This window comes from Carassius carassius, chromosome 34 (genome assembly GCF_963082965.1).
Source record: "Carassius carassius chromosome 34, fCarCar2.1, whole genome shotgun sequence".
NCBI lineage: Eukaryota > Metazoa > Chordata > Actinopteri > Cypriniformes > Cyprinidae > Carassius > Carassius carassius.
In genome coordinates, this window is record NC_081788.1 from 2,444,508 (window position 1) to 2,516,596 (window position 72,089).

General features: G+C 37.2%; 1 non-coding gene and 2 pseudogenes across 1 annotated transcript; 2 read left to right on the forward strand and 1 right to left on the reverse strand.

Moving 5' to 3' along the window:
• The first annotated feature begins 23,731 nt into the window (after window positions 1–23,731).
• LOC132115550 (5S ribosomal RNA) lies at window positions 23,732–23,850 on the forward strand. Its single transcript, XR_009425523.1, has one exon. It is a non-coding gene; the product is annotated as a 5S ribosomal RNA (ribosomal RNA).
• Window positions 23,851–32,249: 8,399 nt separating this feature from the next.
• Window positions 32,250–32,368, forward strand: LOC132115546 (5S ribosomal RNA; annotated as a pseudogene).
• Window positions 32,369–42,527: 10,159 nt separating this feature from the next.
• On the reverse strand, window positions 42,528–42,646 carry LOC132115545 (5S ribosomal RNA; annotated as a pseudogene).
• Between the last annotated feature and the right edge of the window lie 29,443 nt (window positions 42,647–72,089).

Genomic DNA, 72,089 nt, shown 5'->3' on the forward strand with positions numbered 1-72,089 from the left:
GTCGTTTGAAGGGCTATCTGGCCCTTCCCCTTACCCCTACCCCTCCAACCAAAAGAGAATCGAGACACCCCTACCCCTTCACGTGAACGCGCGAAACGGAGGGGGGAAAGGGGAAGGGCTAAAGGGTAGAATTGGGATCCTAAAAAAACAAAGCCCTTCTCCATCAGTTGCTCGGTTATGCCAGAAGGCCAGCTCTAGGAAGAGTCCTGGTTGTTTCAAACTTTTTTTAATTAAGGGTAACAGAGACTACATGCTTCTATGACCCTTCAATGAAGCAGAATTATTTTTGTTCTGAACTCTTCCCCAGATGTGTGGCTTGACACAAACCTGTTTCTGAGCTCTACAGGCAGATCTTTTGACCTCAGTGCTCGATTTTGGCTCTGATATGCATTATCAGCTGTTAGACCTTTTATTAAGGCATGTGTGCCTTTCCAAATCATGTCCATTCAATTGAATTTGCCACTGGTTTACTTCACTTAACATGTAGTAACAGCTATAAGCAAAATTAATGCTCCTGAGCTTAATTTCAACTCCCAGATAAGAGTATGAGTTCTTGTGCAATGGAATTATTTTATTTATTTTTATTTTTAAGACATTTGCAAAGATGTAAAAAACAACAACAGTTTTTTGCTTCAGCATTATGGTGAATGGCATGCAGACTGATGTGGGGAAAAAGGTTTATTTAAAACAGTTTAACACATGGCAGCAACCTAACAAAACGTGGAAAAAATAAAGGGGTATGAATACTTTCGCAAGGCAATGTATAAGGTTTTTTTCTCTCTCCAATGGTATGGACATGCTGAGGTTCGTATCCCAACAAGAGAACACCTTTGATGTTGTCAAGGTTATTTTATGATGTGATGTGTTTACAAGGAACACGTGATCCAAGTTGACCACAGATCAATATATAATCTTGTGTAAACTTCATATAGCTAAAACTGTAACTTCTACTCATATTTACAAGTATGGTCTAACATTTCCCTACAAAATACTGCTTTGTAATTCATCTTCCTGATTTATCTCAATTCCACAGCACATCCAAAAACTCAGAACAACTTCATGATGTAAGAGAAAATATGGACTCTTTAGATACGGTTGCTCCTTTACGCTTAAGGAAGATTAAGGAAAATAGTCTAACACCGTGGTATAATGAGCACACTCGTACCTTAAAGAGAGCAGCCTGGAAAATGGAGAGCAGCTGGAGGAAAACAAAACTACACTACCCTACAGAAAAGCATTACAAACTGCTAGATCTGATTATTTTCTGTCTCTTTTAAACTAAAAAAAACATAACCCCAGGTATTTATTCAATACAGTGACTAAATCAAGGGCGTAGGAGCCATTATACGTGAGGGGGACACTTCCCCCCCACATTTCAAAATCTAAGTTTTGTCCCCCTCACTATTTCCCAATGTCAGATTTTGTTTTGCATTGCCTGCCTATCTCTGCCGATTTCAGAGTCTCCAAATTAATCCATTCTGAAACTTTTAAATGCATATTTAATTTTTTAAAAACGAAATTATAGGCTTAAGTGCAGGTTCCGAAAGTTGGTAGTTTTGTCGCTATGGTCACACACACACACACACACACACACACGCAACGTTGGCGGTGCGCTCAAAGTCTGTCAGTTGTGCAGTTACCCAAAATCTCCTGAATGAAGTTAAAACCCATCATGTCACTGGATGAAATAAAATCGACTAGCAAAGATACAAGAGGCCGCCTTATAAACGAGTGTGTGGAGGATATTGTCATTTCGCCGTAAGGTTTTGATGGCGTCATTTATTTATAATGAGGGCAACACTCCAGTCCAAAAGGTGGCGCTAATGCACATAAAACGGTTTATTTTATGTATGCTTCGGCAGCCAGTGTTTATTTCTTGTATGTAAATGTAACCAACCGTAACATAGTAGAAAAGAAAAACGTGGACGTAAAAATACTGAAATAAATACTGATCAGTGATAACATATTTTTGGTGGTTTTGTGTGCATTTTGGCGGTTTTTGAACCGTTTTTGGGCTGGAATACATCAGCTGGATCTGCCAAATTTAGACGGTTGATTTTAACGTTACAACTAACGTTAAACAACAATATTATTCACAGACGCACTTTGTATTTGAGGGAGATTGCTGGTTTTCAGTTTGATCATTAGTTTTATTGTATTTTTAAAAACTCTCAAATTTAGCCAACTTAGAAGCAAATGTTTTAATTTTATGTTGTGTAAAACAGGCAAATGATAACTAATTAGCTAATGTGAATTCAATGTGCCATTGATACGTGTCCATAAACTATGTAGAAGTAACATTAGTCAAAATGTTCACACAGAGATGAGTATCCTACAATACTTTAAGAGGAACAGGACATAGGAGAACGAGCTTGTAAGTTGTATGGATAGCTACATACAGTATATTCTAAAATTCACATAGTAAAAGTACTTTAGGTCAGTAAAATTAGGCCAACGGCATGTCATCAGAGTTTGGTACCAGTTCTGTGTCCTCAAACATGTTACTTTCCTAGACAGGAGATGAAGAGACCACAGAACAGGGAGAGTTAGGTCCAAGTGAGAAACAGGTAATGGGAATTTTACAGAATGCTAATTTTTGTAGGATAAAAGAATACATGGGAACTGTGTCCAACTAATTTAACTAGTTGTTGTTATGATTACCGTATTTTCTGGACTATAAGTCGCACTTTTTTTCATAGTTTGGCTGGTCCTGCAACTTATAGTCAGGTGCGACTTATTTATCAAAATTAATTTGACATGAACCAAGAGAAATGAATCAAGTTAAAACATTGCCGTCTACAGCCGCGAGAGGGCGCTCTATGCTGCTCAGTGCTCCTGTATCCTACACTGAAGACATAGACTGCCCTCTCGCGGCTGTAGACGGTAATGTCTTCTCTTGGTTCTAAATAAATGCAACTTATTGTCCAGTGCAACTTATGTTTTTTTCCTTGTCATGACGTATTTTTGGACTGATGCTACTTATATTTAGGTGCGACTTATAGTCCGAAAAATACGAATATATATTTAAATGTAAAAATTGTTTATCGCAGGAGCTTTATAATGAAAAGCTACATAGGGCCCTTTGAAATCCTTTTTTTTTATTCCAATTTTGTCAGATTCTGTGATATTCTACATTTAACAGCTGATTCCATTTTTAATATTTCCACCTTTACTGCATTGCGTTTACTGTAGTGGTCCACAGATATTGGCTTTTTGATGGCCGATGCCGAAATCATAGAGAGCAGGGTGGCTGATGGCTGATATAAAGCCCGTATATATATATATATTTTCATCAATATTTAATAAATTAGAAAACAAATGTTCATTAGAAATGAGCATTTAAGTGCTTTATATATATATATATATATATATATATATATATATATATATATATATATATATATATATATATATATATATACATATATATAAAAATCTGGGGAATTTCCCCCGAACCCCCCCTGGCATATACTGTCCCCCCAACGTTCAAAATCGCTCCTACGCCCCTGGACTAAATTAACAAAAAAATAAAGCATCAACAGGTGTTGACATTTCCCAACAGCACAGCAGTAATGACTTTATGAATTACTTTTCATCCAAGATCTAAACTATTAGAGATAAAATTGTAAACATGCTGCCGTCAGCTACAGTATCGCATCTAGGCCTGTCGCGATAGTCGATAAATCAATTTATCACACAATAAAAAAAAAATGATCTCGATAATTTTTTCGCCTGCGATAATTTATTTTTTAAATGTTTATTTAAATAATGTAACATGTCACGATGTGGGGTTTGTCTGGAGCGCAGCCTGTGGACAGCCCGCGGTAGAAAACACCCTATTCGATGGCACAGACGTCCCGGGAATAAAGAGATAACTTCTCGCTCTGGCCAGCTTTGGGAAGTGCCTTTCATTTGCTTGTTGATGTCTCAAGTGATATTTCATTGTACTTGCACTACTGCTTTATTTTAATACTGCGTAGCATATTTTGCAAGTAACTTCGTTGCCCTTTCTGTCGAAATGGGCCTACTTTTCACTCGCTTCATTTGGCTTGCTCAGCTAAATATGTCTGTAGGCGTGTGGTTGCGTGTGTCAACGCGCCCAGAGAGTTCACACACACACACACATTGTGTGTTTTCTCCTCCTTTCCAAAGCGCTCGGGCAGCTGCGCTCCTGAGGCGTCTGACGTTGCTAAGCATCCATCAGCTGCGATCTCCGTTACAACAAGGACATTTCAGCAATGGATTTCCACCACCGAGAAACCCTTGCTGTAACTCTGCTACAAGATTTATTTACGAAGAAAAGTAAAAAACTCGGCAGTGTTTCACCCCGAAGGAAGCTGATTGAGTCAGTTCTTTTCACATGACGTGGTGCGCTTGCGTCATTCTGAAAAGCTGTTGTTTTTAACTCGGTGCGGTGCGGACGCGCCTGGAAAAACAAGCATGTTGCGAGCGCGTCTCTTACAATATGAGCGCGCATACCGCATTTGAAATAACGAACTTGAGCACAAAAAAAGAGGTGATGTGAACGGCCCCTTCATCGGTCAAAATGTTTACTTTCGGTTAAAGGTTAAACGGTAAATATGAGCATCCCTTACTGGCATATAAACATAATATAATAAATTAACTAATTTTAAGCCACACAAAGTCAACATGTTGGTATTTCTTGCTCTGAGTCTGCCATAAAATAAAATAAAAGTTTATTGATATTTGAAAAGTTGTCCCTGCGTTATTATGCCATTATCATTATATTAGTTGAAACTGGTCTTAGAACGAGAATATTATCGTTTATCGCGATAATTTCTTGGACAATTTATCAAAATTGTCAAAACAATCCACAAGGATTTTGGATATTGCCATCATTGTTCCCCATAACATAGGGTATATCTGAACCACAAACACAGTAAACTGAGTAAACTAAATTTTAATTATGAGCAAAATCGTATTTGTTGTTTTTACTTTTTGTTGTTATGTAAGAAATGTTTTCATTTTAATCTAGCCTGTAGATAGTATTTGTACTGTAAAACAACAAATATACATTTTGCTTAACCACATCAACTCTGGGGACCCACCGGTGGGTCCAATATTGCATATGCCTAATTCTCAAAAAATCAAAATAACAGCTGAAGTGGTTAAACTCAGTCTAATAATTACACTAGGGCTGGTGTTTATCGCGTGTTAACGTACTTTTTATTTTGAAAGTCCGTTGCTCACTGCGTTTCAATACACATAGCTAGACTGTAATAAAACAACGCAATACAACACAAACCATGGGACATAGGAGGGGTGGGATGTTTATCAGTAGGCTACTGGCTGCTTGGGATGAGCTACAGCGCAAAACAGAAAATATCAGGTGCGGACAGAAAAATGGAAAAAGGTACCGAAATCTTAAATGGACATTTTTATTTTAAACCTCTTTCACAGGATGGAGTTGATAGAACTAAAGCTATTTGTAACCACTGCAAAGCTGAATTTTCTTATCATTGGAGTACTTCGAGTCTGAAGTATCACTTAAATGCAATGCACACCGTTGATGCCAGCAAATCACCCACCCAAACAAACAGTGGAGGAAGGCTTCGGCAGACTACATTGGATGCAGCATGTTGTGCACAGATATGTCAATGTCACCTTTATTTATATAGCGCTTTAAACAAAATACATTGCGTCAAAGCAACTGAACAACATTCATTAGGAAAACAGTGTCAATAATGCAAAAATGATAGTTAAAGGCAGTTCATCATTGGATTCAGTTATGTCATCTCTGTTCAGTTAAATAGTGTCTGTGCATTTATTTGCAATCAAGTCAACGATATCGCTGTAGATGAAGTGTCCCCAACTAAGCAAGCCAGAGGCTATACTATGATACTATGACAGAACGCTGGAGACTGTGCGCGTCGCAGGGGACGTGTTCAAAGGGCAGATGTCTCGCAGCAGCGATCATATTTCTTGCACTATCTGTGCTACGTGTGCTGATTTTATTTGAAATGTCCCACTGCTGTGCAACATGAATAAAATGTTCAGCGCACGTTTCAGCAAAATGTCTCTCTTTATCATCTGAAAATGTGAATGACCTTGTGTGTCTTAGCAACTGGCTAGGTGCAAATGAGTAAGTAAATGTAAAGTTGGAAGAATGGATAAATGCAGTTAATTTTGTCAACTCAACCTGCATCACTGAAAGATTTTTTTTTTTTGGACTGAGATTCTCAGTCTCTTAAAGGGGATTGATGTTGTTGCTCGGAAGGGGCAAGTTAAAATGTTATGATCGAGGTTCTGGACATAATATTTTTATTTATTTTATTTTTTTTACAAACTAAACAAAACTTTAATGTTTTATTTAATAAAACATTAATGTTTTAATGTTTTATTTATACGTTAATGTTATATTTAATTTGATTACATTAATGTTTAAGTTAAGATTTACAAGAAATGTTAACTGCTACTAACTTTTAACTGCTGTAAAAAAGCACTTTATTTGTTTAAAGTTTTGACAAACCAAATTTTATTGCACTTTTGTTCATACAGCAGAACTTTGAAAGAATAAAATTACACAATACACTACTTTTGATTTCATTATTGAATTTTGCGCATGCTGCGTTTAATCGTGATTAACCGAAGAAAATCATGCGATTAATCGCGATTAAAATATTTAATCGTTGCCCAGCACTAAATTACACCTAACATTTTAAACATTTTTAATATATTAAACACATTGTGTGTCACTAAAGCAAGGCACACTGTCTATTGTCTAAAATTTTTTTTTTAAATAACCTGACGACCAGCATTGTTTCTTTAGATCATTTATGTACACAAGTGCTTTTTTCACACGAGTAGAAAACTCTTTGGATGTGTTTGACAAATACATCATTTCTACATCTTAAATGCATGACAAAACTACTATTTTCTTATCATTTAACCAGGCCTATAACACCTTGTGTAAATGATCTTTCCTAGAACAGAAAACGTACACTTTGACTATTTGACTATACTCTGAAACACATATGAATGGAACTGCGTGTTGTCATGACTCTCTTTATAATTTATCTACTTTTATTTAAACAACACAGTGCGAAATTACAGTCTTCAACAGCATGGGCCCCTGAAATGTTGTAGTATATCTTTATTGTTTTCACAAAATATCTAAACATTTATCTAGTTTAAAATATTAGTTATTACGTGTTTACAAAGTTGTCATGTCCGACGTTTACATTTTTAAGAACATTTGATATAGTTTATCGTTTTTTACATTTTATAACATATATTTCACAAACCTTGAGTCCTGAAAAACGGGTTTAGCATCAGTCCACATTTCAGCTGTTAGCCAGAAAATGCAAGTGAGCCGAGATTTCATTACTGAGATAATCTACATAATGTGAAACTAGCTCACAGTTACATTACAGTTTTGGGTTCTAGTTTATGTTGAATAGTGTTTGTTACTGTTCCACGTTTAACACTGCATTACTCCATTGTGAAGACATGTACTGTGTAAAATGTTTTTCATTGTAGTAGTTACAGTGTCATTAGTCTTCACACAGTACAATTTTGGAATTTTGGAGGACGAGAAGACTGGGATCACGAAGGGTAAGGACTCCATACAGACAACAGGAAACGACTGGTAAATATAGGGAGGCTAATGACAATTAAGTGAAGGCTCCTGGTGCAATTAGCAGGAGTGCAATTACTGTGATGAAGAGACAAGGCTAATGGGAATTGTAGTGCCTACGGTGAAGTGCCTAAGGGGAAGTGAGCCCACTAGTGGACACCCAGGGAAACAGAGACTAGACAGCGTGACATAACCCCCTCCTCCACGGAGCAGCTGCCAGATGCTCCACCCGAACCCAAGAAGAGACCAGAGACACAAAGATACCAGGAGGGAGGTACGGAGGGCCAGGTAAAATGGGGAAACAGAGACAAGAGAACCAGGTAAAATGGGGAAACAGAGACAAAAAAAGTGCAACACAAAACAAGGAGTCCAGGAGGTAGGTGGACCGGCGGAGGATCAAGGGGAGGGACGGAGGGCCAGGTCCTTAGAGGGAAACAGAAAGAAAGACACAGACAAGAAACCCAGGAGGGAGGTGGACCGGCGGAGGATCAGGGGGAGGGACGGAGGGCCAGGTCCATAGATGGAAGAACAGACAAAAGAACAAAACAACCACAAAAACACAAGTACAGGAGGACATAACGTGACGCCCACCAGGGCGGAGCAGAAAACCACCACATCCGTGTGGTCGAGGCAGCAGCCCCCCAGGGCGGAGCAGAAGACCACCACAACCGTGTGGTCGGGACGGAAACCCCCCAGGGCGGAGCAGAAGACCACCACAACCGTGTGATCGGGACGGAAACCCCCCAGGGCGGAGCAGAAGACCACCACAACCGTGTGGTCGGGACGGAAGCCCCCCAGGGCGGAGCAGAAGACCACCACGTCCGTGTGGTCGAGACCTAAACCCCCCAGGGCGGAGCAGAAGACCACCACATCCGTGCGGCCGAATAAACAGGAGGACACGTCTGGTTGGGCAAGTCTGAAACAGAAAACATGAACAAGTTAAGGGTAGCCTCCGTGGCCACAACAGGAACAGTCAGGAGCTCAGAGAGTTCGAATGAGACGTGACGAGACTCTGGAAGTTCCGCAGAGGCGAGGAGAGACTCTAGTAGTTCATCAGAGACGTGGAGAGGCTCTGATAGTTCAGCAGAGACGTGGGGAGGCTCTGGTAGTCCCTCAGAGACGTGACGAGACTCTGGTAATCCCATGGTGTTTATACTGGATTCCAGAAGATCAATGCTGATTTGACTCTGCTCATGAAGATTATTGGTGACTTGTTTTTGTTCATGAAGATCATTGGTGACTTGCATTTGTTCATGAAGATCATTGGTGACTTGTGTTTGTTCATGAAGATCAATGGTGACTTGTGTTTGTTCATGAAGATCAATGGTGACTTGCCTCTCTTCATGAAGATCACTGGTGACTTGAATTCTCCCATGAAGAACCCCGGTAACTTGACTCTGTCCTTGAAGGTCGACGGTGACTAGCCCTGACTCTGGAGGGTCGACGGTGACTAGCCCGGACTCTGGAGGGTCGACGGTGACTAGCCCTGACTCTGGAAGGTCGACGGTGACTAGCCCTGACTCTGGAGGGTCGACGGTGACTAGCCCTGACTCTGGAGGGTCGACGGTGACTAACACGAGCACCTGACTTGACTCTGGAGGGTCCACGAGCACCTGACTCGACTCTGGAGGATCAACCGGAACCTGACTCGACTCTGGAAGGTCAACGGGTACCTGACTCGACTCTGGAAGGTCAACGGGCACCTGACTCGACTCTGGAAGGTCAACGGGCACCTGACTCGACTCTGGAGGGTCCACGGGAACCTGACTCGACTCTGGAGGGTCAACCGGAACCTGACTCAACTCTGGAGGATCAACGGGAACCTGACTCGACCGGCGGCCATCTTGGGCAGTGGCGTTGGACCGGCAGTCATCTTGGGCAGTGGCGATGAGCTGGCGGCCATCTTGGGCAGTGGCGATGAGCTGGCGGCCATCTTGGGCAGTGGCGTTGGGCCGGCAGCCATCTTGGGCAGTGGCGATGAGATGACGGCCATCTTGGGCAGTAGTGCTTGGCTGGCGGCCATCTTGTGCTGTGGCGCTGGGCTGGCAGCCATCTTGCGTCGTGACGCTGGGCTGGCGGCCATATTGTGCTGTGGCACTGGGCTGGCGGCCATCTTGTGCTGGGGCACTGGGCTGGCGGCCATCTTGCATCGTGGCGCTAGGTTGGTGACCACCTTGTGCTGTGGCGCTGGGCTGGCGGCCATCTTGGGCAGTGGCGCTGGACTGGCGGCCATCCCACCGGAAGAGACAGGAGTGGCTGGGGCATCCCACGGAAGCCGATGCTGTAAATAACACATGAATTCCCAGAACCCATATGTGTCCAGCTGAGCCAGTTCCTCTTGTGGAACCGGGTCATCCAGCCCGCTATTAAAATAGTCATTTAAGGCCGCCTCATTATAACCCATGCCTTCAGCCAGGGACCAGAACACCTGTGCCATGGCCCCCACATCATTACCCTCCTGGCGGAGGAAGGTTAACTTTAAATATTTAGCCCTCCGCTCCACCATACTGGCTGGGGAGGAGACATGAAAGGACATACCGCTGGATCTGTATGGATGGAGTCCTTCTGTGATGATCGCGACCCAAGTAAGACACAGGAGAGGGAGAGATCCAATTACAGGTATGATTTTAATGGGATAATCCAAAACGAAGTCAAACAAGCCAGGGTCAAATCCAGAGAACAATCCAAAATAAAACAAACAGGAAAGGGACAGGAAGGGAACAGGAAGACGAGGAATCTCGGAGGATGAGAAGACTGGGATCACGAAGGGTAAGGACTCCATACAGACAACAGGAAAGGACTGGTAAATATAGGGAGGCTAATGACAATTAAGTGAAGGCACCTGGTGCAATTAGCAGGAGTGCAATTACTGTGATGAAGAGACAAGGCTAATGGGAATTGTAGTGCCTACGGTGAAGTGCCTAAGGGGAAGTGAGCCCACTAGTGGACACCCAGGGAAACAGAGACTAGACAGCGTGACAGCTAGTTACACATTATGCAGATTATCTCAGTAATGAAATCTCGGCTCACTTGCATTTTCTGGCTAACAGCTGAAATGTGGACTGATGCTAACCTTATTTTTCAGGCCTCAAGGTTTGGTGAAATATAAAAATGTAAAAAACAATAAACTATATCAAATGTTCTTAAAAATGCAAAACGTTGGACATGACAACTTTGTACAGTCATGACAGTCATGACAACACGCAGTTCCAGTCGTATGTGTTTCCCGAATCAAACCTTTTGGTCTGATGAATACCTAAAACATCTAAAATTGACTAAAACATGCCCCTTTGAATGAATTCTTTCTACATGTCATCACTGGTTTATTAACAGTGTGATATTTAGAGACACAGACAAAGGAAATAGTTCCTGTGGCATCCTTGACTTTTAATGTCTAACTTTAAGTGCAATAGACGGGTTTGAATTAAGTGTAACAGTCATAACAGAAGATGGTAAGACTCATTTTCAAGTTGAGGTAGTGGCTATTATGTGTCTTTGTGACACAGGTAGACCAGAAAAAGCTCTAAAGTGCGTCACAATCTCAGTGACAATCACACTCGCTTGACAATCATTTAATCATCTTGTACTCTGTTTTGTTCATGTTTTTGCCTGTTTGACCAAACTCTGAGAATAGTCTTTATCTAAAAAACTATGAAAATGATACACAGCTGGTGGGCCAGATCAACATTAAAAGTTTTCACAATAGTTTAGAGGAGAGGATTTCACATTCTGATACATATTTCTGTTGTGCAGACATATTTCCTGTATAAAAGAGTATGTTTATAACCTGTTCAAGGGCGTGTGGTGCAATCTTATGGATCGTAAACGTAATCACATTACAACAAGGTGACATAGTCCCTTGGCAAATCTGGCAAATCTGCCAAAAGTGGACAAAACAGAAAAATCTCAGCACACGGTAGATGCTTATGCTTCTGACTGAAGGGTTGTACACATAGGCCTACTCTTTAATGTCAAGCGAAAATGTTGAAACAAATGAGTACGTCAAATAAAAATGTGCAGGGGTGCGTTCTCCGAAACTACCTTAACGCTACGTCGTTCTTAAGTTGTACCTTAAGAAGTACCTTATCGTTAATACGTGGTTTCCGAAACCTTCTTAGTTAAGTATACCTTCTGTAAGTCATGCGTTCGTAAGGTTGGTCTGGAGCGCTCTTAGCTATACCTTATCGCTGCTTACGGTTCATACCGCTAGTGGCCACCACTACGCAAAAAGATTTTTTACATCGCAGTTTAATTACACATAGAAAATTTTATATGAACTTTTAATATAAAATCTGATTTAGAATTAAAATTACATTTTTACTTTACTTTAAAATTATACACATAAAATACTTAAGTTGTTATAGCCTACACCCAGTGTATGGAAGTGTTTTCATTAATAAAGTTTCCATACACTAATGGTTGTTAGCTTTTTTAATTACTATCCTAAGGCACATCAGCTGGCGAACCATTTGACAGAAAAGGCTTAGGAGTCTATGTAAAGAAAGATGAGTTTACACAAACTTTATAGCTATGGCAGCGAGACAGCGAGTACTTGTTTTAAATCAAAGACGGCGGCGTCCGCGGAGCCAGTTAGTGTATGTCAACTACTTTATAAGAGAACATTTTAGTCCACTGACTACCATGTCAGAAGAGACCATTGTAAAAAAAATTTGCCTGCCACGGGAGCAAATTCTGCAGCTCTTGCATCTTGTTGGCCCAGATTTGTCAAGACAAACTCGACGGAGCTACCCCCTCAGCCCCGAAATTCAGCTGCTGGCGGCTCTTCGTTTTTATGCTGTTGGGAGTTTTCTGGAGGTTGTTGGGGATGGATATGGGCTGAGTAAGACCTCAGTGTGGCTGGGCGATCTCTTTTTGCGGACTTTTTTCCCCGACATAGTGAATGTCGGTATGTCTCTCATGTTTGCGCTTTTATTGAGGAAATCATCCAATTACACAAATGAGCGATTTACGCCAATAATGTGATACGGCTGGTGGATAATCAGCATACGTTGTGGAGAACATTAACACACTTATGGCCGTGAGGGTTTGGGATTGTACACTTGCTAAATTATAAACACATACTCATATTTATTTCTGCATGTACGTATTTCAATAAGCCCCGATAAATGCAGTTTGTACTATTTCTAAAACGCTTCTTTATAAAGAACATTGTTTTCTCAATACTTTACCTATACCGCTGTGAAGGAAAGAGCGCACAATCGATCATCGAGGCGTCGATATCAACCTATTCAGCGCCTCCACCATGGACAGCAACTGCTAAGGTCAAACTTAAGAAGGTTTACCTTAAGCTACATCCTAAGGTATAGTTCGGAGAACACACGTAGCAAAGGTATACCTGTAGTTAAGGTGTACCTTTTGAGTATTCGTAGCGCGCTAAGAGACAACGTTATCGGAGAACGCACCCCAGAAGTGTAGAAACAAAGATGTTTAGCACATACACACATTCTAGACATACACCAGAGATGTTGCTTTATTTGAATTAAAGAAGATGGCGATAGGAACTGATAACATTCTTTAATGTTGTTGTGTTATGTTTTGTCAAAATAATAAAAAAGTTTGGTCAAATGTTTAATATTTTTTCTTAAATGATAAGTGTGTGCTCACCCTGCTCTCTTTCCCATGCAAGGATTAGCATGAACTTACAGGAGTATTAAAACAAAAACGGCCAAACAAACAAAATGTGAATGGTTTCATCTGCTATCTGAACAAGATGACTTAATCTACTTGAGTAATAAAAATATCATTTACAAATCAACATTAAACAAACAAAAAAAAAACCTTAAAACTTAAATGAGTGTGCAGCTTTCAGTGGAACCGTTTGATTTGTTTCGGTTGTAATAGTTTTAAGGGAAAAACAGCTAAACTTCATTTTTGTGTTGATGCTTCATGTGATCACACTTTTTGGACAGACATAAAGTTGCACTAAAAGAAATATCTCAAAGAGAAAAACTGTAACTTAATTTCTTAATTTTCATTTATTCCTATTATGATGACAGCTCACAAAGAGATGTCTTCACCTAAAAACTTACAGTCCAACAAACAAATCGTGAACAGCCATCCAAAATCTTGATATGGGTAAATCTAGTGGTGTAAGAAAAATGTAATTTACAAAACATTGTGATTCTTAGATGTGACACATCCTTGACATAATCTGTTGGCATGCAAAAATAGTCATAAATGTTTTAGCACTGCTATTTACACAAATGGTATGAGAACTGTATATTGTGTCACTTGCATAGAAAATTAACATCAGGGTCAAAAGGAAATGATGATAATACTTGAACCATCCTTAGCTTGTACATTTCTTTCATTTTGAAAATCACAGCTGCTGGTGATTACAGTTTTTTAGTAAACCATTTAACATTACATGATGACTACAAAATAGTCAAATAGTCAAAGTGTATGTTTTCTGTTCTAGGTAAGACCATTTACACAAGGTGTTATAGGCCTGGGTAAATAATTAGAAAATAGTAGTTCTGTCGAATGAGAAAAGTTTAGTCATGCATTTAAGATGTAGAAATGATGTATTTGTCAAACACATCCAAAGAGTTTTCTACTTGTGTGAAAAAAGCACTTGGGTGCATAAATGATCTAAAGAAACAATGCTGGTCATCAGGTTATTTAAAATTTTTTTTAGACAATAGACAGTGCCTTGCTTTAGTGACACACAATGTGTTTAATCTTTTAAACATGTTTAAAATGTTAGGTGTAATTATTTGACTGAGTTTAAGCAAAATGTATATTTGTTGTTTTACAGTACACATACTATCTACAGGCTAGATTAAAATGAAAACATTTCTTACATAACAACAAAAAGTAAAAACAACAAATACGATTTTGCTCATAACTAAAATTTTGTTTACTCAGTTTACTGTGTGTGTGGTTCAGATATACCCTATGTTATGGGGAACAATGATGGCAAAATCCAAAATCCTTGTGGATTGTTTTTGTCCCCGTGAGGAAACAATTTTATAAATCATACAGAATGAAGTGTTTTTGAAAATCTTAAAATGAACGAAATTTTCTGTGAGAGGTAGGTGTAAGATTGGTGTATGGTGATTGAAAATACAGTTTGAACAGTGTGCTTTACAGGTCTGCGGGACACAGGACAGAAAGGCTATCCTACAACTTGTTAATTTGTTCCTACGACTTATTCATTTGTGGCAACTAATTAATTTTAATTTTGTTCCCTAAATAACAAATGATTTAACTGAAATAAGGGAACAAATTAATAAATTGAACGATCTCTGATTAAAAAACAAATCAGATTCCGTGATTAAAAGCGAAAGATAATAAAATAAACCTGCAAAATTAGAGGGTTAGTGTGAAGACCGTGAAGATTTAGGAAAAGAAACAATGCCTAAATGTTACTGAATTTGTGGAAATTCATGACCAACCGGCAAACCAGAACAAAGCCTCATAAATGAAGGCTATAGGCTCGAATGGCATCCAGAGGCATAGTTGCGATCTAACATTTTCCAGTTAACCTATTATTCCTCTAATACACAAAGCTTTTATACTACACTTGTCATAATCAGAACTTATCATTTGTAAATAAATAATTGCTGGATTCAATTGATAGGCGCTGTGAAAATACATTTTCCTGGAGCATTCAATGATGTCACTAAAAGGTGATGCCACAACAAGCATCGTTCACAAGTTTCTGCATGCACCTATAGTTATAGGCCTAGCATAAAAATAAAAATTTGTTTTCATAATTTAAGAAAAAAAGGAAGTGACATAAATCTGACTTGAATAATTAGGTCCTAAAGGATTTAAAACAGAATTGTGGCGGCACTCCATAAGTTCACAGAAAGAAAAGGATAACAACGCGCATTCTGTTCGTTTGCTTTATTTTACAAGAGCACAAATCTTATGTTTTTATTGTGAGTGCACAAATGAAAGTAAACACTTTTATTTTATTTTTTTATGTCTCAACTGTTTCGATCCCACATATTCCAGCAATTCAAATATCAGAGTCTGTTCATTATCAAAATAAAATAGTCAACTAAACATTTAAAAGGTTAAACTAGTCAATTTAAATAGACTGTAGTATACTGGTTCACTCTGCTGTTATGCCAAGGATGTTTTTGCTCATGTCAAGAGGATGATCTTTTCTGTTTATGCAAATGTGTGTAAAGTACAAGCCAAGTTTACATTATAAATTATAGTTTCACATTCAAATACATTGCGAATATGGAAACATTTGGATTTGTGCCGAATGAGACATGAGCAATAACCTCCAAATAAATCCAGCCAAACCTGCGCTCTATTAGTCTTGTATGCACGCATGAACTGTCACAATCTAATGCACTGTAGGCCGGATATTTAAAAACAAATAGGCCTACCGGAATGCAAAAATTAAAAATCTGACATTTTCCAAAACAAAATCCAGCAGGATCAATTTAAGTACTGGTCATAATAATCACATAAAAAGATTTAATGTGAGCAACAGTGTGTTTTGCGGCAGCAGCACTGATGGGATTGGTTCACTTACTGTGCAGCGCAGTCACACGTGCACCACAGTTACGTTTGGGATAATTTTATTTAAATTACATAATGTCAGTAGAAAACATTGCGATTGTGTTTTAAAATACAACAACGAGCACCACAAAACCATTTAAAGAGGCGCGTTCACGTATGGCGTGATCTCTTCATTTTATCAAATGATCATAATCACATCTATTCATTTTATAATCCTGCTACCAGGATTTTATTCAGACTAAAACCCATTTAATCCAAGTGAGAAAGCATTTTATGTTTGTGTGTGGCTTTTGCACATCCTGTCATGCTGACTGGGTGGCTGCAATAGACACATTTTGCTGCATTAATGTTAACAATTAATCAATTTATTGATTGTAAATTTAAACAACGATCTATCATGGAAACGATTGAAAATTTACATCCCTAGTTGTATCTCTCTATTAGTGCTACTGGATCTTAGTGCTGCGTTTGACACTATTGACCACAAAATTCTTTTGCATAGACTAAAAAACTTTTTTGGAATTAATGGAAGTGCATTAGCATGGTTTAAATCGTACTTATGTGACCACCATCAATTCATAGCAGTGAATGTAGAGGTATCATATCAATAACAAGTGCAGTATGGTGTACCTCAAGGCTCGGTACTAGGGCCATTACTCTTCATGCTTTACATGTTACCATTGGGAGATATCATCAGGAAACACTGTGTTAGCTTTCACTGTTATGCTGATGATACTCAGCTCTATATTTCTTCATGGCCTTGCGAAACATACTGTAGCTGGGGAGGTGGCTAGTAGTTGAGGGAGTGGCCATGTAATTGGTTTGAGTTTATAAGCAGGCACTAAAAGGAGGCCTGGAGATGGTGTTTGATCTCTTTTTGTGTGGAAGTGCACTGTTTGGTTGTGCTTCCATGTTTGTTTGTGCATGGACATGGTCTGGATCAGTAGGTACGCTAAGTGAATGTTGATTGTTTGGCATCATACTCACAAAGCTTTTTATTAAAAACACCCATTGTGCTTTCCTTTGTACATGTGATACCTCTCCATATGGTCTAGGTGAATAGGTAGGCTAAACAAACACTTGTTGTCTTACTAACAAAGACTTGTTTTATTAAAGTAGGGTGTTGTTGTTTGTTTTTAAGGTATATGTATACATCGTGGATTTGTTTGCTGTTGGCCACACTCATTCTTCTTTGATCTGGAAAATCTTTGGAAAGTAGTTCGGGCTTGATGTTGAAGGTAATTGCAGAGGTTTTATATACGATTTGTTAAGGTTTTGCATTTATTATTTTAATGGAATTAAAATAGAAATTAAGTATTGGGGTATATAAAGTATTTCCTCAGCTAGCTGGTCCTTGTATGTGTGCGCTGTATCTATTTAAACTGAACAGAGATGACATCAATGAATTCAATGATGAACTGCCTTTAACTGTCATTTTGCATTATTGACACACTGTTTTCTTAATGCACGAATCGATTGGACCAACCAACACAAGTTTCGAAAACGAAAATAGGAAAATTCTTTCGGAGCGCGTCCAGGTTTTTTGGGAGTTTTTTTTTTTTTTTTTTGGAACACGCGTCACACAGCAACTGCAACTTCATTTCGCAATGATGCGCCCGAAGCCACGGGTTGAAGACCCAGTCAGTGACGTCACGATAAGCTAATTTGTTTAAATTCATACCTACGTAATTACCATCACCAAAATTTTACTTTTTTTTTTTTACATTGAAACTTGAAAAAAAAAAAATCTGACTTTGCTGCAGCCTGGAATTAAACTGCTGGTTATGTCTGGTCAGAGTGGAACTGGCCCTCTGACTGAGCCTGGTTTCTCCCAGGGTTTTGTCTTCATTCTGTCACTGATGGAGTTTTGGTTCCTTGCCGCTGTCGCCTCTGGCTTGCTTAGTTAGGGTCACTTAATTACTAGTGTTTTCGTTGACTTGACTGCACAGATACTATTTAAACTGAACTGAGCTGGTTGATGACATCATTGAATTCAATGATAAATGCCCTTTTGCTTTATTGACAGAATTTTCAAATTTAATGCTGTTCAGTTGCTTTTTTACAATCTGTATTGTTAAAAGCGCTATATAAATAAAGGTGACTTGACTTGGCCTCACATCCCTTGTCATATTGGGCCACCAGAAGCAATCCTTCAGCAGCAAGATGGTGCTGTTGGTCACTGGGTGGCCAGTGGTAACATATTCCTGGTGGCATCTGGCGGAGTAGACGTGGAAGGACTGGTGGAGGTATCCTGGTTATTGTTCCATTAGATGGGGCTAAAAATGAGTTCCTTGGGTATTATGGTTTCCAGTTCCTCACTGACCTCTTCGGGAGCATAAAGAAGAGAGAGAGCATCTGCTTTCATATTTTGGGGGCCTTGACAGTAGGAAATTGTAAAATTTAATCTAGTAAAGAAGAGAGCCCATCTTGCCCGATGAGGATTGAATTTTCTTGGCATCTCATAGATACTGCAGGTTCTTATGGTTGGTGAGGACATTGAAAGGATGATGTGTGCCCTTCAACCAATGCCTCCATTCCTTCAGGGCTAACTTGATCACAATGATTTCTCTGTTGCCGATGTCATAGTTCCTCTCCACTGGGCTTAGTTTGCAAGAGAAGGCACATGGATGGAGTTTAGCTGGAGTCCCCTGCTGCGAAAGCACCACTCCTCCCGTAGTGGAAGCATTTACCTCTACCACGAAAGGCTTGTTGGGGTCTGGGTGGACAAGGAGTAGAGCAGAAGTGAAAGCTTTCTTCAGATTTTTAAAAGAAGTGAAGGATTTTTATACTATCTTATTTAAAAAAGATTATATGAATGTGAAAGATGAAGAGTTTTTAATGAATCAAATTCAAGTGCAAGTAAATGAAGAAGATAAAAGAATGTGTGATAAGGATATAAATGAAGAGGAAATTGAAGAGGTTATAGACCAGTTGAAGAATGGGAAAAGTCCAGGACTAGATGGCTTAACATCTGAGTTTTACAAGGTTTTTAAAAAAAAATTAATACCAATTCTGCACAATTTATTTGCTAATATTTTTAAGCAGAAACAATGAGTGAAAGCATGAAGACTGGAATGATAAAAATGATCTATAAGAATAAAGGAGATAAAGATCATCTTAAAAATTACAGACCGTTGAGTATGCTAAATATTGACTATAAGATTTTGGCTAAGATCATGGCAAATAGACTGAAAAAAGTGATTCCAAACATTATAACAACAAATCAGGCATATGGTGTCTTAAATAGAGATATATCAGACATAGTAACAAATATTAGAGACTTAATGTGGTATACAGCATCACAGTCCCTCCCACAGCCCGAGAGAGCGTTGGTGCCGGAAGTAAATTTCCCATTCATTTCTCCCATTGACTTTTGGAAAAATCCGTATCTAAAGATTTTTAGAGCATGTGTGAGGATAACCAGCTACGGCTGAACTACGGCTGAAATGATAGCATATAACATATCATTTCGAGTGAAAAAATTAAGAGAAAATCCAAAAAAGGTCAAAGGTACAAGACTGTGTACATATTTTCATTTCGAGCGAACGAACTGCTCATCCCATAAACCACCGCGCCTCATTGAATTCGACTGAAGCCCACAGCCGCGAACGAGCCTTTTGAGCGACTTCCAAATCTGATGACAGCCGCGCAAACTTTTTCCTCCAGGGAATTTTATTTTATATTGTGAATGTGCATAATCGTGTAAATAAATAGTGTTTTATACAGGTATTGTGGATTTATTTTTATATTTATCATCGTTTATTTTATATATTGTGTGCGTGCAGGCCCGGCGCCACAAGGGGGCAAAAGGGGGCAATGCCCCCTCAGATCTGACTTGTGCCCCCTCTGTTTCATTTTTGTATTCATGGTTAAAAATAAAATGTTCAACCTTTTGAGTTAAATAATAATTGAACCTTATCCCCATGGGATTTAGAATGTTCAGTGTTGTGACTCGTGACATTACTGCCAGATTCAAACGTCTTTCGCGTTGGTTGGCGCTGAGCCAGAGACAGACATGGTAAGTTTGTGAATATTTTGAATAAAAAAGGAAAAACGAAATGAAGGATAGCCTACATCTGTAATACAGTGTTATTATTGTGGCTGCGGTGTTTCACGTGACAAATATGACGCGTTGCCATGGAAACATTAAGGGGGAACGTTCTAAAATAACTTACTCTTGGGAGTCAGTTAGAATATTTTAAACTTAAGTGTGAAAGGGTTAATTATTCATAATAAATGACGCTGGTTTATCTTTTGTCGACTGTGTGATTTCCTGAAAATACAGTTGTTACTTAGGAGATTCAGTGCCAAATCAAGGAGACTGCAGCTCTTCTAAAAAGGTATAGGACATGATCTATCATCATTACGCTGTTTAAAATTTGCTAGTCTCTGGTTAACTTACCTGCAGTTGCATATGGAGTGTTTTAGGGAACGCTGTATTTAAAAATATGTTGTTGCAAAGCGAGATCTCAGTGTGTATTAATCATTGATGGTGCAATAAAGTTAAGCCCCCTTAACAATTTCACATGCCCCCTCAGTCATTTCATCCTGCAGCCGGGCCTGTGTGCGTGTGTGAAAGAGGTTAACGATAACGTCAGCAATGGTGCAGTGCTTTGTACCTGACTGCAAATCACCTCGGACACGCTACACTCAACTACATGACCCGATCTGAAGTGGTTTTCACTCCTTTGAACACTTTTGTTTTCCTCCTTGAAAAAAGCCATCATGGCAGCCAAGGAGATCATGATTGCACTGATAAGTCTACCATGCAAAAACGCAACACATGTTTTTATTTTATTTTATTTTTTTATTAATGATCTTCAGTCTTCACGGACCTTCGTGGGGTTTAACCAGACGAGTTCCACCAATCAGATGCATCACTGTGGGATTATTCAGGATTGTGGGTAATGAAGTACTTATCCAAGACATCGCGAATAAAAGGCATTTATCTCAAAACAAGATTAGTGCCCCATGAAGCTTTGGCGTTTATATGAGCATATACTATCGCTTAGTACAGCCATAGCTGGTTTTAAGTCTACCATGTATGGTTACGTTTTTATGGCTTATAACCCAAATGTCAATGCAGAAATTGTATTGAATTTTTACTTCCAGCACCGACTGTAAGCGGGACTGTGATGCTCTATATGAAAGCAAAAGGTGAAGGAGGGTATTTAATTAGCATAGATTTGTAAAAGGCTTTCGACAGAGTAGAGCATAAATATTTGTTTGACTTAATTGAAAAATTTGGATTTGGGAGGAATTTTATGACATGGATGAAATGTTTTTATACTGACATTTTAAGTTGTATTAAGGTAAATGGGTTTTTAACTGATTATATTGAAATTTCGAGGTATATAAGGCAGGGCTGTCCATCATCGGCATTACTTTATACTTTAGTTGCTGAACCATTAGGAATAGCAATAAATAAAGAAAAACAAATACAAGGAATTTTAGTTGAAAATGGTGAAATGCAACAAAACAATTTCCAATGTGCAGATGACACGACTTTGTTTTTAAAGGATTTAAAGAGTATTGAAAAAGCAATGTTAATTTTTTTACAATATTGTAGTGGAACAGGAGCTAAAGTCAATAAAGGAAAGACTGAATATATGAGGATAGGGAAGGTGGATACTTTAGAAAGACAATGGAAATTTAAAGAGGAGAAGAACCAATTAAAGATTTTAGGAGTTATACTTGGGAAAGATTAAATGAAAACAAGAGACCTGATTTGGGAGGAGGTTATAGGTAAAATGGAAAAAAGACTAATTTTTTGGAAACAAAGAGAATTGTTTTTAAAAGGGAAAGTATTAGTTCTAAATTCTTTATTCCTGTCTAAGATGTGGTATATTTTAAGTGTGGTTAGTCTGCCAGCATGGGCGTACAAATGTTTTTATGGGATGATAAGCCAGCAAAAATAGCATATGACACAATAATTGGGGAGGTGGAAAAGGGAGGTTTGAGACTCATAGATCCAATGGTAAGAATGAAGAGTATGAGAATAAAGACAGTAAAAAAGTTTTTCAATAATGATGATATGGTATGGAAAAAAATAATGAGTTTCTTTATGAATAAGTGTGGGAAAATGGGGGATGATTTTATGTGGATGAATTTTACAGATAATATGCTTGAGAAGTCTTCAGAGCATGGAAAGTTTTTAAAGGGAAGGTTCATGTGGAGTTTAAAGGAAGAGAGCAACTATTGAAACAGCCCCTTTTCTTAAACAAATTAATTTCAAGGAATAGTAATGCAATCTTTTATAAGAAATGGTATTATGCGGGATTAAGACAAGTCAAAGACATTTTATATGAGGTAAAACCTGGATTTTTACCTTTACAGGCAATTATAGACATATTAGAGGAAAATGAAGATATAGAAAACAGAAAGCTGATTAAGGAGCAATACATAAAATTAAAAGAAGCTGTGCCACTACAGTGGATTAAAAGCATTGACGATAAAGAAACAGGAAATGAGGAACCTGAATTTTTTTTTAAAAGAAATGATGAACAGATTCCTTTCAATGGCTGTGTTCTTAAAATGTTTTATGTTTGTTTATGTGATCTTGTATTTTTAAGACCAAAAGCAACAGATTTTTGGGAAAGGTCTTTTTGTGAATAAGATGTAACAAAAATGTAAAATGGAGGTTTAAAAGTCCCGTCCTGGATAATTTGGATTTCTTGTTGAGACACAATGTTTTAATGACTGAACTGAAATTGGCAAAAATTGGAATAGCACAAGATTCAAAATGTAAATTATGTATGGAAAAAGATGAAGGAGTGTTACATTTGTTTTTAAAATGTAAAAAATTAGACAATTTAATGAAGATGTTAAGGAAAATTGTGGGGGACTTTTTAAGTGATCAGAATGATTGGTTAGAGAAATGGGAAACATTGATTTTATTTGGCTTTAATGGAACAGCACAAAATGTTTATGTTCATTAAATTTATGGTTAACAGTAGCAAGATATACGATTTGGAGAAGAAGGAATATAATGAAAATGAAGAAAAATAACTTTCATTATGTAGCTTATTTAAACAGTATTTGACTGCAGGACAGAGGACATATACGACTATTTTAATATGAATGCACAAATGGATGTATTTAACAAATACATTGTAGAAAACAATCCATACATTGTTAAAACATGGTCAGGTTTTAATGTGATTTTGCCTGAAAGATTTAAATTTAAATTTTGATTTTATTATTATTTTTATTTCTTACTTTATTTATTTATTTATTTATTTATTTATTTATTCTTTTTTCTTTCTTTCTTTCTTGCTTTCTTTATTTCTTTATTTATTATTATTATTATTATTATTATTTTATTTTTAATTAATTTATTTATTTATTTTAGTATTATTATTATTATTTTTATTTTATTTTATTTTTCTTCTTCTGCATATGCTTCAAATGTAAGACTGTGAATGTATAAAATTTGTGTTATTAAAAAAAAACAAAAACAAAAAAAAAGGCCCAATCTCGTCTGATCTTGGAAGCTAAGCAGGTTTGGGCCTGGTTAGTACTTGGATGGGAGACCGCCTGGGAATTTTGGGGTTTTCTTCCCTACTTATATAATGTACTGGAGATTAGAGTGGCTGATCTTTAAATAGCCCTCTCTTTGCAGCAGCCTTCGCTTACGGCCATACCAACCTGGCTATGCCCAGTCTCGTGGGATCTTGGAAGCTAAGCAGGTTTGGGCCTGGTTAGTACTTGAATGGGAGACCGCCTGGGAATACCAGGTGCTGTAAGCTTTTTGTAAAATTTTCACTAATTATATAATAATCTTGCAAAAAAAAAAAAAAAGAGTCAATGCCCGATCTCTGAATCTTAGCATGTTTGGTTCTGGTTACTACTTGGATGGGAGACCGCCTGGGAATGCCAGGTGCTGTAAGCTTTTGGGTTTTCTTTCACTAATTATCTAAGAGTCTTATAAAAAAATAAAAAAAATAAAAGGTCTATGCCCAATCTCGGAATTGAAGCAGGTTTGGGCCTGGTTAATACTTGGAAGTTAGACCGCCTGGGAAAACCAGTTGCTATAAGCTTTTGCATTTTCTTCCCTTCTTATATAATGCTCTACTGATTAGAGTGGCTGATCTTTAAATAGCCTTCTCTTTGCAGCAACCCTCGCTCACATCCATACCAACCTGGCTATGCCCGACATTGTCTGATCTCGGAAGCTAAGCTTGGATGGAAGACGTCCTGGGAATACCAGGTGCTGTAAGCTTGTGGGTTTTCTTCCCTACTTTTATAATGCACTGGCGATTAGAGTGTCTGATCTTTAAATAGCCTTCTCTTTGCAGCAGCCCTCGCTTACGGCCACATAACCTGAGGGCGCTAGAGAGCTATAGGAAGTGTTGGCTGCAGTTGGGAGAGGAAGGCTCTCCTCCATTTTGATTTTTCTGTTTGTGTTTGTTTGTAAGTTGTTTTTGGACTTTAGTTCAGTTTTTTTGTGTGGTTTTTCAGTTTTAAACCACCTAACAGCAGCTTTTTTCTGGCTGGAGGGTGATTTCTCTGTTTTTTGTTTTTTATTTTTCTCTTAAAATGGACGGATTAATGGATAACGACACAGGACTGGCTGGAGAGACACGTATGGCAAACGACACTGGACTGGCTGGAGAGAGATGCATGGCGAACGACACTGGACTGGAGTATCGACAACGAGCAGGACATGGTAAAAAACAAGATGCAAGAGATAAATTTGGTGAAAGGAAATACTTAAAGGAGGCAACTGTGATTGTGAATGTGGTGAGAGCTGTGGATATTATTAAAGCGGTGACGGACAAATGTGGATATGGTAAAATCTTAGCACTAAGGCCAAGACAAGGAAAGGAATATGAACTGACAATGGAGAAAGAAGAAACATGTGATGAACTGACTGAGGGATTGTTAATTAAAGGAGTGAACTTTGAGATAAAGAAACTGCAAAATAGAGATTATGTTGCTTCCTTCATGCACCTGCCCGTCTACCTTGATGATAAAGAAATTTTTAGAAAATTGGAGGGATGGGGAGTTAATCCCACATCAAAATTAAAAAGAAGATGCTACCCGGGCACTGATATAGAGGATGGAACAAGGTTTTTAAAAGTGAGATTCCCCAAGGAGGTGGCATCATTGCCCTACAGCACAAAGCTGGAAACAGCAGAAGGGCTGCAGTACTTTAGGGTGATGCACAGCCACCAGGTGAAGACCTGTAAGCTGTGCATGAGCCCGGATCATCTGCTCAAAGAATGCCCTGAATTTAAGTGCCACAAGTGCGAGGAAAGGGGACATTTCGCAAGGGATTGCAATGCGGTCAGATGCCCGGAGTGTCAAAACATTTTAAACAAGTGTGAGTGTTGGATGGAGGGAGAGGAAGGAGGTCTGGAGCATCGGGTGGACGGACAGGTGCATGAAGGAAACACTGAAGAGGAAGGAGATATTGATGAAGGACAAGGGGATGCAGGATTACCACAAATGGAAACAGGCAACCAAGAAGAAGAAGGAAAAAAGAATGATATGGATGAGGAACAAAGAGCAGAACAGAATACTCAATGGACAGAAATGGAAATATCGGACAGTTTTAAAAGTCTTTTGGATAATGTGGAGAGTGATGGACAAGGAATGTATGATCAAAACAGAGAAATGGACAGTGAAGAAGAAACAAGGATGGACAACATGGGAAAAGACAGAGGGGAGAGAGGACAAAGTAGAAGGAAACATTAAAGGTAAAACCAAATGTGGAAAATGCAAGAAAAAAGTTAATGACAAGGGGCCGAGTAAAAAGTGTAAACCGATATGAAGTGTTAAGAGGGCTGGAGGGAGAAGATGGAGAATAATGGTTTTTAGGTATTTATTTTTATTTCTTTTAATGGTTTTAAGTTGTGTTACTTTTAATGCAAGGGGACTGATGGACATGGGTAAATTTGAAAAGGTGAAAGAAATGTGTAAAAGAGAGGATGTGATTTTATTACAAGAAACTAACTGGAGGGAAGAGTACATGACTGAAATAAGGAAAAGGTGGAGCGGAGAGATTTTTTATAACAATGGTGATGGGAGGCTGGGAAGAGGAGTTGCGATTTTAATAAAAGAAAACTGTGGGGTAAAACAATATATAATGACATAGATGGGAAATGTATTGTGGTTGAAATGGAGTATGAGGAGAAAAAAGTTATTGTAGTTAATATTCATGCACCGACTGTAGAGAATGGAAAGAAGGAATATTTTAATGTATTAAGAGATTTAAAAAAAAAAGCATAAATAAGTTATTATGATGGGTGATTTTAATAACGTTTTCAGTAAATTAGAAATGGGTGAGGGAATGGTTTTTAAAAATGATAAAGGAAGAAAAGAACTTAAATTATTAATGGAAGAAAAGAATATAATTGATGTATGGAGAGAAAGAAACGAAAAAAAGAAAGAATATTCAAGGAGGCAATTAGTAGGGAATTTTATGTTTAAAACAAGGATTGATTTTATTTTATGTACAAGGAACATTGAAGGATTTATCGGTAACATTAAATATGAAGAATCAAGCTTAAGTGACCATAAACCACTTTTTATGCAAGTAGACTGGAGTTCAGTGAAAAAAAGGCCGGGGGTATGAGTTTTAAATACAGAGGTTTTGAAGAATGAGGAGTATGTGTTAAGTATTAAAGAAATTATTGAAAAAGAAAAGGAGAATGGAATGTACAGCGAAGATAAAAGGATATGGTGGGAAAATGTTAAATATTTAGTAAAAAAAAATCACAATAAAGTATTGCAAATTAATACAGATATGTAAGAGGAAGAAGGAGAGAGAAATAAGAGAAAAATTGGAAAAGGAATTAAATGAGAATGGGAAAAATTTACAAAAAAATAAAAGAATTGGAGGGAATATTGAAAGAAATGGAAGAGGAAAAATATGAAGGTGCAAGACTAAGAAATAAAGCTAAATATACTGTGGAGGGTGAAAAATGTACTAAGTTTTTCTTTGATCTAGAAAAAAATAAGAGGGAATGCTGGAATGATTAAAGAAATAAAAGGAAAAAATGGTGTAGTGGTGGAAACAAATGAGGAAATATTAAAAGAAATAAAAGCTTATTATGAGAACCTGTTTAGTACTGAGGGGTTGAGGGAAGAAGAGAAATTGGAGTTATTAAAGCAAATAAAAACAACAGTAGGACAAGTAGACAAAAAAGAGTGTGATGAAGAGATAAGAGAAGAAGAGATAAAAAATAGCAATAAGTGAATTAAACAAAAAGAAAAGTCCAGGTATAGATGGTTTGGGGAGTGCATTTTATATAGTTTTTAAAGATTTTTTAACCAGTATTTTAAAAGAAGTATATGAAGAGATTTTTAAGAAAGAGGAAATGAATCAGAGAATGGGGATGGGATTAATAAAGTTGATATATAAAAGAAAAGGAGATAAAATAGACTTAAAAAATTATAGACCAATTACAATGCTGAATACAGATCTAAAAATTTTAACATAAGTTTTAGCCAACATATTGAAAGAGGTAATGCCAACCATAATTGAAACAAATCAAGTGTATGGAGTTAAAGGGAAAGATATAGCGGACACAACTCTAAGTATAATAGATAGAATAAGACATATGAAAGAAAAAAACAAAAAAGGATATGTTATTAGTGTGGATTTCGAAAAGGCTTTTGATAGAGTGGAGCATGAATATTTATTTGGAATTTTAAGAAGGTACGGGTTTGGGGAAAATTTTGTCAAGTGGATTACAATTTTATATAGGGGGAGCAATAACAAGAATACAATGTAAAGTTTTTTTAACTGAATGTTTTAAAATTACTAGGTCAATAAGACAAGGATGTCCATTATCAGCGCTTTTATATTCTTTAGTTGCAGAACCATTGGGATTAGCTATAAAAATAGATGAAGACATAAGAGGGATAAACATTGAAAGAAGTGGGGGAAATGAAAAATATTTCAATATGCGGATGATACAACAATAATAGTTAAAGATATAGAGAGTGTTAATAAAGTAATGGAAGTAGTACAGATGTTTTGTAGGGGATCAGGAGGCAAGATAAATGAAGAAAAAACAATATATATATATGAGATTTGGAGGAGTGACTGTTTTAACAGATTCTTTTCATTTTAAAGAAACAAAAGAAATAAGGATTTTAGGTGTTCTAATGGGAAAAGACGAAAGGAATGTTAAAGAAAAAATGTGGGAAGAAATAGGAGGAATTGAAAGAAGGTTAAATTTTTGGAAATTGAGGACATTAAGTTTAAAAGGGAAGGTTTTAATTTTAAATGTGCTAATGGTGTCAAAGTTGTGTTATGTTTTATATGTGACTGCTATGCCAATGTGGGTGGAAAAAAGGTTGAAAAATTGTTTTTTTAGATTTTTTATGGAATAGTAAACCTTCAAGAATTGCATATACTACATTAATAGGAGAAGCAGGGAAGGGAGGGATGGGATTAATTGATGTGGAACAGAGAAAAAATAGCTTAAGAAATAAAATAGTAAAAAAATATCTAGATGAGGGTCACAAAACAGCATGGAAAAAGACAATGGAATATTTTTTAAACAAATGTGGGGATTTTAACATGGGGGATGGAATTTTACGGATGAAAACGAAGAATTGGATGACAGAATGCTTACCAGAGTTTTATAGAGAAACGTTTAGCGCCTGGGGAAAATTTTTAGATAGAGTTGAGTATGATAATATAATAAAAAAATATATTTTTTTAAGAAATGGATGGAAGTGGAGTCACGTGAGTACCTCAAGCGAGATGGCGGCTCCCTAGACAAGCTCCCACCCACTTGCTAATAATTGCATAGTTTATTATGAAATAGTTGAAATTTCGTTGGAAAGAATACTTTGAAAATGTCTATAATAAAATTCTAGAGACTTTATCACGCTTTCGACGGCATTATGATGGCGACAACGTCTTAATATTTCAAGGAAGCAAACCGCATGGCAACCAGACAGACCCCACCTCCCACTGAGACCAAGACAGCTTCGAATTCGCCTGAAAAACAAACTGATGCTAAAGTGAGCTTGGAGAAAGTTTTCACCGAAATTACTAAAATGAGTAAAACCCTTCAGTCAGTCGCAGTGGACACGATCGCCATTAAAGAGACAATGACGAAGTTAAAAGAGTCTGTGAACGGGCTGCAGATCAGAATGGAGGAGGCGGAAGGCCGTATTTCACAATTGGAAGACGTGACAGGAGGGCTGACGACAGACAAATACGTCAAAGAAAAGAAGATAAAAGCTTTGTGGGAACGTGTTCAAATGCTTGAAAACCATAGCAAGAGGAACAATGTAAGACTTGTGGGGCTGAAAGAAAAGTATGGGACGAATGGCACCCTGGAGACATGCGTGAAGAAGGTTCTGAGTGAAGGTCTGGGGATCGATATGGAGGGGGAGTTCGAAATTGAGAGGATTCATCGAATATTGGCTCCCATGCCAAGTGAGGATCAACCGCCGAGACCGGTGCTGATCAGGTTTTTGAGGCAGTCAGCGCGGGAGTGTCGTGGACTTTTGTGGGAGGATCGTAGACTGTCCGTGTTTCCCGATATGTCGAGGGAACTGGCTGAAAAAAGAAAGACGTTCCTTCCTGCCAAGAAAGCGCTTCAACAGCTAAATTTAAGATACACGCTAGCTTTCCCCGCTACACTGAGATTTACTTGGAAAAGTAGAAATCATAGTTTCACCAGCACCGAGGAAGCAGAACGCTTCATTAGCACATTGCGTAAAGATGAGACATAAACAGGCATGCTGTTATAAGACAGTGATGCTTATGTACGACGAGGAACATATAAAAGTCAACCAATGGGTGGAAATCAAACGCGAGTGGGTTTTGGGCTTTAGATGCTATGCTGCCTGAGCAGCGTGCAGCTGGACAGCGACATAACCAGCTGCATGGGGGGTGCCTCACGGACCATTAGGAGTTATTTTCTGTTGTTGCGTGTTATAATTGCAACACTTTTGTTTTTATATTTTGGCTTAAAGACCAGAGATCGGTCAGAGCTCACAGTTCGTGTTTTGAGGGAGCATTTTAAGTTACTTAATGGTGTTTGTATTGGTTCTTGTGATTTTTTTATGAAAAAAGGTTCGGTCATGACAAAGCTTACTACTAAGAAATCATTATTTTATTGGCTAGGCAACAATGTCTATATAGGTGTAAATACACCAATATACGGGTTTTTTAATTTTTAATTTTTTTTCTCCCTCTACCCTGATGTCAATATTACATAGTACACTATGGTGGGAAGTCATATAATATGCATGTTTTGGAACATAAAAGGCTGTGGGAGTCCTATAAAAAGAGGCAAAGTTTAAAGGGGAAGAGGCTCTAAAATTGAAGTATGGATTGGTTGGACACGTATTTCATAGTTCCTTTTCCAGCAAACGGAATGGCGTTGTTATATTAGTGAACAAGAACTTAAATTTTATTCCGACTGGTGAGGTCAAAGATGATGAGGGGAGAATGGTCTGTGTACAGGCCACAATAAATGGTACTGCAGTGGTGCTATGTAACATCTATGCTCCAAACATAGGGGATCCTAATTTTTTCTATGAATTAAATAAGACTTTGGGGGATATGGATGCCCAAATAATACTAGCCGGAGATTTTAATCAAGTTTGGGATCCTTTTATAGATCAAAGTAAATTTAGAGAGCAAACATATCCTAAAGACAGAGCGGCAATTCACATGATGAGTGAAGATAATGGATTAGTGGATATTTGGCGCCTGGTGAATCCTCGCGAGAAGGAATACACCTTCTACTCACATTGTCATAAATCTCATTCCAGAATTGATATGTTTCTGATCTTGAGAACCATGACAAAGCATGTTACACACTGCAAAATAAATGCTATTGCCTTATCCGATCACGCAGCCGTGAAGTTAGGCATTGATATTAACTTGCGACAAAGAGGAAAGGCAGATGGAGATTAAACACCTCACTGCTGTCCCATGAGGCCTTTGTTGCATCGTTGAAGCAAGATTTAAAGACTTTTTTTGTACTTAATACTGGTAGTTACTGATTGAAGATCAATTGAATGGGAGGCATCTAAGGCATATGTTAGAGGGAAGATAATAGCTTATGCATCTAAAAGGAAAAGGGAGGACCGGGACAGAATACAGGAATTGGATAACAAAATTAAATTATGAAAAATAATTATCCCAACGTTTTTCAAACCAATTGTATCAAGATATTTGTAAACTTAAATTTGAACTCCAGGAAATTTATAATAAAAAGGTGGAATATGCCTTATTTAGATTTGGAACTACTTTCTATGAGGAAGGGGACAAAACTGGTAAACTGCTTGCCAGACATGTAAGTAAATTGGATGGAATAATGCAATTGAAAAACTGTGAATTGAAAGTTAAATAAAAAGATAAAAAAAAGGCTATGCCTGATCTCGCCTGATCTCGTCTGATCTCGGAAGCTAAGCAGGTTTGGGCCTGGTTAGTACTTGGATGGGAGAACTCCTGGGAATACCAGGTGCTGTAAGATTTTGGATTTTTTCACTAATTATCTAATAATCTTGCAAAAAATACAAAAGTCTATGCCTGATTTCAGAAGCAAAGCAGGTTTGGGCCTGGTTAATACTTTGAAGGGAGACTGCCTGGGAATACCAGGTGCTGTAAGCTTTTGGATTTTTTCACTAATTATCTAATAATCTTACAAAAAATAAAAAAGTCTATGCCCGATTTCAGAAGCAAAGCAGGTTTGGGCCTGGTTAGTACTTTGAAGGGAGACTGCCTGGGAATACCAGGTGCTGTAAGCTTTTAGATATTTTTCACTAATTTTCTAATAATCTTATAAAAAAAAAAAAAAAAAAAAAAGATTCAATGCCCAATTTCGGAATTGAAGCAGGTTTGGGCCTGGTTAATACTTGGACGTTAGACCGCCTCGGAAAACCAGTTGCTATAAGCTTTTGCATTTTCTTCCCTTCTTATATAATGCTCTACCGATTAGAGTGGCTGTTCTTTAAATAGCCTTCTCTTTGCAGCAACCCTCGCTTACAGCCATACCAACCTGGCTATGCCTGACCTCGTCTGATCTCGGAAGCTAAGCTTGGATGGGAGACGTCCTGGGAATACCAGGTGCTGTAAGCTTGTGGGTTTTCTTCCGTACTTTTATAATGCACTGGCGATTAGAGTGTCTGATCTTTAAATAGCCTTCTCTTTGCAGCAGCCCTTGCTTATGGCCAAACCAACCTAGCTATGCCTGATCTCGTCTGATCTCGGAAGTTAAGCAGAATTGGGCCTGGTTAGTACTTGGATGGGAGACCGCCTGGGAATACCAGGTGCTTTAATCTTTTGGAATTTTTCACTAATTATCAAATAATCTTATAAAAAAATACAAAATAAAAGTCTATGCCCGATTTCAGAAGCAAAGCAGGTTTGGGCCTGGTTAGTACTTTGAAGGGAGACCACCTGGGAAAACCAGTTGCTATAAGCTTTTGCATTTTCTTCCCTTCTTATATAATGCTCTACCGGGGCTAGACAGAAAACAGTTTGACACCATGGTATAATGAGCATACTCGCACCCTAAAGAGAGCAGCCCGAAAAATGGAGCGCAGCTGGAGGAAAACAAAACTAGAGGTATTTCGTATTGCTTGGCGGGAAAGTAACCTATCCTACAAAAGCATTAAAAACTGCTAGATCCGATTACTTTTCTTCTCTTTTAGAAGAAAACAAACATAACCCCAGGTATTTATTCAATACAGTGGCTAAATTAACGAAAAATAAAGCCTCAACAAGTGTTCACATTTCCCAACACCACAGCAGTAATGACTTTATGAACTACTTTACTTCTAAAATCGATACTATTAGAGATAAAATTGCAACCATTCAGCCGTCAGCTACAGTATCGCATCAGACAGTGCACTATAGACCCCCTGAGGAACAGTTCCACTCATTCTCTACAATAGGAGAGGAAAAATTGTATAAACTTGTTAAATCATCTAAACCAACAACATGTATGTGAGACCTTATACCATCTAAGCTCCTAAAAGAGGTGCTTCGTGAAGTCATAGATCCTCTTCTGACTATTATTAATTCCCCATTGTCATTAGGATATTTCCCCAAAACCTTCAAACTGGATGTTATTGAGCCTCTCATCAAAAAAACACAACTTGACCCCAAATAACTAGTTAATTATAGACCAATCTCGAATCTCCCTTTTCTTTCCAAGATACTAGAAAAGGTGGTATCCTCACAATTATATTCCTTCTCAGAGAAAAATGGTATATGTAAGGATTTCCAGTCAGGATTTAGACCGTATCATAGTACTGAGACTGCTCTCCTTAGAGTTACAAATGATCTACTCTTATCATCTGATCGTGGGTGTATTTCTCTATTAGTTTTATTGGATCTTAGTGCTGCGTTTGACACAATTGACCACAACATTCTTTTGCATGGACTTGAACACTTTGTTGGCATTAATGGAAGTGCATTAGCATGGTTTAAATCGTACTTATATGACCGCCATCAGTTCGTAGCAGTGAATGAAGATGTATCATATCAATCACAAGTGCACTATGGAGTACCTCAAGGCTCAGTACTAGGGCCGCTACTCTTCACACTTTATATGTTACCCTTGGGAGATATCATCAGGAAACATGGTGTTAGCTTTCACTGTTATGCTGAGGATACTCAGCTCTATATTTCTTCACGACCCGGTGAAACACACCAATTTGAAAAACTAATGGAATGCATAGTCAATGATGAGTAATTTCTTACTGCTAAATTCTGAAAAAACAGAGGTGTTAATTATAGGACCTAAAAACTCTGCTTGTAATAACCTAGAACACTGTCTTAGACTTGATGGTTGCTCTGTCAATTCTTCGTCATCAGTTAGGAACCTAGGTGTGCTATTTGATCGCAATCTTTCCTTAGAAAGCCACGTTTCTAGCATTTGTAAATCTGCATTTTTCCATCTCAAAAATATATGTAAATTACGGCCTATGCTCTCAATGTCAAATGCAGAAAGGTTAATCCATGCATTTATGACCTCAAGGTTAGATCATTGTAATGCTTTATTGGGTGGTTGTTCTGCACGCTTAGTAAACAAACTACAGCTAGTCCAAAATGCAGCAGCAAGAGTTCTTACTAGAACCAAGAAGTATGACCATATTAGCCCGGTCTTGTCAACACTGCACTGGCTACCTATCAAACATCGTATAGATTTTAAAATATTGCTTATTACTTATAAAGCCCTGAATGGTTTAGCACCTCAGTATTTGAATGAGCTCCTTTTACATTATAATCCTCTACGTCCGCTACGTTCTCAAAACTCAGGCAATTTGATAATACCTAGAATATCAAAATCAACTGCGGGCGGCAGATCCTTTTCCTATTTGGCGCCTAAACTCTGGAATAACCTACCTAACATTGTTCGGGAGGCAGACACACTCTTGCAGTTTAAATCTAGAATAAAAACCCATCTCTTTAACCTGGCTTACACATAACATACTAATATGCTTTTAATATCCAAATCCGTTAAAGGATTTTTAGGCTGCATTAATTAGGTAAACCAGAGCTGGGAACACTTCACATAACACCCTATGTACTTGCTACATCATTAGAAGAATGGCATCTACGCTAATATTTGTCTGTTTCTCTCTTATTCCGAGGTCACCGTAGCCACCAGATCCAGTCTGTATCCAGATCAGAGGGTCACTGCAGTCACCCGGATCCAGTACGTATCCAGACCAGATGGTGGATCAGCACCTAGAAAGGACCTCTACTGCCCTGAAAGATAGTGGAGACCAGGATGACTAGAGCCCCAGATACAGATTCCCTGTAAAGACCTTGTCTCAGAGGACCACCAGGACAAGACCACAGGAAACAGATGATTCTTCTGCACAATCTAAATTTGCTTCAGCCAGGAATTGAACTACTGGATTCGTCTGGTCAGAGGAGAACTGGCCCCCCAACTGAGCCTGGTTTCTACAAAGGTTTTTTTCTCCATTCTGTCACTGATGGAGTTTCGGTTCCTTGTCGCTGTCGCCTCTGGCTTGCTTAGTTGGGGTCACTATTTAAACTGAACAGAGATGACATCACTGAATTCAATGATGAACTGCCTTTAACTATCATTTTGCACTATTGACACACTGTTTTCCTAATGAATGTTGTTCAGTTGCTTTGACGCAATGTATTTTGTTTCAAGCGCTATATAAATAAAGGTGACTTGACTTGACTCGACAGCCCATAGCTAGTATTATCAAAACGGAGCAACAAGACCTAGAAAACAATGGTGACTTACCAATGAGCAAACAAACCAGGTTCCCAAGTACAGGAGGACAACTGCAGGGCAGACAGTTTGTGGCATCCGCCGGTCGATTTAAGTCATCTGGAAGAAGAACAGCAGAAAATAGTCAAAGACATGCTTTATGAAGAAGCCAACGTGTTCTCCCGTGGGGATGATGATATTGAGTGTATCCCAAGCTTACAGATGGCAATTAACCTGAAGGATGACATCCCTGTTCAGCGAGCTTATGCCTCCATCCCAAAACCCCTGTATAAGGAAGTGAAGGAATACGTCAAGGACTTACTAGCTCAGGGTTGGGTGGTCAAGTCAAAGTCTCCGTATGCAGCCCCGGTGGTGTGTGTCCGGAAAAAATATGGTACGCTGAGACTGTGTATAGGCTACAGATTGTTGACAGTTCCAGACAGACATCCACTTCCCCAGATCTAGGACCTTATTGACACCCTTGGAGGCTACCGATGGTTTTCAATCTTAGATCAGGGGAAGGCCTACCATCAGGGATTCATGGCGGAGGGATCTCGACACCTTACTCCTTACACACCTATCGTACTGGCTAACGCACCAGCGGCATTACAGAGGAGTATGGAGGGAATGGTGGAGTCACTGAGAGATGAATTATGCATACCATATCTCGATGACATACTTTGCTTTGGCAAAACATTCAGTGATCATGTCGAGGGGCTTAGGAGAGTTCTTAGAGTACTGAAGGGTCATGGGGTAAAGTTGAGGCCAGCAAAGTGCGAGCTCTTCAAGAAGGAGGTCAGATACGTGGGAAGACTAGTTTCAGAGGATGGTGTTCGCATCGACCCAAAAGACCTAGAAGCAGTCCTCTCCCTAAAAGAACAAAAGCCCACCACCGTTGGGGAGTTGCAGCGATTGTTGGGGTTCCTCAGTTATTACCACACCTTCATCCAGGATTTTTCACGAATCGCTAAGCCACTGTACGAGCTCCTCCAGTCTCGGGGAACAATAGCAGCTGAGGAGCAGAATAAATCTGGTAAAGCTGCGAAAAGAGGAAACCAGTTACCATCCCGTACAAAAGTAGAGTGGACGAGTGTGCACCAAGGTGTGTTGGAGAGACTCATTGAGGCTCTAACCACTCCCCCAGTACTAGCTAACCCGAACTTTGAACTTCCATTTGTGCCCCATACAGATGCGTCCGAACAGGGGCTTGGGGCTGTGCTCTACCAACAGCAAGAGGGCCGGCTCAGAGTCATTGGCTATGGTTCCATTAGTTATAGGCTCCACTCCGGCAAGCTTGAGTTCTTGGCACTTAAATGGGCGGTCTGTGAGAAGTTACTTTTTCTATGCACCACACTTTACAGATTACACCTGACATGATGAAAACTGCAAAAGGAGGCCTCAAGAGACTGTTATATGAGTGGAGAAAATTGGATCTCCAAAATGGACAGCTCTTTCGTAAGACCAATAACAGATCTCAACTTGTTCTTCCAGCTAAGTTTAAGCAGGTGGCCTTGAAACACCTACACAATGACATGGGTCATGTGGGGACGGAACAAGTTCTGGACTTGGCAAAGAACAGATTCTACTGGCCATTTATGAAGAAGGAGATCGAGCACTATGTCCCCCAGCAGTGCCGATGTGTGAAGCAAAAGAAACCAGTGGTGAAGATAAGAGCCCTGATGGGAAGTCTTACCTCAAGTTGCCCACTGGACCTTGTGTCCATCGACTACCTCCACCTGGAGCGGAGTCGTGGTGGATACGAATATATCCTGGTCCTGGTGGACCATTTTACCAGATTAGCCCAGGTGTACCCGACAAGAGACAAGTCTGGAAGGACGGCAGCTGAGAGGATATCTAATGACTATATCCCAAGATTTGGTTACCCTTCTCGGCCTTAACACCCCCAAGCAAATCCAGCAGAACGCTTCAATCGCACCCTGCTACAAATGTTGAGAATGCTGGAGGAGAAAGAAAAGGACAGGTGGAAAGATTACCTCCCAAAGGTAGTGCATGCTTACAATTGCACTAAGCATGAGGCGACAGGGTTCTCTCCATTCTTCCTCCTGTATGGACGTCACCCTCACTTGTGTGTAAGATTTTTGTGTTTGAGAGAAAAAAGCTAGCAAGATGGCGCCAGTGTGTTGGTCGGCTTGCCGTCAGCTCCGTCAACTTCTATGTTTGTTTGTGTTGTCACTTACGCTATGTCGGTACTGTCCCGTTGTTGCTACAAGGTCATATGATCGTAATACTTTGCTGGATCTCAGAAACGCACTGGTGACCCCTGTTCTTTACGACGGATGTCACCCTCCGCCTATTTACCCCATCGCTGAGTGCGTCATCCGGCTACCTTGCTGTATCTCTAACCGGAGGAAGCGTCGGAGGCGCAAACGTGGAGGCGTCCGGGTGAAGATCAGGAGAGGAGCGAGTGGTTCTCCTGTACAATCATTTTTTTTCCCGTCACAATCTGGATTTTCTGTTTTTAACCGAGACATGGATTAGCGCTGGAGTTGGCCAGTCGTTTTTTTTTAACGAACTTTGCCCAACTAATTGTTCATTTATTAGCACGCCGAGATGCGTTGGAAGAGGAGGCGGTGTGGCTCTTGTTTATAGGAACAATTGTGACCCGTCACGGAAACCAGTGACACAAGTCGGCAGCACAACTTTCGATCAAAATGAGAAAGAAGCGTTTTTTTTCGAAATTGGTGATTTTCGTTTTTTTGCAGAATCTGTTAGTTGAGATGACGAAGAAGCCTCTCCGTGTTTGAGATAGCAGTATTGGTATATTTAAAAGCGTACATTTTGAGGTTGAAATCGGCTTGTTTTTCGGAGATTCTAGCACGCAGTAGTGATGTCCGATTCGTGAACGAATCGTTCAATTTAACCGGCTCTTCTTAGTGAACCGGTTGAACCAGTTCACCAAATCGAACTGAATCATTTGAAACGGTTCACGTCTCCAATAAGCATTAATCCACAAATTACTTAAGATGTTAACTTTTTTAACGTGACTGACACTCCCTCTGAGTCAGAATAAACCAATATCCCGGGGTAATTCATTTACTCAAACAGTACACTGACTGAACTGCTGTGTAGACCGAACTGAAGATGAACACCGAGCCGAGCCAGATGACGAACGAACACGCCCAGTGCTGGAGCAGTTCTCGTTCTCGAGTCAAGAGCTGGTTGCATCGGTGTTCGGATCACCAGTACACTGAACTGAGAATCGTTTCTCTCGGACGCGTCCGATTTGAGAACCGATGAGCTGATTCTCGTTCTCGAGTCAAGAACCGGTTGCATCGGTTTTCGGATCACCAGTACACTGAACCGAAAACCGTTTCTTTCGGACGAGTCCGATTTGAAAACCGATGAACTGATGCTACTGCGCATGCATGTAAAGTATTTCGGAAAGTGTGATAAAAGATCTATATACCTTTTTAAGATGAATGTTTCTAATCTGTATATTGTAGATTATGTATAGGCCAGAGGGGGTTTCAGGGAAGTTGGACAATAATTAAGAACTCTAAAGACTCTATGTTTCATAGGAATAAGGGATGATTTATGAAATATGTGTACTGTATTTATAGTTAATGATGACACATTCACAAATTGAGTTTGTAGTAAACAGAACATGAACACGAGTAGAGCAACTGATTATACTGAACTGCAGCACGTGCCGGTAAGAGTGATTCTCGTTCTCGAGTCAAGAACCGGTTGCATCGGTTTTCGGATCATCAGTACACTGAACCAAAACCGTTTCTTTCGGACGTGTCCGTTTTGAGAACAGAGGAGCTGACTATACTGTGCATGCGTGATTCAGCGTGAAGCCGACTGACTCACAGCGCGTCTGAACCGAACTGATTCTTTTGGTATTTGATTCTGAACTGATTCTGTGCTAATGTTATGAGCTCGGGTAAACCGAGGGCTTGAATGAAGGGGCAATCTGGCGAAACGTAAGTTCATTTAATAACAAATACATCGCAATGGTTTATGTATAGTGGTTTCTGCGCTGATGACACCTAATTTATTTACTTTATATCTTCAAGACTTAAATCCTCATATGCACATTATTGCTGTTACTGTTTTTGGGTGCATTGTTGCAAAACTTAATTGTAAACTTTTCATGATTATGAGGTTTTTAACTGACTAAAGTTATGATTACTGTCTTTATATATTTGAATGTTTGATAGACGTGACGCCATTACGTCATCGCCAATGACGTCATTACGTCGAGCGAAAAAGAACCGGTGAACCGTTTTTTTCAACCGGTTTATTGAATTGAACCGTCCGAAAGAACCGGTTCGCGGAAAAGAATCGAACTTCCCATCACTAGCACGCAGTAGGGGCGTGTCATTGTCTGTGTGTATTTTCATACTGGATAAGCCGGCTTTTGTTTCTTTTGTTATTGCCCCCGCCCTCCGAGGGAAGCGTGGCTACTTATTATGCAGCGCTCTGGCCGGCTCTAGCTGATATCAAAATTCAATGAAGATGGACGCCCCGAAGATGATCGCAGATGAGCTGAACCGTGGCCGTTACACCGAAAATGTTTTGAAGTACTTCTTCGACAAGCCGGATGCTTATGAACGAGCGCTCACTGATTCTGAAGACGATCTGAGCGACGATGAAAGCGGCATAATAAGACTGTATAATATCCCTAATCTACAACTGAGCGAAGATGAAGATGAGGAAGAATGTATTGGACTGGCGTCAGATGAGTTGGACCGTAAGATATCAGAGGCTATATCGATAGTAACATTTGATGGGGATAAAGACAGAGAAATGGGGAAAATCCGTAACTTTGACTGTAAATGCTACACGAGGAGAAAAGAGAGCTCTCTGCATGGGAGACAGTCCTGTAGCCAGAAGCTTTCTCCAGACATTATGTACTATCTTCATTTTATACCCTTCATCTTTCAAAAGGTCATTATTTAAACACCATATTCCCTTTCCTCTCTCTCCCCCTGTTTCATTCATATGTACTATTAACATCCCATGATCACTTAAAGAAGGCATCTTATAATATATCTTATCCATCTTCCTCTCCATGTTTCTTGTAATTAAAATAAAATCTATTCTACTTTGCTTCATTTTATACTTCACCAATTTTTGTCTTGAAAAATCTTTTATACCCTCATTCCTCTCTCTCCATATATCTATTAGATCATATTTATCCATTAATTTAAGCAATTCTTCCCTCCCACTATCTCTTTTATAGACCATATCATTTGCTATATCCAATCTACTAAAAACTGTATTAAAATCTCCCATTACATTAATATTTTCCCATTTCTCCATCTGACCATTTAAATCCTTAAAAAACATTTTCTTTTCAGCCTCTTCATTTGGTGCATGTACATTACACACAAAAACATTTTCCCCTCCTATAACCATTTTCACAATACATAGAGCCATTAACAACAAAACATTCATATTTCATACTTTTCTCCCACCTTCTCCATTAAAACTCCATCTTCATTTGTACCCGAGTTTCTTCTCCTTCTATGTCCTTTTTCTCTACTTTCTCCTACATATAATTTAATGTCCAATATTCCTCTCTTCATTCCCCTCCTCAACTCTTCCAAATTTACTTCTATGCATTCCTCTACTTGCTCCTTCTCCTTTTTATTCTCCTGTCCTTCTTTTATTATATCATCCACCAGACACCTACACCCCTCTATCATATGTTCCACCATTTTAACCCCCTCTCTTCCCTCCAACTCCTTATCCCCCCCCCCCCCCTTTCCTGCTCCTGACTTTTTCTGTCATTCAGAGACCCATCTTCCTCTCCCTCATTTATGACTGTCCATACTCTCCATATTCTCTTCTGGTTCACCATTTTCAGTTTCATCATTTGTTTCTTCTTCATGTTCACTTTCACAGTCACACCTTATGAATACTTTCCCACAATCCAGACATTTATCAGCTTTACAGTCTTTCGCGAAATGCCCTTGCTCAAAGCATTCAAAACATTTGAAATCAGGACAGTCCCTGAAAATGTGTCCTGGCTGCATACACATCCGACATAGTTTTTCCTGTCCATCATGTATGACCCTAAAGTACTGAGTGCCATCTGCGGTTTCAAATTTAGCGCTATAGGGTAGTGATGTTACCTCTTTTGGAAATTTAACCTTCACATACCTCGTTCCATCAGCAATGTTTGTTCCAGGATAAACTCTTCTCTTTATTTTTGTCATTGGATTAACTCCCCAAAACTTCAATTTGTTCTCAATCACTTCATCCTCCAAGTATGCCGGTAAGTGAAGAAAAGACACAATATGTTCCTTTACCTCCAGCCTCCTTATTTCGAAGAATTGACCTTTTATTTCCATTCCATCCAGTAACACATCACAAAGCTCTGCACCTTCCACAGTCAACTCATATCTCACCGCCAGCAATTTACCAAATCCAATCTTCTCTGAAACTACTTTTAATGATATCCACAGCTTTCACCTCCTTATTTCATTTTAAGTCCAACACCACCGTTGCTTCTTTAAGATAATCCACTCTTTGCTTGATTCCCCTCTGTGCTCCATGATCCATATTTCTTCCATTTGCCTCTCTTGATCCTCTATCTGCTCCATGTGGTTCCAAACGTTCTTCCGGTCCTCCTGCCATTGCCAGATCTTTACCACGTGGTCCATCCATTTTTGTGAGCAAAATAGCACAAACAAAGGCTTGCCTCTAAGCAGATAAACTGCTTGGAGCTTAAACGTGGGCTTTTCCAAACAAAACCAAATCTCCTCCCACAGAATAAACAGAAAAAAAACTAAAATACATAATAAAGCTTTAGAAGAGACTTTCTCTTCCAACTGCAGTTAGACACACCTTCACAATCACTCTCTATCGCCCTCAGGTTGGTATGGCCGTAAGCGAAGGCTGCTGCAAAGAGAGGGCTATTTTAAAGATCAGCCACTCTAATCTCCAGTACATTATATAAGTAGGCAAGAAAACCCAAAATCTTACAGCACCTGGCATTCCCAGGCGGTCTCCCATCCACGTAGTAACCAGAACCAAACATGCTAAGATTCAGAGATCGGGCAATGACTCTTTTTTTTTTTTTTTTTGCAAGATTATTATATAATTAGTGAAAAATTTCCAAAAAGCTTACAGCACCTGGCATTCGCAGGTGGGCTCCCATCCAAGTAGTAACCAGATCCAAACATGCTAAGATTCAGAGATCGGGCATTGACTCTTTTTTTTTTTTTTTTTTGCAAGATTATTATATAATTAGTGAAAAGTTTCCAAAAAGCTTACAGCACCTGGTATTACCAGGCGGTCTCCAATCCAAGTACTAACCAGGCCCAAACCTGCTTAGTATCCAAGATCAGACGAGATTGGGCATAGCCAGGTTGGTATGGCCATAAGTGAAGGCTGCTGCAAAGAGAGGGCTATTTAAAGATCAGCCACTCTAATCTCAAGAACATTATATAAGTAGGGAAGAAAACCCAAAAGCTTAAAGCACCTGGTATTCCCAGGCGGTCTCCCATCCAAGTACTAACCAGGCCCAAACCTGCTTAGCTTCCAAGATCAGACGAGATTGGGCATAGCTTTTTTTTTTTTTTTTATTCAAAAATTGTCATATTACAACATTCCAAACATTTTTTGCACATGAAAGTCTTATTTTCTTTTAAAACAGTCTTTTAACATTTTTTTTCCTAAAAAAAGAATCAATATTAAACGCATAAGAACAATCTAAATCACATTTTGGCAATAATACATTCAAATGAAAATATGTAATTTCAAGGAATGGATTCCCTTTTACAAAATTTTTTACAAACACTTCTTTTTCATCTTTCATATTATAGTAATCAAACAGAACATTTAGAATAAAACACATCTTTATCCTAAAAAGTTTGCACACAGGTATTTTTGTCTTCTTTTGTTTGACCATGTTTCTTCTGCTCCATATAACAAACCTTGCAATGTTTAAGATGAAATTTAAAAAAACACTCATTCTTGACATTACCTTTAAAACCAAATAAAAACATTGTTTCCCATTCTTCATTAAGATATTTGTCTTCCACTCCCAATTTGCTTGCCATTTGTTTTAATTTTTTTTATAAAACATTGTAACTCTGTACATTTAAAGAAAAGGTGCAGCACTCCTTCATCTTCCCTGTTGCATACCTTACATCTTGTATTGCTTTCCAGACCAATTTTGCACAGTCTCATTTCACTTAGTAAACAATTGTGTCTTAAAATGTAATCAATTTTCTAAAATTGGACTTTTCCACCAAGCTCTCAGATTCTGCCATATATTTGTTCTTTCCACACATGGAAATATTCTTTGCCAATATTCTTCTGCTTTTGGTGTTATAAAAACATCTTTACATAAACAAGAATAAAAAAAATGTAATATACCATCTTTAAAGTTTTATTGTTTATCATTGATTTTATAAGCAACCACCATTCTATCACTATAATTTGTTTGCGTTTTTTCTTCTAAAATATTTATCCATTCTTTCGGTATTACCTCTTTCAATTTTTTTAATTGATTCTCTAAGACTGTTTTACTTTCATCATCATAATTTTCTACAATTGCATCCCTTATTACTTGCACAGGTACAAAGCCAGGTATCACTTCATACATTATATCTTTTATTTGCTTTATCCCCGCATTAAACCATTTTTTATAAAAAAAATTCCAAATCCACACTTATTATATATCCTGTTTCTTTTTTCTCCTTCATGTACCATATTAGATCTCTTATATTGTTAATAACATCAGTGATATCTCTTTTTAGAACAGCATATGCTTGATTCGTTGTAATTATATTTGGTACTACTATTTTCAGTCGATTTGCTAAAATTTTAGCTAATATTTTATAATCTGCATTTAACATGCTTAGTGGTCTGTAATTTTTTAAATCCCCCTTATCCCCTTTTCTCTTGTAAATTATTTTCACCATACCTTTCTTCATACTATTGGTTACATTTCCTTTCCTGAAAATATCTGTATATACTTCATTTAAAATTGGACATAAAACAGCCTTAAAAACCTTATAAAATTCAGCTGGTAATCCATCTATTCCTGGACATTTACCATTTTTCAATTGATCAATTGCTGTTCCTATTTCTAATTCCGTAATCCCACTCTCACACATTTCCTTGTCTTTCTCTTTAACTTTAACTTTTATTTTTCTTAAAAAAAATTCCTCATCTTCTAAAACCACCTCATTTTCGGTAAATAAATCTTTATAGAATCTTTTAATTTCTCCTAAAATTCCTTCTTTATCTTCTACAGATTTCCCATTTTGTATTTTAATACTTATTATATCCGCTCTCTGTCTTGTTTTTTCCAGTTCATAGAAATATTTTGTACTCCTTTCTCCTTCTATAATGTCTTTTGCCCTGCTTCTGATTATTGCTTCTTTGCACTTTTCTTCTTCAATTTTCCTTAATTCTTCCTGTAATTCTATTATCTTATCAATATCATGCACATTTACTTTCCTCATCTCTTCATCCCACTCTTTTTTGATCTTCATTTCTTTCATTCTTTTCGCTTTCTTTATTTTTTTTAGAATATTTTATTGAGAATTTTTTTATTCTACTCTTTAAAATGTCCCACCAAAAACCTTTTTCCATTTCATCACTATGAATTATTATGCTCTCTATTTCCATTTTGTACACTTCCATTTTTAGCAATTCTGTATTTAATATCCATATCCCTGGCCCTTTATTAGTCTCATTAAAATTCATTGTTATCCAAAAAAAATCATAATCACTTTCACTATAATTTTTATATAAAGCCTTCGTGACATAATGTACTTCTTCTTTCTTGCATAAAAATAAGTCTATTCTACTTTGCTTTAGAATTTTATCAACAATTTGTCTTCTTGAATATTCTCTTTTCATACCATTCATCTCTCTCCAAACATCCACCATATTATTTTTCTCCATTATATTATATAGTTGATTTCTCCCTCTATCTCTTCTAAATTGCAGTGAATCATCAATATCTATTCTCTGTCTTACAGTATTAAAATCAACCTAAAACAATAATGTTTTCTTGTTTTTCTATTAACTCATTCAGATCCTTATAAATGTTATATTTCTCTCTTTCCTCGTTAGGTGCATGTATGTTACACACTTTCATTTCTTTTCCATTACACAAGAATTTGACTATTATTATTCTTCCATTTGTGTCTTTGTAATCTACATCAACTTTTTCAAATACCCCTTTTTTTATTAAAATAGCTACTCCTCTTTTCCTTCCTATATCACAATTACTATACATTTCTCCATTCCACAATTTTCTAATTTCATCACTTATTTTATCTTCCCACCTCGTTTCTTGAAGACATAACACATCACTCTTTTTTTGTCAGACACATCAATCTTTCAAACTTTTGACTTTGGGATAAGCCTCTAGCATTCAGTGAAACAATACTTAGAGAGCTCATTAAGTAAAAGACAGGATAAACCAATAACCACCACTCAATTAGTTTCATTGTCTTTAAAGAAAATATGTCTTGCTTCCCCCATTTCCACTTTTCCTCCTTTCCTTTAGTTCTTCTCTTCTTATTTTCTGCTTTTTAAGAACCTGTTGAATGTCTACGCCACCTTTTGTTCTTGCTTTTACACCTCTATTCAGTCTTTCTATTCCTTTATTTTCCAATCCAAAAATCCTCCCCCCATTTTCCGCTTCTCTTACCTCAGTATCTTCATTCCCTTATCCTCATCCTTTTCTTGACCTTTTTCATAGTCCATCCCAGTCGTGTCTACTTCTGCCTTTTCCTTAGAAAAGTCTTTGTTAATCAGATTTCTATCCTCTTTGTCCTTGTTCTCCATCCTTGTTCTTTTCTTCATTCTCATCTTTGTTGGTTTCCTCCTCTTCCTCATTGTCCTGTTCATCTTCCTCTCCTTGAGTCTGCCGTAGTGAATCATTTAAATGCTCAGTTGCAGTATCTCCCATCACCTCCTGTACTTCCATATTTGTGTCCTCATTTACCTCATGGTCCATCTCACATCTGCATCTCATGATTGCTTTGTTGCAGCCTTGGCACTGTGGGACTTTGCAGTCCTGCGCATAATGCCCCTGCTCAAGACAGTCTCGACATTTGAATTGAGGACAGTCCTTTTTCTCATGTTCCACACTTACACAGATCCTGCATGTCTTCAGTTGGTTGTCATGAATCACTCTGTAGTACGGCACAGTAGTAATTACCATGCACATTGTGACCTTTGACCTTTTGACAGGTTGAACTTCCGGTGACCTTATGATGGATGGGTTGAACTTTCCGAATGAGTTCATGGGGTTAACCTATTGACCCCTTCCCACGCATCGATCATGTGGTTTTGACAGAAGCTTTTGCCCTATTGACCTAGTTAGCCCTAAATCATAGTTTTGACGGGTAGTTTTGCCCTATATGAAGAGAACAGATGTTTTTTGCCGGTTGTTTGAACTTTGTCACGGTTATTTCATATATGCGACATTCAGTTATTTCACATTTATATATAAAACATTCTATAATTTATATAATCTAAAACATTAAAGGTTGAAAAAACATTTAGTTATTTCACATTCATATGTAAAACATCCTATCCTTTATATAATTTATATAATATAATAATTATCATTCTAAAGTTGAAAACATACATTCTTTATATTCTATCCTTCATATAATTTATATAATATACATAATCTAAAGCAATTTAACTAAGGTTGAGAAACATTCTGTTCTTTAAAAGAATATAAAATAAAAAAGCTTACTAAAACCAATGGCCTACCTTATTTTAGAGAGAACCTACAGCTTGTGAAACGGGCTCACAGCTCCATCTGTCGGACTCTCTCTGAATCAGCGAGGGTAGTTTTGCCCTATATGAAGAGAACGGATGTTTTTTGCCGGTTGTTTGAACTTTGTCCCAGTTATATGGGTCGTGTGTGTGTGTGCGTGTGTGGTTATATGGCTCGTGTCACAGGCCTATGCCCTCTCTCCTGAGCAGTATATAAATGGGGTCGGTTATTTCATATATGTTACATTCAGTTATTTCACATTTATACATAAAACATTCTATAATTTATATAATCTAAAACAATTAAATGTTGAAAAAACATTTAGTTATTTCACATTCATATGTAAAACATCCTATCCTTTATATAATTTATATAATATAATAATTATCATGCTAAAGTTGAAAACATACGTTCTTTATATTCTATCCTTTATATAATTTATATAATATACATAATCTAAAGCAATTTAACTAAGGTTGAAAAACATTCTGTTCTTTAAAAGAATATAAATGAATGGTTATAAAAATATACTGAAACCGATTGTTTCAGATAAACACAATCTATTCTACATTTTTAGAGAGCTGAAGGAGGTGTTTTCACATCACCTTTTCTGACCCGCGGTGCTCCATGTGTCTGTGTTTGCAAGCCACAGTTCACTCGTCTGAATTTACTACAAAATCATAATATCTTTAAAGATGTTGTTAATTAAAACCATCGTATCTCATGCAGGAGTACCATGTTTTTGACAGTTTTCTGATGGTTCCATCTATGAATTACGGTCGGTCCGCGTCTATGCATCTCTTGTGCCCACGAATTTATTGTGACATGGCTGATCCCTGCTCCGTTTCCACGAATTGTACAGATCCATTCATAGAACAAGGATGACACCTAGTGGTCACTCAACACCGATTTCTTTCATACGGTCACCTTTATAAATGCAATTTGATGTGTTCAAAGCATCACTTGTATACAGCAATGTAAATGTATTAAATTGTTTATGCATATTAACCAGATTGCTGTCTTGGGCAAGCAAAGTTTGGTGCTTGTTTAACATAAACTGATGTCAACTGTCAGTGACCTGGTGATTCAATCTGATCTGAAAATTAATAAATCACACCATCTCTTTACACTCTACCTTTTGTGTTAAAACATGTGAACCAACCATACAACGTAACCATTTGTCGTTTTTTCCGGGTTATTGTCAGTGATTCGTCAATGTTATCCGTAGCGCTCTCTATCCGAAGACGCATCTGTGGACCACGTGGCGTGGGTATTACGTTGCATTCATGTCTCTCTTTCTCTCTCCCTCTCATGCATGTGTAGTGTACACAATCATTCGTCTCCAATTCTTATTTTCTTCTTTTAAATGAATATAAACACATTATACATTCACAAACAATATAAAACAAAACATTTACAATAGTTTTAGTCATCACTAAAAATATAAATTTTACCAGGATCGGGGAAAAAATATATAATTGAACAGAACAAATACGGTCTATTGATGTCAGTGACACAATTCAGTTAAATTCAATTCAAATTAATTGTTGCAAAACATTTTCTATATTTAAAACCTTTTATATTCATATGCACATCATATTAATGATTATTGTATCACCCCCTAAACCTACCAACACAGTAAACAGTAGTATAACTGATCTTTTTCAAAAGCTGTATAATTATTTATTTTAACTGTACACCTACCACCACACAATACAATTCTGCATGCTCATACATTTTTATTAAATTTAGTTTTTAAGCGATCTGATTTATGACTACTCAATAAATCTCATCATAAACCACATGTACCTTGTTATATCAGTGTAATATTCATGCCACTATACAAATTTGTATTCTGATAAGTCATATAAACAAGCAGACATATACATGAACATATCAAATTAAAAAGAGACTTATCTCTGTTTTAAAGAATATGAAAAAATAAAAAATTATATTTGACAACAGGTTACTAAAGCAGAACATACAATTTAAACAAGTTCATCAAACATATAAAACACATTGCGGTTACAGACATGTTACTAAAACAAAGCAAATCATTTATCATACATTTTAATCATGTATTCAACCAATACTTATGTTTATTGAGCTTATAAAACACGTTTTAAACATATTTTAAACAAAAACTGGTCATAAACACTTCCTTCTCAAAATTACAGACATGTACAATCACAATCATGCTGCTCACATATTTATGTATATTCAGACTTTAGCCATTCATAGGTTTTAAGATAATGAAAAACACCAATGTCGGGGGATGCCAAAATATCTCCAGTCCCCCAAAACCCCCTCGCACTCCAGGGGTTAAAGAATATGGAAATAAATAATTATATAATGACATCAGGCTACTAAAGCAATTCATTCATTCATTCAAAAAAGTATTCAATATTTAAGTTAATCGAACTTATAAAACACACCATTCTCTTCTTTTAAAAAAGAAGAAGAACATTTTTCTTATTTTAAATGTGATTATATATAGCATAGTATATAAAATAAACATTTCTGATGATACATATAAAAAATTATCCCTTACATTTTTTAGACTGGTAAGAGATGTCCAAACATGAATGAAATATCCCCAAAATAAAATAATACAACTTAAAAAATAAAATAAAATGTTTAAAGTTAAATCATAAACAGAATCTCACAGGTCCTAGTAGGGGTATTCTCCTGTATGTGAAACCTGAAGGGGTGCTTCACAGACGCCTCACAGCGAGGGTGGAGTTCCAGACCATATGATCTAAGTCAATGGGGTACATTATTTCAAAGCTAACATTAATGTAATGTTTAAATAATCAGTACCCCCACTACATCTGATGTCCGCTGATTCTTAATTCAACAAAATGATCATATATATTACCTATAATATTTTTATTTTTATATAATATTATATAATAAATAATAATTTATATTATATCATATCATATATATGATTATATTATATTAGATGTGTTATGCATTAATCACTTTAGATTCTTTAAAGTTCTTATTTTTAGCATGATCTTCAAAGTTTTAATACCATCCCTCTGTCTCTCTCTCTCACACACACACACACACACACACACAAAGAAACATGATGCCAAAGTCTTTCTGTATGTTTTAAAAATAAAACTAAAAATATTTATTTTGCTTTAAATGTATGCTGATGAGCTTTGTTTGTCACAGCACAGACTGTGAAGTTTAGATGGAGTTGATTTATCTTTTTTAGAAGAATTCTTTCAGAGAAAGACCCTCGACTGTATCCAGCCATTAAAGATGGTTCAGGACTGTTGGCTTTGTGGACCCATGCATCCTAGAGATGCAATTTGAGAACTTTGCTTTGCTACGGTCTGAAAAACTAATGGATTGCATAGTCGATATAAAAAACTGGATGACGAGTAATTTCTTACTGCTAAATTCTGAAAAAACAGAGGTGTTAATTATAGGACCTAAGAACTGCACTTGTAATAACCTAGAACACTGTCTAAGACTTGATGGTTGCTCTGTCAATTCTTCGTCATCAGTTAGGAACCTAGGTGTGCTATTTGATCGCAATCTTTCCTTAGAAAGCCACGTTTCTAGCATTTGTAAAACTGCATTTTTCCATCTCAAAAATATATCTAAATTACGGTCTTATGCTCTCAATGTCAAATGCAGAAATGTTAATCCATGCATTTATGACCTCAAGGTTAGATTATTGTAATGCTTTATTGGGTGGTTGTTCTGCACACTTAGTAAACAAACTACAGCTAGTCCAAAATGCAGCAGCAAGAGTTCTTACTAGAACCAGGAAGTATGACCATATTAGCCCGGTCCTGTCAACACTGCACTGGCTCCCTATCAAACATTGTATAGATTTTAAAATATTTCTTATTACTTATAAAGCCCTGAATGGTTTAGCACCTCAGTATATGAATGAGCTCCTTTTACATTATAATCCTCTACGTCCGCTACGTTCTCAAAACTCAGGCAATTTGATAATACCTAGAATATCAAAATCAACTGCGGGCGGCAGATCCTTTTCCAATTTGGTGCCTAAACTCTGGAATAACCTACCTAACATTGTACTGGAGACAGACACACTCTTGCAGTTTAAATCTAGATTAAAGACCCATCTCTTTAACCTGGCTTACACATAACATACTAATATGCTTTTATTATCCAAATCCGTTAAAGGATTTTTAGGCTGCATTAATTAGGTAAACCGGAACCGGAAACACTTCCCATAACACCCTATGTACTTGCTACATCATTAGAAGAATGGCATCTACGCTAATATTTGTCTGTTTCTCTCTTGTTCCGAGGTCACCGTGGCCACCAGATCCAGTCTGTGTCCAGATCAGAGGGTCACTGCAGTCACCCGGATCCAGTACGTATCCAGACCAGATGCTGGATCAGCACCTAGAAAGGACATCTACATCCCTGAAAGACAGCCGAGACCAGGACAACTAGAGTCCCAGATACAGATCCCCTGTAAAGACCTTGTCTCAGAGGACCACCAGGACAAGACCACTGGAAACAGATGATTTTTCTGCACAATCTGACTTTGCTGCAGTCTGGAATTGAACTACTGGTTTCGTCTGGTCAGAGGAGAACTGGCCCCCCAACTGAGCCTGGTTTCTCCCAAGGTTTTTTTCTCCATTCTGTCACCGATGGAGTTTCGGTTCCTTGCCGCTGTCGCCTCTGGCTTGCTTAGTTGGGGACACTTCATCTACAGCGATATCGTTGACTTGATTGCAAATAAATGCACAGACACTATTTAACTGAACAGAGATGACATCAATGATGAACTGCCTTTAACTATCATTTTTGCATTATTGACACTGTTTTCCTAATGAATGTTGTTCAGTTGCTTTGACGCAATGTATTTTGTTTAAAGCGCTATATAAATAAAGGTGACATTGACGGTCATAAACCTTACACATATCTATGGTACTTTCAGTCACAGATCAGGAAAGACATTTTGCAGGGCCTCTGTTTAGCTGTTCCAAAATACCTCCATTTAAAAGTAAAAATAAAATATTAAAATGACCGCCTGTAAATCTAACGGCTTTAGTTCTATTTTATATATTTTATATTAAAAGTATCCTAACTATCCATATTATATTCTTTATTTAAAACAATATATTTAACTGGCTGTATTCCCCCAACATGTGTTTTCCATCAGTTGTTTGGCCTTCAAGCCTTTTTAAGTAGTGCTTTTTTTTTGTTTTTTTTGTTTTTTTTTACTGTAAGATCGCTTTACACTAGTGTAATGAAAGTTAACTTTTCTTAAAGTTTATAGTTGTATTTTACTGTATCCGCATCCTTCTATTTATGTCATAAGAATCAGTGACTACCAAAAGGATTCCTATTTCCCAAAAGGAGGTCTTTGTAACAGTGTTTTGAAACCTTGAACATCAGGTTTGTGTATCGTCTGTGGCCAAAGTTTGAGTCTGACAAAAGAAAACATTTTTTGACTAAACTGTTTGATTTTGACCTGGAAGTTTGAAGTTTGCACAAGTTGGTGTGTAGTTTTGAGGTTGTGTTTATAAATGTGAGAGAATGGTGAATTGTTTCAAGAATTGTGGGTTAGCAATCGATACAAACTGTAATGCATTTAACAGTACATTGTAAATTTCACACATGCAAGTCAAAAGCATACAACACCGCACATTACATGTACATACTCACCACTTCACAGCACTCAAACACACACGCAAACAACCCCTCAAAAATTGTGTAATATTTACCACACACACATACAACACTGCAAATATAAAAAAGCATGTTGATACTTACTGTTCAGTATTTTTACTGTATCTGTATTGTCATTTTTAAAATTGTTTTTAAAAATGTTTAAAAGATTTTAAGTTGCATTTGTAAAAAAAATAAATATATTTTACATTTAATATTCACCAGTCGTCTGTCATGACTTCCACTCATTGTTATATATAACTAATTTAAGTATTGAGCAGTACCTACAAAAACTTAAAATTATCAATCTAAATGAGTTTAAATTTTATAATGGGGTTAGCAAGACTTTCATTGTAGAAATAACTTAAATTTATTAGTTTTATTTAAATTTATAAATGTATTAGTAAAATCTACTTAAAATATTGTGTTACAGCAACTAATACATTTGTTCATTGGGATACTCAAATATGTTATGATTGTCAACTAAAGATTTTAAGGTAACACTGCTTAAAATTGCATGTTACATTTACTTAAGGAAAGGGATGCAAAAATGATGCACTATATTTTATGTAAATACCATATTGTTTTTTTTTCAGTGCAGTTTAACACTTTCAACTGAAACACATCTCATCATTGCACTCAAAATTAGAAATTCAGATTTGAGGTTGTTAAACTTCGACACTATATATAAAAAAAAAGTAATGTTGTGCACACAGAATACCTGTGTAACCGAATCGGTAAGAAAATCAGCATATGAATGTGGAAATCCCGGATCGTGACCATTTGGGAATATTCTTATAAAAGTAGCGTTCTTTTTTGTTGTTGTTGTTGTTGTTTTCCTTACGGCACTAGATTTAGACCTGTTGTTCAGATAGCTCATGACGATGTTCACATTTTACTCATCGTTTTCTTTTCATTCAACATTCCCGCTTGACATTAAAGCATAGGTCTATGTGTACACCCCATCGGTCATAAGTATTAGCATCTACCGAGTGCTAAGACTTTTCTGCTTTGTCCATTTTTGGTGGATTTGCTAGAGGGACTATGTCACCTTGTGGTAATGTGATTACGTTTAAGATCCATAAGATTGCACTAAATGCCCTTGAATAGGTTATAGACATACTCTTTTATACAGGAAATGTGTATCAGAATAACAAATACCTAATAGTGAAATCCTCTCTTCTAAACTATTGTGAAAACTTTTAATGTTGATCTGGCCCACCAGCCGTGTGTCTTTTTCATAGTTTTTTAGATAAAGACTATTCTCAGAGTTTGGTCAAACAGACAAAAACATGAACAAAATAGAGTACAAGATGATTAAATGATTGTCAAGAGAGTGTGATTGTCACTGAGATTGTGACGCACTTTAGAGCTTTTTCTGGTCTACCTGTGTCACAAAGACACATAATAGCCACTACCTCAACTTGAAAATGAGTCTTACCATCTTCTGTTATGACTGTTACACTTAATACAAACCCATCTGCTACACTAAAGTTACACATTAAAAGTCAAGGATGCCACAGGAACTATTTCCTTTGTCTGTCTCTCTAAACATCACACTGGTAAATAAACCAGAGATGACATGTAGAAAGAATTCATTGAAAGGGGCATGTTTTAGTCCATTTTAGATGATCTGCACCAACACATGTTTTAGATGTTTTAGGTATTCATCAGACTAAAAGGTTTGATTCCGGAAACACACACGACTGGAACTGCGTGTTGTAATGACTGTCTTTATTATTTGATCTACTTTTACTTTTAAAACAACACAGTGTGAAATTACGGTCTTCGACAGCATGGGCCTCTGAAATGTTGTAGTATATCTTTATTGTTTTCACAAAATATCTAAACATTTATCTATCTTAAAATATTAGTTATTACGTGTTTACAAAGTTGTCATGTCCGACGTTTACATTTTTAAGAACATTTGATATAGTTTATCATTTTTTACATTTTATAACATATATTTCACCAAACCTTAAGGTCTGAAAAATAGGGTTAGCATCAGTCCACATTTCAGCTGTTAGCCAGAAAATGCAAGTGAGCCGAGATTTCATTACTGAGATAATCTACATGATGTGAAACTAGCTCACAGTTACATTAGAGTTTTGGGTTCTAGTTTATGTTGAATAGTGTTTTGTTACTGTTCCACATGTTTAACACCGCATTACTCCGTTGTGAAGACATGTACTGTCTAAAGCGTATTTCAAGGTAGTATTCCAACTCTGAAACCAGACCAAACAAAAATTAGCTTGAGCCTTAGTTGTAGCAGAATTAAAATGTTTTCTTTTTATCTTTCCATGTTTTGTGCGTGTTGTTCTGAACCACGGTTTCATTTTTAACACCACAATTCGTATTGTATTGTCCTGTGTGATTGTAAAAAAGTTTTTTGTGTCTGTTTTTGGGGGTTTTTTTGCAAACAGTACTGCTGTAAAGTTGGCGAGCTCTTTGTGTTCTCTGCTTTACCGTGTTTATATACGTCAGTATTCTTTAAATTTGCTCGATTAAATTAAGTATTTAACACAGTTTTGGGTAATGTGTGTGTGAATATAGAATGCGGCACAAGGATGTTTAAAAATATCTTTTCCTGAAATATCCATGTAACACTCAGAATCGAGACTGCTTCTTTTAAATATAACTTTAACACATTTTTCATGAGCTCAGACCCATTGTTTCATAAACCACAAAAGATTAAAATGTGATTCAACATTTTATTTCAACAATACATTTTTGAATACATTCATACATTGAAGTAGCGCACAAAATGGTCAAATTGACATTACTAACAAACAGTAGTAATGACATTACAGGTGGTCTAGCCAGAAAAGAAAATTTCTACAAGCCAGCATGTTTTGTTCTAGTATGTAGTTGACGTAAGTTTGAACAATCTCACATGTCATGGAACCATAATTTTTTTAAACCAACAATGTACATAAATCTGTTATACATGTACACAGACAGGGACCTCGTTAATGTCCATCTCATCGTCACATTCAGACATCACATCCAGAATTTTTCTAGTCGTTACACAGACTGATTCTTTACTGGTAATAAACATACTAGTCAAATCAGGCCATGGGTTATTTTTCAGGCTTCGTCCATTTCTTTCTTGAGATGTGTTACGCGCTTGGAATCCACTGTACAATCATGATTTGGATCAGACGCATCGTCTATGATTTTACCCATCAGATCAATCATTTGCTCTCTGTAACATTGTTTAAACATAGAGTCTATGTTGGCTTTTATAGGACACATTTTTCCTTCGGCACAGCCGCACTCCACTTGCTCACCGGCGTCAGAACTCCAGTCACACTCCATCTGCTTTTGCGCAGCGTCAGACATCCTTTTCAGAATTTAATTCAAGAGATAAACTTTGTACCCTAATCAATATAGAATGTTGTCACCATTTCCCAGAATCTGGACCGACTGTATTAATCCACAACGATCCAGGCCTTGTGCAATTTCAGTTTCAATTTCTGGTTTATGGTTCAGATCCGTCGAAGCCTTATTATTTGAAAAATTAGAGAGTGCATCAGTTTCAGACAAATTTGATTGTTGAAGCTGATTCTGTCAGTCCACGTAGATAATGTTTTGATTGACAAGATGTTGCAGTAGCTCTGTCGACCGTGCTGTAAAACCCTTGTTCGCAGATCATAAGAAAACTTGCGATAACTGCAAAGTTTATGAGGTCAGCCGCTCACAGGGGATAAAGACGAGCCATAGTCACGAGGAAGTAGTGGTGGATCTTCTGTACATTCGAACAAAAAAATAAAAATGGGTGGTCTTGTTTCTATCTTTCGAATGTTGCTTGGTTGGTTGTTGAGATGGGGGTGTTGCACTCAAAAGTGGAGGAGGGTGAAGGGGCCTAATTAGGGATGTGTTTTGACCGGCGAAGCCTAGCTTATGTCACCAAAGAGAATTCTGTCATTTTCACTGGAAAAATATTTTGATTAAAGATTACGAGGTTTATTAGGAACGGTAATGTATTGGGGCTCGGGAAAACTTAATCCAACAGCCATTTATTAAACATAGAGCAAGGAACACATAGAAGGGTGAGTAAACACATTTTTCCTTGGTGCAAAAGTCAGCTGCTCTCTTATTTCAACAGAACTTCTTGGTGGTGTTACACACATCATTCTTCTAGATGTTTCAGGACTGTTTGGAGGAGCGGCATCCATTGTAACAGGAGCATGCAGAAAGTCTTCTGTGGTCTATATGCCCCTAAACCTTGTTTAAATATCAATCTTTGAATGTAGATAGGAGCCCACAGGTGTGGAACAAACTCTGAGAATAGTCTTTATCTAAAAACAATGAAAAAGATACATGGCCGGTGGGCCAGGTCAACATTAAAAGTTTTCACAATAGTTTAGAAGAAAGGATTTCACTATTAGATATTTGTTATTCTGATACACATTTCCTGTATAAAAGAGTATGTCTATAACCTATTCAAGGGCATTTAGTGCAATCTTATGGATCTTAAACGTAATCACATTACAACAAGGTGACATAGTCCCTCTAGCAAGTCCACCAAAAATGGACAAAGCAGAAAAATCTTAGTACTCGGTAGATGCTAATACTTATGACCTTATACTTACAAATTCTTATGTGCATGGGGTGCACACATAGACCTATGCTTTAATGTCAAGCGGGAATGTTGGATGAAAAGAAAACGACGAGTAAAATGTGAACATCGTCATGAGCTATCTGAACAACAGGTCTAAATCTAGTGCCGTAAGGAAAAAACAACAACAACAAAAAAAAGAAAGCTACTTTTCTAAGAATATACCCAAATGGTCACAATCGGGGATTTCCACATTCATATGCTGATTTTCTTAGCGATTCGTTACACAGGTATTCTGTGTGCACAACATTACTTTATTTTTATATATAGTGTCGAAGTTTAACAACCTCAAATCTGAATTTCTAATTTTGAGCGCAATGATGAGATGTGTTTCAGTTGAAAGTTAAACTGAACTAAACTAAATCTTTAGTTGACAATCATAACATATTTGAGTATCCCAATGAACAAATGTATTAGTTGGTGTAACACAATATTTTAAGTAGATTTTACTAATACATTTATAAATTTAACTAAAACTAATAAATGTAAGTTATTTCTACAATGAAAGTCTTGCTAACCCCATTATAAAATTTAAATTCATTTAGATTGATAATTTTAAGTTTTTGTAGGTACTGCTCAATACTTAAATTAGTTATATATAAAAATGAGTGGATGTCATGACAGACGACTGGTGAATATTAAATGTAAAAAAATTTTTTTTACAAATGCAACTTAAAATCATTTAAACATTTTTAAAAACAATTTTAAAAATGACAATACAGATACAGTAAAAATACTGAACAGTAAGTATCAACATGCTTTTTATATTTGCAGTGTTGTATGTGTGTGTGGTATAAATTACACAATGTTTGAGGGGTTGTTTGCGTGTGTGTTTGAGTGCTGTGAAGTGGTGAGTACACTGTAAAAAGTTTAACTATTATTTACTCAATTTTATTGGTGAAACATTTTTACACTCAAAAAAATTGAGTAAATTTTAAAGCTTTGAAATCAATGAAATATACTGTATGAATTGAGTAAATGCAAGTAAAAAAAATAAGTAAATCTGAGTAACTGCATCTGGTACATTAACAAATAAAATTGAGTAGAAATAATTGAACATTTAAACATTTAAAAACAATATTTATGAGTAATATTAACTGTTTTTATTAATGAGTAATATTAACTTTTTATTTTCTCTAAACCTTTGTAAAATAGTACTCCACACAACCACCAGTATACATGACATTGGCCTTTATTGTCAATGAGTACAGCAATACAGCACATTTTACACTGTATACAATATTGCCTACATTTAAACTCATTTAACAAACATTTTATAAGTAAAAATTAAATATTTAAAAATTCAGGTAGCTTATTTCAAGTGTAATCAAATCAACCCAATATCCACCGGATCAGCGCTGGTCCTCGTGCCGGAGACGGACTCGCCTCTGCGGGTGAACTTTGAACTTCATACCGCCGTCCTGCGTTTCACTCACAGCCGATAGATACTGCGAGTGACTGACATAACCTGCCAATAAACAAACAGTGACAGTTCTGAGGACATTTTATCATCCAAATGATAATAATTATATTTATTATCATTAGGAATGAAGTCATGTGTTTATGCAAAGCGTTTCAATCATGCAAAAAGACAGGCGCGACTCTCGTTTAGGTGTCGAATTACGCCTCTGTATGTTGTTTTGCATTAAATATGATTTAAAGCACAGTAAAGATTTTATAGATAAAATAAAACATACACAAACCTGAATTTCACAGAGGAAATGCACCAAATCTGCGACGCTGAGAAGAGAGCTGTTGTCTGGAGACTGGAGAGTTCAAACTGCCCGCGCTCACTGACTCAACCAACCGTCGAGTTGTCGTCACGTCAGATGGTGGGGGAGGGGTGCATTGTTTTAATTGAGTAAACTTACTCAAATTTTAAGAGTGTGTTAAATATATTAATAATATTGATTTGAATTAAGTAATATTTTTGTTTCTTGAAACAGATCAGTTTAATTCAACATTCTCAAATATTTTGATAGAAATTTCACAAATATATTAAGTATATTATAAAGAAATAATTGGTTAGTCAAATACTAAATAATTTTATTGAAAATAACTTAAATATATCTGTAAATTTTAGATAAATTATTAATTTATTATTAAATTACTCAATTACTTTGGTATGTTTAACTCAAACAATCAAGTACACGATATTCAGAGATTTTATTAAGTTAATAAAGTTAAAAATTTCTGTAATATTTACTTACTAAGCCACAGAATTATTTTTTACAGTGTATGTACAGTCGTGGCCAAAAGTTTTGAGAATTACATAAATATTGGACATTGGAAAAGTTGCTGCTTAAGTTTTTATAATAGCAATTTGCATATACTCCAGAATGTTATGAAGAGTGATCAGATGAATTGCATAGTCCTACTTTGCCATGAAAATTAACTTAATCCCAAAAAAACCTTTTCACTGCATTTCATTGCTGTCATTAAAGGACCTGCTGAGATCATTTCAGTAATCGTCTTGTTAACTCAGGTGAGAATGTTGACGAGCACAAGGCTGGAGATCATTATGTCAGGCTGATTGGGTTAGAATGGCAGACTTGACATGTTAAAAGGAGGGTGATGCTTGAAATCTTTGTTCTTCCATTGTTAACCATGGTGACCTGCAAAGAAACGCGTGCAGCCATCATTGCGTTGCATAAAAATGGCCTCACAGGCAAGGATATTGTGGCTACTAAGATTGCACCTAAATCAACAATTTATAGGATCATCAAGAACTTCAAGGAAAGAGGTTCAATTCTTGTAAAGGAGGCTTCAGGGCGTCCAAGAAAGTCCAGCAAGCGCCAGGATCGTCTCCTAAAGAGGATTCAGCTGCGGGATCGGAGTGCCACCAGTGCAGAGCTTGCTCAGGAATGGCAGCAGGCAGGTGTGAGCGCATCTGCACGCACAGTGAGGCGAAGACTTTTGGAAGATGGCCTGGTGTCAAGAAGGGCAGCAAAGAAGCCACTTCTCTCCAAAAAAACATCAGGGGCAGATTGATCTTCTGCAGAAAGTATAGTGAATGAACTGCTGAGGACTGGGGCAAAGTCATATTTTCCGATGAAGCCCCTTTCCGATTGTTTGGGGCATCTGGAAAAAGACTTGTCCGGAGAAGAAAAGGTGAGCGCTACAATCAGTCCTGTGTCATGCCAACAGTAAAGCATCCTGACACCATTCATGTGTGGGGTTGCTTCGCATCCAAGGGAGTGGGCTCACTTACAATTCTGCCCAAAAACACAGCCATGAATAAAGAATGGTACCAAAACACCCTCCAACAGCAACTTCTTCCAACAATCCAACAACAGTTTGATGAAGAACAATGCATTTTCCAGCACGATGGAGCACCGTGCCATAAGGCAAAAGTGATAACTAAGTGGCTCGGGGACCAGAATGTTGAAATTTTGGGTCCACGGTCTGGAAACTCCCCAGATCTTAATCCCATTGAGAACTTGTGGTGAATCCTCAAGAGGCGGGTGGACAAACAAAAACCCACTAATTCTGACAAACTCCAAGAAGTGATTATGAAAGAATGGGTTGCTATCAGTCAGGATTTGGCCCAGAAGTTGATTGAGAGCATGCCCAGTCGAATTGCAGAGGTCCTGAAAAAGAAGGGCCAACACTGCAAATACTGACTCTTTGCATAAATGTAATGTAATTGTCGATAAAAGCCTTTGAAACGTATGAAGTGCTTGTAATTATATTTCAGTACATCACAGAAACAACTGAAACAAAGATCTAAAAGCAGTTTAGCAGCAAACTTTTTGAAAACTAATATTTATGTAATTCTCAAAACTTTTGGCCATGACTGTAATGTGCGGTGTTGTATGCTTTTTGACTTGCATGTGCGGTGTTGTATGCTTTTTGACTTGCATGTGTGAGTTTTACAATGTACTGTTAAGTGCATTACAGTTTGTATCGATTGCTAACCCACAATTCGTGAAACAATTCACCATTTTCTCACATTTATAAACACAACCTCAAAACTACACACCAACTTGTGCAAACTTCAAACTTCCAGGTCAAAATCAAACAGTTTAGTCAAAACATGTTTTCTTTTTTGTCAGACTCAAACTTTGGCCACAGACGATACACAAACCTGATGTTCATGGTTTTCAAAACAGTGTTACAAAGACCTCCTTTTGGGAAATAAGAATCCTTTTGGTAGTCACTGATTCTTACGGTATACAACATAAATTGAAGGATGCGGACAAAGTAAAATACAACTATAAACTTTAAGAAAAGTTAACTTTCATTACACTAGTGTAAAGCGATCTTACAGTAAAAAAAAAAAAAAAAAAAAAAAAAAAAAAAAACCTACGTAAAAAGGCTGAAGGCCAAACAACTGATGGAAAACACATGTTGGGGGAATACAGCCAGTTAAATATATTGTTTTAAATAAAGAATATAATATGGATAGTTAGGATACTTTTAATATAAAATATATAAAATAGAACTACAGCCGTTAGATTTACAGGTGGTCATTTTAATATTTTATTTTTACTTTTAAATGGAGGTATTTTGGAACAGTTAAACAGAGGCCCTGCAAAATGTCTTTCCTGATCTGTGACTGAAAGTACCATAGATATGTGTAAGGTTTATGACCGTAGCAAAGCACAGTTCTCAAATTGCATCTCTAGGATGCATGGGTCCACAAAGCCAACTGTCCTGAACCATCTTTAATGGCTGGATACAGTCGAGGGTCTTTCTCTGAAAGAATTCTTCTAAAAAAGATAAATCAACTCCATCTAAACTTCACAGTCTGTGCTGTGACAAACAAAGCTCATCAGCATACATTTAAAGCAAAATAAATATTTTTAGTTTTATTTTTAAAACATACAGAAAGACTTTGGCATCATGTTTCTTTGTGTGTGTGTGTGTGTGTGTGTGTGTGTGAGAGAGAGAGACAGAGAGAGAGAGAGAGAGAGAGAGATAGAGAGAGAGGGATGGTATTAAAACTTTGAAGATCATGCTAAAAATAAGAACTTTAAAGAATCTAAAGTGATTAATGCATAACACATCTAATATAATATAATCATATATATGATATGATATAATATAAATTACTATTTATTATATAATATTATATAAAAATAAAAATATTATAGGTAATATATATGATCATTTTGTTGAATTAAGAATCAGCGGACATCAGATGTAGTGGGGGTACTGATTATTTAAACATTACATTAATGTTAGCTTTGAAATAATGTACCCCATTGACTTAGATCATATGGTCTGGAACTCCACCCTCGCTGTGAGGCGTCTGTGAAGCACCCCTTCAGGTTTCACATACAGGAGAATACCCCTACTAGGACCTGTGAGATTCTGTTTATGATTTAACTTTAAACATTTTATTTTATTTTTTAAGTTGTATTATTTTATTTTGGGGATATTTCATTCATGTTTGGACATCTCTTACCAGTCTAAAAAATGTAAGGGATAATTTTTTATATGTATCATCAGAAATGTTTATTTTATATACTATGCTATATATAATCACATTTAAAATAAGAAAAATGTTCTTCTTTTTTAAAAGAAGAGAAAGGTGTGTTTTATAAGTTCGATTAACTTAAATATTGAATACTTTTTTGAATGAATGAATGAATTGCTTTAGTAGCCTGATGTCATTATATAATTATTTATTTCCATATTCTTTAACCCCTGGAGTGCGAGGGGGTTTTGGGGGACTGGAGATATTTTGGCATCCCCCGACATTGGTGTTTTTCATTATCTTAAAACGTATTAATGTTTAAAGTCTGAATATACATAAATATGTGAGCAGCATGATTGTGATTGTACATGTCTGTAATTTTGAGAAGGAAGTGTTTATGACCAGTTTTTGTTTAAAATATGTTTAAAACGTGTTTTATAAGCTCAATAAACACAAGTATTGGTTGAATACACCATTAAAATGTTTGATAAATGATTTGCTTTGTTTTAGTAACATGTCTGTAACCGCGATGTGTTTTATATGTTTGATGAACTTGTTTAAAATGTATGTTCTGCTTTAGTAACATGTTGATAATTTTTTTATTTTTTCATATTCTTTAAAACAGAGATAAGTCTCTTTTTAATTTGATATGTTCATTTATATGTCGGCTTGTTTATATGATTTATCAGAATACAAATTTGTATAGTAGCATGAATATTACACTGATATAACAAGGTACATGTGGTTTATGATGAGATTTATTGAGTAGTCATAATTCAGGTCGCTTAAAAACTAAATTAATATTAAAAAATAATAATAAAAATGTATGTGCATGCAGAATTGTATTGTGTGGTGGTAGGTGTACAGTTAAAATAAATAATTATACAGCTTTTGAAAAAGATCAGTTATACTACTGTTTACTGTGTTGGTAGGTTTAGGGGGTGATACAATAATCATTAATATGATGTGCATATGAATATAAAAGGTTTTAAATATAGAAAATGTTTTGCAACAATTAATTTGAATTGAATTTAACTGAATTGTGTCACTGACTATTTGTTCTGTTCAATTATATATTTTTTCCCCGATCCTGGTAAAATTTATATTTTTAGTGATGACTAAAACTATTGTAAATGTTTTGTTTTATATTGTTTGTGAATGTATAATGTGTTTATATTCATTTAAAAGAAGAAAATAAGAATTGGAGACGAATTAATGTGTACACATGCATGAGAGGGAGAGAGAAAGAGAGACATGAATGCAACGTAATACCCACGCCACGTGGTCCACAGATGCGTCTTCGGATAGAGAGCGCTACGGATAACATTGACGAATCACTGACAATAACCCGGAAAAAACGACAAATGGTCACGTCGTATGGATAGTTCACATGTTTTAACACAAAAGGTAGAGTGTAAAGAGATGGTGTGATTTATTAATTTTCAGATCAGATTGAATCACCAGGTCACTGACAGTTGACATCAGTTTATGTTAAACAAGCACCAAACTTTGCTTGCCCAAGACAGCAATCTGGTTAATATGCATAAACAATTTAATACATTTAATACATAAAAGGCAAAGGTGGAGGTGTTGCTTCAATTTATAACAACGTTTTCAGGATTTCTCAGAGGGCAGGCTTCAAGTATAACTCGTTTGAAGTAATGGTGCTTCACATAACATTATCCAGAGAAACAAATGTTAATGATAAATCCCCTGTTATGTTTGTACTGGCTACTGTATACAGGCCACCAGGGCACCATACAGACTTTATTAAAGAGTTTGGTGATTTTACATCCGAGTTAGTTCTGACTGCAGATAAAGTTTTAATAGTTGGTGATTTTAATATCCATGTTGATAATGAAAACGATGCACTGGGATCAGCATTTATAGACATTCTGAACTCTATTGGTGTTAGACAACACGTTTCAGGACCTACTCATTGTCGAAATCATACTCTAGATTTAATACTGTCACATGGAATTGATGTTGATAGTGTTATAATTATTCAGCCAAGTGATGATATCTCAGATCATTATTTAGTTCTGTGCAAACTTCATATAGCCAAAATTGTAAATTCTACTTCTTGTTACAAGTATGGAAGAACCATTTATTCTACCACAAAAGACTGCTTTTTAAGTTATCTTCCTGATGTATCCAAATTCCTTAGCATATCCAAAACCTCAGAACAACTTGATGATGTAACAGAAACTATGGACTCTCTCTTTTTTAGCACTTTAAATAAAGTTGCTCCTTTAGGCTTAAGGAAGGTTAAGGAAAACAGTTTGACACCATGGTATAATGAGCATACTCGCACCCTAAAGAGAGCAGCCCGAAAAATGGAGCGCAGCTGGAGGAAAACCAAACTAGAGGTATTTCGTATTGCTTGGCGGGAAAGTAACCTATCCTACAGAAAAGCATTAAAAACTGCTAGATCCGATTACTTTTCTTCTCTTTTAGAAGAAAACAAACATAACCCCAGGTATTTATTCAATACAGTGGCTAAACTAACGAAAAATAAAGCCTCAACAAGTGTTGACTTTTCCCAACACCACAGCAGTAATGACTTTATGAACTACATTACTTCTAAAATGTATACTATTAGAGATAAAATTCACCATTCCATTCAGCCATCAGCTACAGTATCACATCAGACAGTGCACTATAGACCCCCTGAGGAACAGTTCCACTCATTCTCTACTATAGGAGAGGAAGAATTGTTAAATCATCTAAACCAATAAAATGTATGTTAGACCCTATACCATCTAAGCTCCTAAAAGAGGTGCTTCCAGAAGTCATAGATCCTCTTCTGACTAATATTAATTCCTCATTGTCATTAGGATATGTCCCCAAAACCTTCAAACTGGCTGTTATTAAGCCTCACATCAAAAAACCACAACTTGACCCCAAAGAACTAGTTAATTATAGACCAATCTCGAATCTCCCTTTTCTGTCCAAGATACTAGAAAAGGTGGTATCCTCACAATTATATTCCTTCTTAGAGAAAAATGGTATATGTGAGGATTTCCAGTCAGGATTTAGACCGTATCATAGTACTGAGACTGCTCTCCTTAGAGTTACAAATGATCTGCTCTTATCATCTGATTGTGGGTGTATCTGTCTATTAGTTTTATTGGATCTTAGTGCTGCGTTTGACACAATTGACCACAACATTCTTTTGCATAGACTTGAACAGTTTGTTGGCATCAGTGGAAGTGCATTAGCATGGTTTAAATCGTACTTATATGACCGCCATCAGTTCGTAGCAGTGAATGAAGATGTATCATATTGAATACAAGTGCAGTATGGAGTACCTCAAGGCTCAGTAATAGGGCCGCTACTCTTCACGCTTTATATGTTACCCTTGGGAGATATCATCAGGAAACATGGTGTTAGCTTTCACTGTTATGCTGATGATGCTCTATATTTCTTCGCGGCCCGGTGAAACACACCAATTTGAAAAACTAATGGAATGCATTGTCGATATAAAAAACTGGATGACGAGTAATTTCTTACTGCTAAATTCTGAAAAAACAGAGGTGTTAATTATAGGACCTAAAAACTCTGCTTATAATAACCTAGAACACTGTCTAAGACTTGATGTCAATTCTTCGTCATCAGTTAGGAACCTAGGTGTGCTATTTGATCGCAATCTTTCCTTAGAGAGCCACGTTTCTAGCATTTGTAAAACTGCATTTTTCCATCTCAAAAATATATCTAAATTACGGCCTATGCTCTCAATGTCAAATGCAGAAATGTTAATCCATGCATTTATGACCTCAATGTTAGATTATTGTAATGCTTTATTGGGTGGTTGTTCTGCACGATTAGTAAACAAACTACAGCTAGTCCAAAATGCAGCAGCAAGAGTTCTTACTAGAACCAGGAAGTATGACCATATTAGCCCGGTCCTGTCAACACTGCACTGGCTCCCTATCAAACATTGTATAGATTTTAAAATATTGCTTATTACTTATAAAGCCCTGAATGGTTCAGCACCTCAGTATTTGAATGAGCTCCTTTTACATTATAATCCTCTACGTCCGCTACATTCTCAAAACTCAGGCAATTTGATAATACCTAGAATATCAAAATCAACTGCAGGCGGCAGATCCTTTTCCTATTTGGCGCCTAAACTCTGGAATAACCTACATAACATTGTTCGGGAGGCAGACACACTCTTGCAGTTTAAATCTAGATTAAAGACCCATCTCTTTAAGCTGGCTTACACATAACATACTAATATGCTTTTAATATCCAAATCCGTTAAAGGATTTTTAGGCTGCATTAATTAGATAAACCGGAACCGGAAACAATTCCCATAACATAATGTACTTGCTACATCATTAGAAGAATGGCATCTAAGCTAATATTTGTCTGTTTCTCTCTTATTCCGAGGTCACCGTAGCCACCAGATCCAGTCTGTATCAAGATCAGAGGGTCACTGCAGTCACCCGGATCCAGTACGTATCCAGACCAGATGGTGGATCAGCACCTAGAAAGGACCTCTATTGCCCTGAAAGACAGTGGAGACCAGGACAACAAGAGCCCCAGATACAGATCCCCTGTAAAGACCTTGTCTCAGAGGACCACCAGGACAAGACCACTGGAAACAGATGATTCTTCTGCACAATCTGACTTTGCTGCAGCCTGGAAATGAACTACTGGTTTCGTCTGGTCAGAGGAGAACTGGCCCCCCAACTGAGCCTGGTTTCTCCCAAGGTTTTTTCCTCCATTCTGTCACCGATGGAGTTTCGGTTCCTTGCCGCTGTCGCCTCTGGCTTGCTTAGTTGGGGTCACTTCATCTACAGCGATATCGTTGACTTGATTGCAAATAAATGCACAGACACTATTTAACTGAACAGAGATGACATCAATGATGAACTGCCTTTAACTATCATTTTGCATTATTAACACACTGTTATCCTAATGAATGTTGTTCAGTTGCTTTGACGCAATGTATTTTGTTTAAAGCGCTATATAAATAAAGGTGACTTGACTTGACTTGATTTACATTGCTGTGTACAAGTGATGCTTTGAACACATCAAATTGCATTTATAAAGGTGACCGTATGAAATAAATCGGAGTTGAGTGACCACTAGGTGTCATCCTTGTTCTATGAATGGATCTTTACAATTCGTGGAAACGGAGCAGGGATCAGCCATGTCACAATAAATTCGTGGGCACAAGAGATGCATAGACGCGGACCGACCGTAATTCATAGATGGAACCATTAGAAAACTGTCAAAAACATGGTACTCCTGCATGAGATACGATGGTTTTAATTAACAACATCTTTAAAGATATTATGATTTTGTAGTAAATTCAGACGAGTGAACTGTGGCTTGCAAACACAGACACATGGAGCACCGCGGGTCAGAAAAGGTGATGTGAAAACACCTCCTTCAGCTCTCTAAAAATGTAGAATAGATTTTGTTTATCTGAAACAATCGGTTTCAGTATATTTTTATAACCATTTCATTTATATTCTTTTAAAGAACAGAATGTTTCTCAACCTTAGTTAAATTGCTTTAGATTATGTATATTATATAAATTATATAAAGGATAGAATATAAAGAACGTATGTTTTCAACTTTAGCATGATAATTATTATATTATATAAATTATATAAATTATATAAAGGATAGGATGTTTTACATATGAATGTGAAATAACTAAATGTTTTTTCAACCTTTAATTGTTTTAGATTATATAAATTATAGAATGTTTTATATATAAATGTGAAATAACTACCCTCGCTGATTCAGAGAGTCCGACAGATGGAGCTGCGAGACCGTTTCACAAGCTGTAGGTTCTCTCTAAAATAAGGTAGGCCATTGGTTTTAGAAACTTTTTTATTTTATATTCTTTTAAAGAACAGAATGTTTTTCAACCTTAGTTAAATTGCTTTAGATCAGGGGTTCTCAACCTTTTGCAACTCATGGCCCACCAATGACTGTTTAAAAACATGCCGAGGACCACCTTTGCAAATATGATGATGAACATAGAATAACAGAAAATTCAAAAAGTACAATGATGTACTCTGCTGTTATCTATGCCACTGTAGCATCCTAGGTCAAGTCAGCTATATACACTATGCAAACTGTCCTTGTATAAAAAAGACTTGACATGTTTACTCAGTAATCATTTATTCCTGTAACAATGACAGGGCAAGTCAGACCAATGACTGGGTCAGACACACAAGGGGAACACTCTTTTAACAAATTAATTAACAATACTTCCCCACATCCAGGCTAACATGCCTGTAACATCAGGTCATACACACAAGAGGGGAACATTCTCTCAAATCATTAGCAGAAATGTTCAACAAAGTTCATTCACTGCAATTTACATACTGTAAGTGTAATTTATCAAATACAATTGGCAATGGGAATGTGTTTAAAACAATCTTGCATACTAAACAAACTTGAAGCATTATGTAAATGTTACATGTAATATATATGTGTGTGTGTGTATGTGTGTGTGTGTATATACACTTTTTTTTTAAATAATTCATCTGGAGAAAAACTGGACAAGTTACTTATACTCCTTCCCACCCAAAAATGAGGAAGTCTAACAGGTGTGTCACATGTCAATAACAGTTTTCATGAACAATCACTCTAGGTCTAGGACCATTAATAAATTACAACACATTAACATACAATATTTACATGAGTGGGTTTTTGGAGTAGTTCACATGAGAAAAACCATATATACTTAAGAAACCTTGCTACAAAATGCATATTCTGCATACCCTCAGTGAGACACTTGGGCTTGCTTCTTAGAGAATAAGATCAAGCCTTGGTGAAATGGGTGAGAGACTGACACGGAGAGTACTGTCCATGCAGTATCGGACAAAAACTAACAGTAACGCGGAGTTGCTTATGTCCGTCGACTCGTCCAGCTGGATGGCAAAATAAGGGCTTGCCTTTATTCGTTCCACGAGTTGGCACTCAATGTCATCGCTCATATCAACAATTCGTCTAGCCACGGTGTCATCGGAAAGTGGTATTGACTGAATTTTGGTTGCAGCTGCATCACCCAGTAACTCGCGACACATATCCACAGCACTTGGCAAAATAAGTTCCTCAGCGATAGTAAAGGCTTTCTTACTACGAGCAACATGAGCGGCAACCATATAACGTTAGCTAGCTTTCAACGTGACTTTTTTTGATTGAGTTGATAACGATGTTATGACTTTTTGTTGAGCCTGAAGCCCATCTTTTTTCCTTAAAAAATATTATTTTGGCTTCTCAACACAGCCCGGGTGTTTTGAGTTCAAATGTCTCTGCAGCTTTGATGGTTTTAGTGCCTCATTTGACAAAATTTCTCCACATCCAACACACTGCGCCTTCGGATTAGTCTCAGTACCTGCCCTTATAAAACCAAATTTAATGTATTCAGCGTCATACTTTCTCACCACACACTTCAAAGCCTTTGCTTGCACAGGTCTGTCTCCCACATCTGCGTTTCTTTTCAGAAAACGATCCATATTACAGTAACGTAAAATTACTGCATCTGATTGAACGAACGTTCAATCTGACGTTGTGACGTGTTGGTGTTGCGACATTTAAACATAAATTAGCTTTTAGATAATGCATCTTGACTTGACTTGAGTGTTTTTGATCAAATAAATTCATAAGAACAATTAGATAATTAGAAAATAACAAGATTTGTCAATGAAAAAATAAATAAAAATTTATTTGTGGGTAGTTTACCACTGCCTACACGGCCCACCAGATGGCGCTCCGAGGCCCACTAGTGGGCCGCGGCCCACCGGTTGAGAATCACTGCTTTAGATCAGGGGTTTTCAACCTGTGGGGCCCGCCCCCCTAGGGGGGCGCCAACACCTGTTAAGGGGGGCGCGAGAAACTGTGAATTCAGAGGCTTAAGTGAAACGTGAATTTAAGATAGCAAATCTTTAGTCATCCACTAGAGGGGGCAATCTGATTAGTCCCGCAACTAATCATGCGGGGCGACCTCAGTCTCTGTGACGTTGCCATGGTGATATATTAGTTGGCTACAGAGCAGAGGAGCAGAGTTGACGCGATCGAGTTCAAGCTAAATATTAAAAGAAACAAAAATGGACCGGTGGCTTAAACGTAATAATTCCAGTGATAAAACGGGTGAACCGTCAGGCAAAAAAGAAGAAAAGTGTCCGACTGAACCCGTACAACTTCCGCAAATTGATGTCGAACCCTCCACGTCAACGGGGCTTTCCACGCAGAGAGGATTAATAGCAAAAACCAAAGGCCTGGGTGCATCAAAACGACGAAAGTATGACGAACAGTACATAAAATACGGATTCACGTGCATCACACTTAATCACGAACCACGTCCACAGTGTGTTGTATGTTCTGAAGTGCTTGCAAATGACAGTTTGAAACCTGTGAAACTAATACGTCACTTACAAACCAAACACCCGATGTTAAAAGATAAACCGGTTGACTTTTTTCGCCGTAAAGAATCAGGATTAAAAAATCAAAAACAAACTATGACTAGGCAAACCACTGTGGCAGTCAAAGCGCTTACAGCATCATATGAGGTGGCGTATTTAGTTGCCAAGGACAAAAAGCCTCATACAATTGCAGAGAGCCTCATTCGTCCAGCAGCAATGGCCATCTGTAGAAATATGTTTGGAGATAAGTTTGCCAGTGACGTTGAACAAATTCCACTATCAGACAACACTATGAGCCGCCATATTACTGAAATGGCAACCGACATCAAATGTCAACTAATTGAGAGAATACGGGATGGAATTTTTTTTTTCATTGCAATTAGACGAGTCGACAGACATCTCAAACTCCTCACAACTACTTGTATTTGTTCGCTACCGTCATGAGAGAAAATTGCTTGAAGATCTGTTATTTTGCTCAGCAATGGAAAAAACATGCACCGGAAGAGATATTTTTGAAAAACTCAATGGTAAATTGGATGAACTTGGTCTTTGTTGGGACAACTGTGTCGGTGTGTGCACAGACGGAGCGGGAGCCATGTTAGGGAAAAATAAAGGGCTCGCTGCTTTGGTTCGTGAAGTAGCTCCGCATGTGCGTTTCACCCACTGTATGATCCACAGGGAGGTCCTTGCAGCAAAAACTCTTCCTGACGAATTGAACGCAGTGCTTAAAACAGCAACACAAATTGTCAATTTCATCAAGACTCGCCCCATAAAAACAAGACTGTTTGGCCTATTATGCAAAGAAATGGGGTCAGAATATGAATCGTTACTTTTGCACACAGAGGTACGGTGGCTTTCCAGAGGTAAAGTATTGCAGAGGATATTTGCATTGCGTGACGAACTAAGACTTTTTCTGCTCGATTGTGAATCTTCCTTTGCAAATTTTTTTACTGACCCAAA